The following is a 72,089-nucleotide window of genomic DNA, read 5'->3' as shown; positions in this document are numbered from 1 at the left end:
CTGTCTTCAGTGTCTACAATGTCCTGCAGCCTGTCTTCAGTGTCTACAATGTCCTGCAGCCTGCCTTCAGTGTCTAGAGTGTCCTGCAGCCTGCCTTCAGTGTCTACAATGTCCTGCAGCCTGCCTTCAGTGTCTACAATGTCCTGCAGCCTGTCTTCAGTGTCTACAATGTCCTGCAGCCTGCCTTCAGTGTCTACAATGTCCTGCAGCCTGCCTTCAGTGTCTACAATGTCCTGCAGCCTGCCTTCAGTGTCTACAATGTCCTGCAGCCTGCCTTCAGTGTCTACAATGTCCTGCAGCCTGCCTTCAGTGTCTACAATGTCCTGCAGCCTGCCTTCAGTGTCTACAATGTCCTGCAGCCTGCCTTCAGTGTCTACAATGCCTGCAGCCTGCGTACAAAAGAATACACCCGTGCCATTAATAGAGAAGCGTGTTTCTTAAATCCCTTCACATGGAACCAGAGGCAGAGCTGCTGCTATGCTTGAGCCCTCCACCGCTACAGCTGACAGTACCTTAGCTCAGAATGGGCATTGATGCAAGTGAGTAATCTGACAATGTGTCTCGTCTCATGTTCCTGAACATGCAGGGATCTGTGGACTTCTCATGTCTCATGTCACCAAGAATGACAAAATCCCTAAGAACCTATTTATGTCAGCTGGATGCCTTAACAGGAGCCAGTCATTCTGTGATGACATAAAACAGAGAATACACAGTCTCTTAAAACAGCCCTGTGGATAAAGAACAGGGTATCACAGTTTAGGATCATTATAATGTAACTAGCAGTTGGTATCAGAAGTGCAGTTGATGAAAATGCTGACATCTAGTGGTAAAGAGATGAATAAACGATATGAACAAGATTGAATGTTCATTATTATTTGACTATTGATAATAACACTGGCTTCAAATAAAATATGTTTCACTAACGTTCATAACAAGTCAACAAATTATAGCACAAATATACTATAGGCAGCCATGAAAAATGTATGAACTATATACTCGTGAATCTACCTACTATCACCTACTATCACTTACACAGACCGACTCCTTTTTGGCTTTGTGCAGATGACCTCTTAATGGTCATGCTTGTCACCTCCCTTGGCAACGTGTCAACATGGTGCCTAGAATGATTTTCAGTAAACAAAAAGTAGGATAAGGCGAGAAGAAATTATTCCTAAAAAACATGAGGCCACCAAACGTACAAATAAGTAGATTGTGAAATAAGAACAATTTCGAAAACACCTGTTATATTTCTCGGGCAACAGCACAACCCCCAGCCTAAAATAATTAATGGAGCTGCATTGAAAATATGGTGGAACATCACTTCAGAAAAAAATGTTTTTATGCATTGTCAACACTGCTAAACCAATGGACACATTTAATTTCACATGACAACATTGTAACAACACACCTCGACAGTAAAATCACAGTAGGCCTACTTTACTTCCAACAGGGGGCGTTGTAACACAATATGTTGCTATACACTGAGTATTCAAAACAGAACAGCTGATCTTTCCATGACATAGACTGACCAGGTGAAAACTGTGATCCCTTATTGATGTCCCTTGTTAAATCCACTTAAATCAGTGTAGATGAAGGAGAGGAGACCGGTTAAAGAAGACTTTTTAAGTCTTGACACAATCGAGACATGGAGTGTATGTGTTCCATTCAGAGTGTGAATGGGCAAGGCAAAATATTTAAGTGTCTTTGAACAGGTATGGTAGTAGGTGCCAGGTGCATCGGTTTGTGCCAAGCACTGCAACGCTGCTGTTTTTTTGCACTTCACAGTTTCCTGTGTGTATCAAGAATGGTCCACCACCCAAAGGACATCCAGCCAACTTGACACAACTGTGTGAAGCATTGGAGTCAAGATGGGCCAGCATCCCTGTGGAATGCTTTTGACACCTTGTAGAGTCCATGCCCCAACAAATTTAGGCTGTTCTTAGGGCAAAAGGGGTATTCGAGGAGCCGTTCTAATAATGGAAATGCATGCCCTCAACGATGGTAGGCAGGCAAGATCAGGTGGGAACATTGTAGCCAATGAGAGGGCAGATACGCGTGTGAAGAATTTTCCTATGATCGTGTGCTTGAGTTTCTATAGATTTTTCCCTTCTTATATTTAAACCAGATACCCTTGAGGGTATACTGGTATATCAGTCTGGGTAATATGATTTTTATTTTACCTTTATTTAACCAGGCAAGTCAGTTAAGAACAAATTCTTATTTTCAATGACGGCCTAGGAACAGTGGGTTAACTGCCTGTTCAGGGGCAGAACGACAGATTTGTACCTTGTCAGCTCGGGGGTTTGAACTTGCAACCTTCTGGTTACTAGTCCAACGCTCTAACCACTAGGCTAGAAGATGTGTTATGTACAGTGCCTTGCGAAAGTATTCGGCCCCCTTGAACTTTGCGACCTTTTGCCACATTTCAGGCTTCAAACATAAAGATATAAAACTGTATTTTTTTGTGAAGAATCAACAAGAAGTGGGACACAATCATGAAGTGGAACGACATTTATTGGATATTTCAAACTTTTTTGGGGCGTGCAAAAATTATTCAGCCCCTTTACTTTCAGTGCAGCAAACTCTCTCCAGAAGTTCAGTGAGGATCTCTGAATGATCCAATGTTGGCCTAAATGACAAATGATGATAAATACAATCCACCTGTGTGTAATCAAGTCTCCGTATAAATGCACCTGCACTGTGATAGTCTCAGAGGTCCGTTAAAAGTGCAGAGAGCATCACGAAGAACAAGGAACACACCAGGCAGGTCCGAGATACTGTTGTGAAGAAGTTTAAAGCCAGATTTGGATACAAAAAGGTTTCCCAAGCTTTAAACTTCCCAAGGAGTACTGTGCAAGCGATAATATTGAAATGGAAGGAGTATCAGACCACTGCAAATCTACCAAGACCTGGCCGTCCCTCTAAACGTTCAGCTCATACAAGGAGAAGACTGATCAGAGATGCAGCCAAGAGGCCCATGATCACTCTGGATGAACTGCAGAGATCTACAGCTGAGGTGGGAGACTCTGTCCATAGGACAACAATCAGTCGTATATTGCACAAATCTGGCCTTTATGGAAGAGTGGCAAGAAGAAAGACATTTCTTAAAGATATCCATAAAAAGTGTTGTTTAAAGTTTGCCACAAGCCACCTGGGAGACACACCAAACATGTGGAAGAAGGTGCTCTGGTCAGATGAAACCAAAATTGAACTTTTTGGCAACAATGCAAAACGTTATGTTTGGCGTAAAAGCAACACAGCTCATCACCCTGAACACACCATCCCCACTGTCAAACATGGTGGTGGCAGCATCATGTTTTGGGCCTGCTTTTCTTCAGCAGGGACAGGGAAGATGGTTAAAATTGATGGGAAGATGGATGGAGCCAAATACAGGACCATTCTGGAAGAAAATCTGATGGAGTCTGCAAAAGACCTGAGACTGGGATGGAGATTTGTCTTCCAACAAGACAATGATCCAAAACATAAAGCAAAATCTACAATGGAATGGTGCAAAAATAAACCTATCCAGGTGTTAGAATGGCCAAGTCAAAGTCCAGACCTGAATCCAATCGAGAATCTGTGGAAAGAACTGAAAACTGCTGTTCACAAATGCTCTCCATCCAACCTCACTGAGCTCGAGCTGTATTGCAAGGAGGAATGGGAAAACATTTCAGTCTCTCGATGTGCAAAACTGATAGAGACATACCCCAAGCGGGCCGAATACTTTCGCAAGGCACTGTAATTCACTACCGATGCTGTGTGTTGGTGCCCTGACATTTCTTCATACCAGAATGACTGAGACAAGGCTTTTTCATGGTGGCCTATGTGGTTTAATTTGTAGATTCTCTTGTGTTGATGTTTCTCTTTTATCAGTAATCAGATCAGGTCATGTTTTTCTTCCTCTAAACCAGATGAAGTAAATGTAGGAGGGTGGGGGGGGTAGTCATCAATCCAGAGAGAAACTCCAGGGAGGGGTCATCCTTTGGCTCCCCTGTGAAACGAACACAAAGAATATGTTTCAGTTTTCTCAGACGACAGGTGTTTGTGAAAGGGGAGACATGTAAATAATTGGATATTTTGATGATCTCAGACTATCTTTTTTTATTCTCTACATAATATTAGACACTATGCATTACATATTATAGATTGTCATACATTGAGTAAAAAATGTCATAGGTTATAGGTTATGAGGCCATGTTTTTATGGAAGACTGGTAAAAATGTTAGGTCCTGACCATTCAGTATGTAGTATAAGAGGCAATCTTTTAGTCTATGAACATCTGTATTGCTGTTGGCATCCACTGGTGCTTTACTCTTGATCAGTTTCCAGACTGGACACTGCAATGCAGGGCTGACTCATATAGTTCAAAGTTATTAGTCTTCTACCTGCTGTTGCTCACCACCACCACCCCCACTCCATGCACCCCTCATACCCCCCTCACAGCCACAGTCTGTGGGACTCATAGGTGCCCTCTGCCCCCCGACCTGGTCTGGATATCTTCTGGGAGGGTTAGGTCTACAGTGAGCTGCACCCCAGACCCAGAACTGACGTGTCCCCCTGAGGAGCTCTACACCGGGCTCCCCAGTCTCCAGATGGAATTTCCTGTGTCTGGGGGGGGGGGCTCTCTCAGGGTAGGGCTCTCTCTCTCAGGGAAGGAAACCTGGGAGAGCAGTAACCAGCACACTCTGGAGCTTGGTGTTGAACTAGTCACCACTATGTTGTTTCCTGCCCTCATTGTTATAGATAGGGAGGAAGGATGAGACATCGCAAACCCTGGTTTGCCCTTTGTCAGTGTTCACTTCCCATTACGTCAGTCTTCATTTGCCATTACGTCAGTCTTCATTTGCCATTACGTCAGTCTTCATTTGCCATTCTATTTTGGTCAATGCCGAGTCTGTATCTAAATGAAAAGGTTTGTTGAATCACGACTCAAACATTGTACTATTAAAAGGAAATGGAAAAATAAACCTGTTTTGGAACCACCGTAACTCATTTCTCTTTGTCTTCAGAGCCCAGAGTGAGACACTGAAGACCAGCACTGAGGCCACCACAGATCCAAACACTGACCCCAGTACTGTGTGTACCCTGGAACACCTATCAACCAGGACATAGTGAAGGAGAAGAAACAGAAGAGGGCTATTATACTGACCAAAGATGAGAAGAACATGGTATGGTGCAACACATAATACTCAAATATACACTACCGGTCAAAAGTTTTAGAACACCTACTCATTCACGGGTTTTTCTTTATTTCTACTATTTCATACTTTGTAGAATAACAGTGAAGACATCAAAACTATGAAATAACACTAATGGAATCATGTAGTAACCAAAAAAGTGTTAAACAAATTAAAATATATTTTATATTTGAGATTCTTCAAATAGCCACCCTTTGCCTTGATGACAGCTTTGCACACTCTTGGCATTCTCTCAACCAGCTTCACCTGAGATGCTTTTCCAACAGTCTTGAAGAAGGTCCCACATATGCTGAGCTGCTTTTCCTTTACTCTGCGGTCCGACTCATCCCAAACCATCTCAATTTGGTTGAGGTCGGGGAATGTGGAGGCCAGGTCATCTGATGTAGTGCTCCATCACTTTCCTTCTTGGTCAAATAGCACTTACACAGCATGGAGGTGTGTTGGGTCATTGTCCTGTTTAAAAACAAATGATAGTCCCACTAAGCCCAAACCAGATGGGATGGCATTTCGCTGCAGAATGCTGTGGTAGCCATGCTGGCTAAGTGTGCCTTGAATTCTAAATAAATCACTGACAAGTGTGACCTACAAAGCACCCCCACACCATAACACCTCCTCCTCCATGCTTTAGGGTGGGAGATACACATGCAGAGATCATCCGTTCACACACACAACGTCTCACAAAGACACGGCGGCTGGAACCAAAAATCTCAAATTCCGACTCCAGACCAAAGGACAACTTTCCACCGGTCTAATATCCATTGCTCGTGTTTCTTGGCCCAAGCAAGTCTCTTTAAGGTTGAGATGTGTCTATTACTTGAACTCTGTGAAGCATTTATTTAGGCTGCAATTTCTGAGGCTGGTAACTCTAATATACCTATCCTCTGCAGCAGAGGTAACTCTGGGTCTTCCATTCCTGTGGCGGTCCTCATGAGAGCCAGTTTCATCATAGCGCTTGATGGTTTTTGTGACTGCACATGAAGAAACTTTCAAAGTTCTTGAAATGTTCCATATTGACTGATCTTCGTGTCTTAAAGTAGTGATGACTGTCGTTTCTCATTGCTTATTTGAGCTGTTCTTGCCATAATGTGGACTATGTCTTTTACCAAATAGGGCTATCTTCTGTGTACCCTGCCTACCTTGTCACAACACAACTAATTGGCTCAAACACATTAAGAAGGAAAGAAATTCCACAAGTTAACTTTTAAGAAGGCACACCTGTTAATTGAAATGCATTCCAGATGACTAACTGACTAGGTATCCCCCTTTCCTTTTTACCTTATGAAGCTGGTTGAGAGAATGCCAAGAGTGTGCAAAGCTGTCATCAATGCAAAGGGTGGATACTTTGAAGAATATCAAATATAAAATATATTTTGATTTGTTTAACACTTTCTTAGTTACTACATGATTCCATTAGTGTTATTTCATAGTTTTGATATCTTCACTGTTATTCTACAATGTATAAAATAGTAAAAATAAAGAAAAACCCTTGAATGGGTTGGTGTTCTAAAACTTTTGACCAGAAGTGTACATCAGGGGCCTTATACGTAGTGCGTAGTAGCAATGTGAGGACTCTCAAATGCACCTTGTGAGAACCTAGCCTGAAAGTGTTATGCACCAGGGCACTGTGAGAATGGTTGTGTTTCATCCCATAAGGCCGCCTTAGAGAAAACCTGCCAGGCCTTTAGGTCCGACCAGACGGAGTATGAGCAGTTTCTGGATCACATGACTCTCTGGCTCCAGGAGCACCAGGAACAAGCAGTGGAGCTGTTCAGCCTGTGTGATACAGACAGCCCTGGTACCATCTCTCTTCTGGGTAATCCATCCCTCTTCTGGTCTGTTACAACCTCATTCCCAGCCAAATGACCCAATCAAAGCTTTCATCTGGGGCTCATGGCTGCAATTAAGGTATGTCAAAGGATTACCTCACAATGAGTCCAAATACTCTTTTCAATGCTAGTAGTTCACTCTAGCATGTTTCAGTGAGTTCAATTTGGAAATGTTGTGATGATTCTTTCCACCGTAGACCCCTTGAAAAGTAAGGTCAAATGTAACTGGCTGTTCTCAGCTCCTTTAAATGTAACATAAAGAAAACCACCGTGGCAAGCGATGAGTCAGTCCTATCTGAATGCCACTGACTGTGTGGGCTTTTATTGAAGATATATAAGTGCTTATGGTCAGTGTTCTGATTCAGACTGCTTAGAATGCAAGCACTTGTTCATTTCCTGGAGAGCTTGTAAGTGGCCCTCTCACCCCCCACAGATAACAGCTCGTCCTGGGAAACAAAAACAGAACAATGTTCCTTTTGTCCTTCAGGCCCCAGACATTGAGTTTACTGTAAGTTTCTTCAGAAGAAAACATGAATCCTTCAGAAAGTTGGAGCCAAGGAGAACCAAGGAGCACAGTCAGCCTTAAGCTTTAAATCCATCATTCAGGCCTCTTTTATTTAAATTTGATTTAACCTTTATTTAACTCTTGGCTAATGCCTCTGTGAATAGAGCCATTCAATGGCTGATTCACTGGAGAAATAGCATCATCATTGGTATAATAATCACTATCTAGGGGATTAGCACTTTATAAGGGACATATAATAGCCACAATGTCTGTAGATTGTCTCTGGTATAAAAAGCAATATGTTCAAATTGAAAATCCCTTACATCCTTAGGTATGACAGATTTGGGGATTCCATGTCTGCAATTTCAGCTAGATCTGCTGCCTCAGCTACTGAGGAGAGGCAACGATGGGGAGATTGATTACAGGGACATGAGTAAACAACTAACTACAGAGAGTAAGGTCAAGCAAAATCAGCATTCTATTCTATTCAAATCAAATCAAATTGTATTTGTCACATGCGCCGAATACAACAGGTGTAGTCATTATAGTGAAATGTGTACTTACAAGCCCTAACCAACAATGCAGTTAAATAAAAGTTACAAATAATTAAAGAGCAGCAGTAAAATAACAATAGTGGGGCTATATACAGGGGTGCCGGTACAGAGTCAATGTGTGTGGGTACCGGTTAGTCAGGGTAATTGAGGTAATATGTACATGTAGGTAGAGTTATTAAAGTGTCGAAACATAGATACGCAATAACAGAGAGTAGCAGCAGTGTGAAAGGGGGAGGGCAATGCATATAGTCTGGGTGGCCATTTGATTAGATGTTCAGGAGTCTTATGGCTTGGAGGTAGAAGCTGTTTAGAAGCCTTTTGGACCTAGACTTGGCAGTCCAGTACAGCTTGCCATGCGGTAGCAGAGAGAACAGTCTATGACTCAGGTGGCTGGAATCTTTGACAATTTTTAGGGCCTTCCTCTGACACCGACTGGTATAGAGGTCCTGGATGGCAGGAAGCTTGGCCCCAGTGCTGTACTGGGCCGTACACACTACCCTCTGTAGTGCCTTGCGGTCAGAGTCCGAGCAGTTGCCATACCAGGCAGTAATGCAACCCGTCAGGATGCTCTCGATGGTGCATCTGTAAAACCTTTTGGGGATCTGAGGACCCATGCCAAATCTTTTCAGTCTCCTGAGGGGGAATAGCTTTTGTTGTGCTCTCTTCACGACTGTCTTGGTGTGCTTGGACAATGTTAGTTTGTTGGTGATGTGGACACCAAGGAACTTGAAGCTCTCAACCTGCTCCACTACAGCCCCGTTGAGGAGAATGGGGGCGTGCCCGGTCCTCCTTTTCCTGTAGTCCACAATCATCTCCTTTGTTTTGATCACGTTGAGGGAGAGGTTGTTGTCCTGGCACCACACGGCCAGGTCTCTGACCTTCTCCCTATAGGCTGTCTCGTCATTGTCGGTGATCAGGCCTACCACTGTTGTGTCATCTGCAAACTTAATGATGGTGTTGGAGTTGTGCCTGGCCGTGCAGTCAGGAGTGAACAGGGAGTACAGGAGGGGACTGAGCACACACACCTGAGGGGTCCCCATGTTGAGGATCAGAGTGGCGGATGTGTTGTTATCTACCCTTACCACCTTGGGGCGGCCCGTCAGGAAGTCCAGGATCCAGTTGCAGAGGGAGGTGTTTAGTCCCAGGGTCCTTAGCTTAGTGATGAGCTTTGAGGGCACTATGGTGTTGAACTCTGAGCTGTAGTCAATGAACAGCATTCTCACATAGGTGTTCCTTTTGTCCAGGTGGGAAATGTGGAAATGTGGAGTGCAATTGAGATTCCATCATCTGTGGATCTTTTAGGGCAGTATGCAAATTGGAGTGGGTCTAGAGTTTCTGGGATAATGGTGTTGATGTGAGCCATGACCAGCTTTTCAAAGCACTTCATGGCTACAGACGTGAGTGCTACGGGTCGGTAGTCATTTAGGCAGGTTATCTTAGTGTTCTTTGGCACAGGGACTATGGTGGTCTGCTTAAAACATGTTGGTGTTACAGACTCAGACAGGGAGAGGTTGAACATGTCAGTGAAGCCAGTTGGTCAGCGCATGCTCGGAGTAAACATCCTGTTAATACATCTGGCCCTGCGGCCTTGGGAATGTTGACCTGCTTAATAACCTCTTATTAAAGCTAGGGGGCAGAATTTTCACTTTTGGATAAATAGCATGCCCAATTTCAACTTCCTGCTACTCATGCCAATAATATGCAAAGATAATAAGATATAATAAGATATGCAAAGATTTGGATAGAAAACACTCTGAAGTTTCTAAAACTGTTTGAATCATGTCTGTGAGTATAACAGAACTTATGTAGCAGGCAAAACCCCAAGGACTAACTGTTCAGAATTATCTCTCTTCCCTATATTGTCTTTGCTATTGGAAATTTAATAGAAATATACTTTCAGTTCCTACATCTTTCACACGATGTTGCCAGTTTTTGGAATATGGCTGAGGTTATTTATTTTATTTCAACTGTTCCGAGTTGGCAGGAAGTAGGCCAACTCGGAACAGGGGACCCTTTTGTGAGTTGGTTTCTTTTCGTTCATGTATTGAATACAGATTGCCCCGTCTACAATTTGATCGATTATTAACATTTAAAAATACCTAACGTTGTATTACAAAAGTAGTTTGAAATATTTTGGCAAAGTTTAAAGGCAACTTTTGAATTTTTTTGTAGTGACGTTGCGTTTTTCTAAGCTGCTTTTTTATGGATCAAACGTGCTTTATAAATGGACATATTCGATATACAGTGGGGCAAAAAAGTATTTAGTCAGCCACCAATTGTGCAAGTTCTCCCACTTAAAAAGAGGCCTGTAATTTTCATTATAGGTACACTTCAACTATGACAGACAAAATGAGAAAAAAAATCCAGAAAATAACATTGTAGGATTTTTTAATGAAATTATTTCCAAATTATGGTGGAAAATAAGTATTTGATCAGCTACAAACAAGCAAGATTTCTGGCTCTAACTTCTTCTTTAAGAGGCTCCTCTGTCCTCCACTCGTTACCTGTATTAATGGCACCTGTTTGAACTTGTTATCAGTATAAAAGACCCCTGTCCACAACCTCAAACAGTCACACTCCAAACTCCATTATGGCCAAGACCAAATAGCTGTCAAAGGACACCAGAAACAAAATTGTAGACCTGCACCAGGCTGGGAAGACTGAATCTGCAATAGGTAAGCAGCTTGGTTTGAAGAAATCAACTGTGGGAGCAATTATTAGGAAATGGAAGACATACAAGACCACTGATAATCTCCCTCGATCTGGGGCTCCACGCAAGATCTCACCCCGTGGGGTCAAAATGATCACAAGAACGGCGAGCAAAAATCCCAGAACCACACGGGGGGACCTAGTGAATGACCTGCAGAGAGCTGGGACCAAAGTAACAAAGCCTACCATCAGTAACACACTACGCCGCTAGGGACTCAAATCCTGCAGTGCCAGACGTGTCCCCCTGCTTAAACCAGTACATGTCCAGGCCTGTCTGAAGTTTGCTAGAGAGCATTTGGATGATCCAGAAGAAGATTTGGGACAATTCGATCTTAGTCCTGTATTGACACTTTGCCTGTTTGATGGTTCATTGGAGAGTATAGTGTCCCGCTCTTTGAAAGTGGCAGCTCTATCCTTTAGCTCAGTGTGGATGTTGCCTGTAATCAATGGCTTCTGGTTGGGGTATGTACGTACAGTCACTGTGGGAACGGCATCATCGATGCACTTATTGATGAAGCCGGTGACTGATGTGGTGCACTCCTCAATGCCATCAGAAGAATCCCGGAACATATTCCAGTCTGTGCTAGCAAACAAGTCCCGTAGCTTAGCATCTGCTTCGTCAGACCACGTTTTTATTGACCGCATCACTGGTGGTTCCTGCTTTAATTTTTGCTTGTAAGCCGGAATCAGGAGGATAGAATTATGGTTAGATTTCCCAAATGGAGGGCGAGGAAGAGTTTTGTACACATCTCTGTGTGTGGAGTAAAGGTGGTCTAGAGTTATTTTTCCTCTGGTTGCACATTTAACATGCTGGTGGAAGTTTGGTAAAACGGATTTAAGTTTCCCTGCGTTAAAGTCTCCAGCCACTAGGAGCGCCGCCTCTGGATGAGCATTTTCCTGTTTGCTTATGGCAGTATACAGCTCATTGTGTGTGGTCTTAGTGCCAGTATCGGTCTGTGGTGGTATGTAGACAGCTATGAAAAATACAGATGAAAACTCTCTCGGTAGATAGTGTGGTCTACCGCTTATCATGAGATACTCTACCTCAGGCAAACAAAACATTGAGACTTCCTCAGATATTGTGCCCCAGCTGTTGTTTACAAATATACATAGATCGCCACCCCTTGTCTTACCATAGGCTGCTGTTCTATTCTGCCGATAAAGTGTAAAACCCGCCAGCTGTATGATGTTCATGTCGTCGTTCAGGCACGACTCTGTGAAACATAAGATATTACAGTTTTTAATGTCCCGTTGGTAGTTTAATCTTGCTCGTAGGTCATCGATTTTATTTTCCAATGATTGCAAGTTTGCCAATAGAACGGATGGCAGTTAGATTTTACTCGCTTGTCAACGAATTCTCTGAAGGCAGCCCAACCTCCGCCCCCTTTTTCTCCGTCTTCTCTTCACGCAAATGACAGGGATTTGGGCCTGTTCCCAGGAAAGCAGTATGTCTTTCACGTCGGACTCGTTGGACTTGTCAAAGGAAAAAGCTACTACCAGATAACAGTTGGTTAGGAGCATATAAAACGTCAGCCATCCTCTCCGGCACCATTCTTCACACACGCCATTCTCAAACATTCTAGTGTGGATGTTTGAGCATGTTTCTATTGGTTTCTATTGATGTTTTATCATTCTGTTTGAAAGAGTGGAGGGTAAGGATGAGAGAGAAGTGAAGAGAATGCTGTTCCCTGCTGTTTGGAGATCACTAGAGAGAAGCTACAGCCCAGTCCTAACTGTCAGCTGGGATTGTGGATCCCACCACCTCTAGAGACAAACAGGTAAGACATTCACATACACTACATACTGCACAAACAAGCACTCGGACATACAGTATCTATACACACAGAATTACTCATGCTACAGTACATCACCCAGACAGGTCTACTTAAAATGAACTCTCATTGAAAATACACGTCAGCCATTTATGTTTACGCGGAGGTTTGAAGTTGTCTGTGTAAAATGAGGCAAAGCTAAAAGCCAACAATTTGTAGTCAAGATGAATTGTTTCACAAATTCTTGTGGTTCAATTGGAACAAACTAGCAGTAAATGTGGTTCAATTGGAACAAACTAATGAACAGTAAATATGTAGGATCTGCCCACAAATTGCTGCTATACCAAAACAGCCAGTCTGTGAGGTTAACCATGGCAACCAACCCTCTCAGGACAAAGCTATTTCTGACCTTGTAACTCTGTGATCAGCACTAAATCACTTTGGGACACATTTCATAAAGACCTTGTATTGCACAGTAAGGAGTATAAAATAGTGTTAGAGCCGATTTGGACATATTTGTATAAAAGACCGAACATATGGAGCTCCATGTATATTTGTGTAAATATATTAAATATTAATGTAAATTATGAAATATTAGGTACGTACCTTTATGATTTATATTTACCTGATTGAGATATATTCATTTGTTGTTAGTGTAACTCAGCCATTTGGCCCCCTCTCTTGCCTGTTCATTGTATTGTGGTAAATGTGTTAGGATAAAGGCAGGAAGTTGGGCCTTCGGGAGAGGGAGTCCTTGCTAGATGCGGGAGCGGTATAGTTTTTTGACCATACAGACATACAGACATACAGACAGGTCATAATATGTATTTTCCATATAAAATATTCTATGCTTTAAGTTGATTGAAGAATAATTTATTTGTTAGATATAAGAAGAATAAACATTTTTGTTGCACCACATCCCTGGATGTCATTGAATGTTTGGCCGTTTGGAAACCTTGAGTGTGGACTGTATGCGTACCAAACAACCCCGCTTCAAGCTTGGGCAGTGGCTATGGTAAAGAAGAAAGGAAGCCACTACAAATAGCATAGCTTATCATAAGAGACAGTATATTTATCATCCACCTATTCTATTTCCAAACATGTTCCAGGTTCATTCTTCTGAGTATCAGGCTTATACTATTTGACTACGGAGGAGCCCATCCAGGGAGCTTTGAGGTGGTTTCTTCCCAGGAGCACCAGGGTGTCCAGCCTGTTCAGGGTGATCGAGGAGCGGGTTGGGATCCAGGTCACCAGCCTGCAGGTGTTCAGGACCAGAGTTCCCTCCCAGGAGTCCTTCTTACCGCCAGACAGCTCTCTGGGGGAGTGTGGCTTCACTGGAGGCCCTGAGGACTCACCCAGACAGCCAACACTGTTCTATGACTACAGGCTGGATTTCACTGACTGCCCCATCCTCAACTGTGACCACTACTTTGGTTCTAAGCGACCTCATATTGGGGAGGACTACTTTGGTTCTAAGCGACCTCAGATTGGGGAGGACTACTTTGGTTCTAAGCGACCTCAGATTGGAGAGGACTACTTTGCATCAAGGCTGTCTTGGTGACCTGTATAACTTATAGTATCAGCTGTGTAACTTACTATATCAGCAATTTTTTGATGTACAGATTTCTCTTTGTGTGACTAGCACCACGAAGCAATTACAGTTGATAATTGGCTGTGTTTAGTTAATGATTAAATCTGATCATTAAAAGTGCATTAATGTACCAGGGGAGAAAATTGACGACTTGGGTAGAACACTCCTCACAATCAGCAGCTTCTGACATAGTTTTGTGTTTACCTGCAAACATGAAGTATGCAAAGTGTGAGATTGCCTTTTCAATGCCAAAACAACCATTTTCCTCAGGGCCTCAGGGCACAGTGGAGAACCCTGGGGTGTGTCAAATTGAGTGGTGTAGCGGAAAGTGGTGCTCTAGTGGAAACCAAAGGGCACTATAAATGGCTGCTCTTGTGGTGGCCCACTAAAGCGTGTCTGTCCTGTGTGAGACACTCCCTTGGTTCCCTGCTACCTCCCCCCGTTTAAAAGCACTTGGTCAACAGCTGGAGTCCTTATTCACCTCAAAGTGTGCCGTTGCTTTATTTGGCCTTGTTACGTCCCACGTCGTAGAGTTCAACCATCTGGGGATGCAGGTTGTACTGTCTGTGAGGCAACAACCTCTATGGGTAGAAGGCAATGTAGGGATTGGGGAATAACTCAGGAATTTTGGATTTTGCTTTAAAATCTAAATAACATTTATTTAGTATGTTCAAAAATACTGGACAATATAAGTATAAAAAAATGGAATACTCTTTTATTTGTCTTCAATACAATTGAAGACTTAACACTGTTAAAGAGAGATAGTTGACTTAAAACTGTCATAAAGAGTCATTTGTTTATAAACATTTCATAAACAGTAATAAGTTATAGTGTCATTGTCACCACATGGGGAAAGTCAGAGATGTGTAGCAGTGATACCTCCAGGAATCTATATTAGATTATCACCGAGATCCACTGAAATGCCTTATAGATAACCATAGAGTCCATGACAACCTTTCGTTATACTGTAGTGCTTCAGAAAGTATTTCACTAATAGCACTTCAGTAAATATCCAAAGTATACAGCCACTACAACATTAGAATGAGTCATAGTTTTACTCAAAAAATACATTATATAATTTACAGTTCTATAAAAATGATATATTTGCATAACTCCTTATGGGTTTTGTCATTTGTAAAGCTGAGCAATCTTCAGACAGAATGCTGTGCACTAGCCATTTGTCAGTAGATAGTGTCCTTGAAGACACTGAAATAACTCAACCCTGTTCGCAACAACGGCCTTAAACACTGTTCTCTTCTACTCTCCCAAACCCAGTGTTTTCTGGGTACGAAGGACAGCTCACCATGCAGATTTAAAGACTTCTGCAAAGCTGTCTGGACCATTATGTTGATACACATGTCGTGTTTGCGTTTGAAATTGCATTCATTCAAAAGGGGTGCTTCAGAGAAGACCTGAGCAATAGTGGATTCAGTCTAGTGGTTTCATCCTCATTTCAGTGTCCTCCTGTTCATTCTATGTACAGTAAAGCTTCATTTAAAATACTCAGTGAGAAGAGATTATTCACCAAAACAAAATAAACAGTCAAGTGTCTTTTATCCTTTGGTTGAATATCACGTCTCGTAAAGTACTGACAGACAACTAAGCTCCTTAGTTGGATAAAAAGAGAAGATTAAGCTCCCTTCTGAGGGTCAACGGTCACTTGGGGAAGCCTCCAATGAAACCTTCCTTCCACTCAGCATGTGATCACCGAGCTCTTCCCCGTTGATTTGGACTCATTTTTGGCCACCAGCAATCTGAGGGCATCTCCAGATGAACGAATGAGCTCTCTACCACTGTGACGGAGAGAACGAGAGAGAACGTCAGAGGGTGTGTTAAACAGAGGGAGGGAACGACACTACTCTATGTTGTGTTTTATAACTCGTATTACCTAAATAATATCCAGTACTCTATTACAACTTCTTAATCAACACAGGGTGGTAAAGACCCGTCTCCATCTTACACTACTTACATGTGGTATTCCATGCCCACCAGACTGATGCCGTTCACAGCCAGGATACGATCTCCCAACCTCAGCTTCTGGCACTGGGCGGCTGGGGACTCTGTTACCACTGACTTAATATAGATCCCAGTCATCTTCAGAGGTGTTTTCTACACAGGACACAAGAGGATGCAGGAAGCGTTGAGGTTGGGTCTGAAGACATGCTGTACCTGCACTATAGTATCATTACAGGAACATCTCCGCCGTTTCATCTCTATCCTACATGCTATAGAATCCTCCACAGCACTACACCTGCATGCATATACACGGAAGGCTTTCATTGAGGTTGGGCCTGAAGACATGCTGTACCTGCACTATAGTATCTTTACAGGAACATCTCCACGGTTTCATCTCTATCCTAGGGGGCACCACATGCTATAGAATCCTCCACAGCACTACACCTGCATGCATATACACGAGTAGAGGCTTTCACAGGAAGCGTTGAGGTTGGGCCTGAAGACATGCTGTACCTGCACTATAGTATCTTTACAGGAACATCTCCAGCTGTTTCATCTCTATCCTACAGGGGGCACCACATGCTATAGAATCCTCCACAGCACTACACCTGCATGCATATAAATGAGTAGAGGCTTTCACAGACCAGGCACGTTTCTGTTATGAATGAAATGATGAAAACAGCACTTTAGTGGAATTTGAAGCCAAAGGCAGACATTGGAATGAGGGTAATAATAACCATTGCAGCTGCCTATTGTGCAATAGAGGGGTCTACCGGTTCTTATAAATTAGCTTAGTGTTCTCAATGTGGTTAATGGCTGACTTCAAAAGGAGGTTAACACATTTACCACATGTTGTACACCTGTTAGTAAACCCAAGCTTAAGCCCACACCCACATACCATAACCACACACACACACACACACACACACACACACACACACACACACACACACACACACACACACACACACACACACACACACACACACACACACACACACACACACACACACACACACACACACACACACACACACACACACACACACACACACACACACACACACACACACTCAACAGCTCTTTTTGTTATCTGTAGTTGAGATCTACGTCACAGTTCAACTCATCATTCATTTCAAGCTAGACAGTTAATCATGGGGAATATGTAACCTTTGTAACCAAGCAGAATGTTAGAGCTTTTTCAAGTTTCATTCATTTCCCCATGCAGAGAGGTGAAAAATAGGGAGGTAGAGAAACAAAAAGGAAGATGAGACTTGGGTGAAGGAGATGAACAAAGGAGGAGGTGGAGGAATAAAGACAAGGATTTTACCCACCATTCCATCCACCAGTGCCAGGCCTAGACCATGAGGTCCTCTGTGTAGCTCCACAGTAAACACTTCATCCCTCTCTTTCTCCTCCTCTTCCTCTGCATTATCTTCCTCCACATTCCCATTCCTTCTCTCAGAACATTCCCTTGGGCAGCTGCCTGCTGAGGAGACACACACAAGAACACCCACATTAGACACAGTATCCAATCCAACCTTAACTCTGTTTAAAGTTATACTTTTCCTGTTATTGTGGTCATTTTAATTAAATTATAAAGAAATCATATCACTGTGGCAATTTGAGACAGGGTTTACTTCAGGAGAAAACATGAAAGTAGTGTCTGTTCCCCTTTGGTTTTCCCTCTACAGTACCTTCTAGGGGTCTCTGTCTGTCTGTCTGTCTGTCTGTCTGTCTGTCTGTCTGTCTGTCTGTCTGTCTGTCTGTCTGTCTGTCTGTCTGTCTGTCTGTCTGTCTGTCTGTCTGTCTGTCTGTCTGTCTGTCTGTCTGTCTGTCTGTCTGTCTGTCTGTCTGTCTGTCTGTCTGTCTGTCTGTCTGTCTGTCTGTCTGTCTGTCTGTCTGTCTGTCTGTCTGTCTGTCTGGTCATATGAAAGAGAAGTTCACAAGGCATTAGTGTTATAAGGATGATTATTTCGACCAATAGGAATATATATGGATCAAAGACTGGAGGTTCATCTGAGCTGCTCCAGAGGGACACCTCCTCAACATACATATAACTACCACTAATATTGAACACAGATGTTGCATTTGGACTCCATATAAAAATCATGTAAAGTCAGAGTGCTATAAAACTGTGGGGAATCCACTAAATGCATAGACGTTGTAATGAGAACCATACAGAACCCCACTGAGAACAAGCTCTACATGTAAAGCTTTGGGGCCTTGGGAAAGCTCTTCCTCAGGATGGTCTGGTGCTCTGTGGTGTATTTATCCTGTCACAACAACCTAGCCACCAGCAACAGTACCACCAGCATGCCCTACACTTTCACCCCCCCCCTGCCCTGGTGTCCCCCAGCTCTCCCCTGGTCTCCCCCTGGTGTCTCTCTGCTTCCCCCTGGTGTTCCCCTGCTCTCCCCCTTGCTCTCCCCTGGTCTCCCCCTGGTGTCCCCCTGCTCTCCCCTCCCCTGTGTCCCCCTCCCCCCTAGTCTCCCCCTGGTGTCCCCCTGCTCTCCCCTAGTCTCCCCTGGTCTCCCCTAGTCTCCCCTGGTCTCCCCCTGCTCTCCCTAGTCTCCCCTGGTCTCCCTAGTCTCCCCCTGGTGTCACCCTGCTCTCCCCTAGTCTCCCCCTGGTCTCCCTAGTCTCCCCCTGGTGTCCCCCCTGGTGTCCCCCTGCTCTCCCCTAGTCTCCCCTGGTCTCCCCTAGTCTCCCCCTGGTGTCCCCCTGCTCTCCCCTGGTCTCCCCTGGTCTCCCTTAGTCTCCCCTGGTCTCCCCTAGTCTCCCCTGGTGTCCCCCTGCTCTCCCCTAGTCTCCCCTGGTGTCCCCCTGCTCTCCCCTAGTCTCCCCTGGTCTCCCTAGTCTCCCCCTGGTGTCCCCTGCTCTCACCTAGTCTCCCCTGCTCTCCCCTAGTCTCACCCTGGTCTCCCTAGTCTCCCCCTGGTGTCCCCCTGCTCTCCCCTAGTCTCCCCTGGTCTCCCTAGTCTCCCCCTGGTGTCCCCCTGCTCTCCCCTAGTCTCACCCTCGTCTCCCATAGTCTCCCCCTGGTGTCCCCTGCTCTCCCCTGGTCTCCCCTGGTGTCCCCCTGGTGTCCCCCTGCTCTCCCCTGGTCTCCCCCTGGTGTCCCCCTGCTCTCCCCTAGTCTTCCCCTTGCTCACCCCTAGTCTCCCCCTGGTGTCCCCCTTGCTCTCCCCTGGTCTTCCCCTGGTGTCCCCCTGCTCTCCCCCTGCTCTCCCTGGTCTCCCCCTGGTGTCCCCCTGCTCTCCCCTAGTCTCCCCTGGTCTCCCTAGTCTCCCCCTGGTGTCCCCCTGTCTCCCCTGGTCTCCCCCTGTCCCCCTGTCTCCCCCTGCTCTCCCCCTAGTCTCCCCCTGGTCTCCCCCTGGTGTCCCCCTGCTCTCCCCTGGTCTCCCCATGGTCTCCCTAGTCTCCCCCTGGTCTCCCCCGGTCCCCCTCTGGTCTCCCCTGCTCTCCCCCAGCCCGAGCCCATCTGCCCCCCATACAGGACCTGCTCTGGACAATGCCTGTCCCGATTAAGATTCCACGCACCAACCCAACTGTAAATTCCCATGACGGGTCAGCCACTAATCTTTTCTCTCCTGACATCACCACCTCTCTGTAATTCTTGGTACAGATTAAAGGATTAGCAATGCTACCAAAATAGCAGTAAATTACTGTTAGCGCCCAAAACCACCAAGGTTGAGCAGAGAGCAGGAGCACTCTATGTGACTGGGAGGCCACAGTAATACATGGTGGGAAGCTATGGCCAATGTCATAACCAGGGATATGACATGATTAGAGAATATTTCTGTGAAAGTGGGTAATGTTCAATAGTACATCATTTTCATAACAATATCTTAGGTTTATGACAAACTATTAAACCATAGAGCCCGTATAAAGACAAGGGCCATTGATCGTAATGAGTTCTGATTATGATCAACAAAATGGAAGCTTTAGTAAAGCCTTATTTACACACAACCACACAGGGGGTCAGGGAGCTTTAAGCAGGCGGTAAGCACTTACACACAACCACACAGGGGGCCAGGAAGCTTTAAGCAGGCGGTAAGCACTTACACACAACCACACAGGGGGCCAGGAAGCTTTAAGGCGGTAAGCACTTACACACTACCACACAGGGGGCCAGGAAGCTTTAAGCAGGCTTACACACAACCACACAGGGGGCCAGGAAGCTTTAGGCAGGCGGTAAGCAAGCACTTACACACTACCACACAGGGGGCCAGGAAGCTTACAGGCGGTACACTACACAACCACACTGGGGGCCAGGAAGCTTTAAGCAGGCGGTAAGCACTTACACACAACCACACAGGGGGGAAGCCAGGAAGCACTTACACACTACCACCACACAGGGGGCCAGGAAGCTTTAAGCAGGCGGTAAGCACTTACACACAACCACACAGGGGGCCAGGAAGCTTTAAGCAGGCGGTAAGCACTTACACACTACCACACAGGGGGCCAGGAAGCACACTTTAGGAGCTTTAAGCAGGCGGTAAGCACTTACACACAACCACACAGGGGGCCAGGAAGCTTTAAGCAGGCGGTAAGCACTTACACACAACCACACAGGGGGCCAGGAAGCTTTAAGCAGGCGGTAAGCACTTACACACAACCACACAGGGGGCCAGGAAGCTTTAAGCAGGCGGTAAGCACTTACACACAACCACACAGGGGGCCAGGGCAGGCGGTAAGCACTTACACACAACCACACAGGGGGTCCAGGGGGCCAGGAAGCTTTAAGCAGGCGGTAAGCACTTACACACAACCACACAGGGGGCCAGGAAGCTTTAAGCACGGTACACAACCACACAGGGGGCCAGGAAGCTTTAAGCAGGCGGTAAGCACTTACACACAACCACACAGGGGGTCAGGAAGCTTTAAGCAGGCGGTAAGCACTTACACACAACCACACAGGGGGCCAGGAAGCTTTAAGCAGGCGGTAAGCACTTACACACAACCACACAGGGGGTAGGAGCACTTACACACAACACAGGGGGCAAGCACTTACACACACCACAGGGGGAAGCTTTAAGCAGGCGGTAAGCACTTACACACAACCACCAGGAAGCTTTAAGGGGGTAAGCACAGGGGGCCAGGAAGCTTTAAGCAGGCGGTAAGCACTTACACACAACCACACAGGGGGCCAGGAAGCTTTAAGCAGGCGGTAAGCACTTACACACAACCACACTGGGGGCCAGGAGCTTTAAGGAAGCTTTAAGGGCGGTAACTTACACACAACACACAGGGGGCCAGGAAGCTTTAAGCACACACTTACCACACACAGGGGCCAGGAAGCTTTAAGCAGGCGGTAAGCACTTACACACTACCACACAGGTGGCCAGGAAGCGTTAAGCAGGCGGTAAGCACTTACACACAACCACACTGGGGGCCAGGGAGCTTTAAGCAGGCGGTAAGCACTTACACACAATCAAGTGTTACACAGAGCATTTGTCTCTGATTTAGAGTTGAGGGAATTATCTGGTGTTAATCAACAGGAAAGATTGTACTGGACTAACAGGCTTTTATTATCTAACCTGTTGTTTGGATATGACCTGGGACTGTGGTATCTGAAATCAGAAACATTCAGGATTCTCACAATGTTGTAGATAAAGTGGCATCAAACGTTTAGACTCACTGTCTTTTGCTAGGTGTTTGACTCAACGATTGTATCCCTTGAGAAAAGGTCAATGTACTGTATAGGACAGGCTCACTAGACTACTATTTGAGAATGTCCGGCGGTCACACACATTTCCTAGGTGGCAAAGGTCCGGATAGGTATTGTCATTAATCGGCATAGTAGCAAACCCCCACCTCCCAACCCATGCAATCTCAAACTGTTTAAATTGTTCACAGCCACATTGCTGGCTGAGAGAAAATGTTGTCAGTTTAAACCTAATTTCCTGAAATTCTACGCATTTTGACGTTTTAAAGCTAATTTCTTGATATTCTACACATTTTGACATTTCTGTGTGTTCATATGATACCTGAGTAACTGAACAAAATCAATGCGGGCCGCTGGTGTTGAGGCCCCTGGGCACGTAATCTGGCCATGATAACTACAGGATTTAGATAGCTGGTTAGTCTAATTTACCCATCTAGCTCACATGGGCTAGTAGTAATCCACTGAACATTCCTGACAGGTTATAAATAGCTCTCTAAGGTCTGTCAGTGAATGACATAACAAGAGGAACTTGATCCGGACTGTGGTCCGTCCGCCTGTTGAGTATGGCTGGTATAGGACTTATATAAAAGCGTTAGAGTCTTACACATTGTTTGAGACATCGCCAGAGAAAGCTGACCTGCTTTAGGGAGGGGGACGTCATTGTTATCCCTGGAAGTTAACCCTGGAAGTGTCCCTCCCAGTTACAGAATAAGATGTTTAGTCCTTTCCGCCCCTTTCTCAGCTCAACTCCTCCACCACAGAATAAATCATAACCAGAGAGCAGTCTGCTCGCTTTCCCCTCCCATCCACTCCTACAGATGACCTCATGAGCAGAGCTTCAAAAAACAATCAGCCTGAGGAGAAAATGGCCTTTCCTCTACACATGGAATCCACCCTACAGGGAGAACACGACCTTTACACAGCCAGAACAGCTCTTTATTCCTCCAATGACCTGTAGTTTCTGTCCAAAGTCAATAGGGTTGAAGAGATGACGGGAGGATGAGAGCTCTCCTCCTCCTCCTCCTGTCATATCAAGCACCTTGTGTCAACCTGGAGCCACTGGGGACAAATATGCACCAGGGTCTCCCGGGTCAAGCAGACAAATTCTTCCTTTAATGGAGCCTGTCAGTCATTGGTGGGTTGACGACCTAGCGACCTAACTCCAGGGGTTAGATACATGAGCCACAGTGTGAGCCGAGGTGGCTGTATTTGCTGTGACAGGAGTTTTACATCACTTTAATAAAAACCCGCAGAGGGAGGGAAAGGCCATGAAGGGATCCTCTGTTATTCTTTGTCTTCGTAATTCATCCAATGTGATTGAGACAGGATCTGTTTCTTTTAGTATTACTATGTACAGTATGTGCCCCCCACTGTTACAGCATCATCAATCCTCTGTTATGATTGGTCAATAACACACTTCAGCTGACACATGGCTTTTTATGCTTCTTTTCTATCAATCAGAGCTGTTTGTATTGTAACTGAATGCTCTGTATGTAGCCTGACTGTATGACATAGCCCTCTGTGTTACCTTTCCTGTGCTGCCGTGCTGCTCCCTCCTGCAGGTCTGCCTCCAGCTCAGACTGAGACAGGCCCATGCCCTGGGGGGTGTTGGGGGGTGTCAGCAGGCAGGAGGGGTCCAGAGCCAGGCTCTTGTGGCATCCCAGGTCAGCCTGGCTACTCCTGGGTAGGGCGTTCTGCAGCTCCAGACTCTTCAGCTTGTGGGCCAACTCTGCCTCTGCCAGGCAGCAGCTTAGGTCACCATGAGACCCCCGGGCCTGAGGGGGCGCCGCAGGGCTCAAAGAGTCCACCTCTGCCCTGAGCGAGGGGCGGGGAACTGGGTCAGGGACCACCACTGTGACAGAGGGCGAGGAGCGCGAGGTCGCAGACTTGGCGTCTGTAGATGTCCCGCTGAGTGCCTGAAGGGAGGGAGAAGTCAATAAAACAAAGATGGAAAAACATCAAAGGTAAAATGTCTAATTTACTGAGCACCACCAGCCCAGGGTGGCCACTGGCCTCTCATTAGATTGTATATTTGTAAAATCTGGGTACACAGAGTCAGAAGGTCAGATAGGTGGTTACCTGCTGTGTTGTTTGACTGGTGGGGAGACTACGGATGAAGTCCTGCAGATGGCCGAGCTGCTCAAACAGAGCGGGTTCCGTGATTGGTTTACCCAACTCCAGGTGGAAGGTGTTGCTGGGCAGGATAAGGGGAGGGTGGTTGTCGAAACTCTCCAGGATTCCAGCTAGAGGAGGAGGGAAATACAAGACATCATTAAAGACCGAAGACGTGACTCAGAAAAGATTACAACAGAAGCTCTGGAAGAGCTTTCTCACGGTGTACACTACATTATTTATACTTGTTATTTTACTTCATTAACTTAATTACATCTGATTTGTATGTTAATCCTTTAGATCCTCAAGTTAAAGAAAGACAGTCATGGCCTCTAGGACAGGATAAAGTTCCCCCAGGGGGTGCCAGCGGGGGTTGGGCCATTCACACAAAAGAGGTGAGGTGACAGGGGACAGAGGCGGGACAGGTGCCAAGTCCTATATTGCGAGGGGCGGATTTGAGTGTTAACTCTGTGGTGAGACTGATTGGGCTGGACAGGGTTCTCCTCTCTAACCTCCCCCAGTACTCATGCTCCAATTTAGAGTTAGACTGGGGCAGGCAGACAGGATTACTCTGAGGTACACACTCAGCCACTGTCACAACTCCTACCGAAGGTGGCACCCCTTCCTGTTCGGGTGGCGCTCGGCGGTCGTCGTCACCGGCCTACTAGTTGCCACTGATTCTTTCTCCCCTTTCTGTTTATTAGTTTCACCTGTTTTTGTTTTAGGCTGATTAGTCGGGCTTTATTACCGGTAGGCCCGCCTGCTCTTTGTGAGGGATTGTTTTTGTGTAACGTGTGTGCACGTCTGTGGGTTACGTGTTTCCCATTTTCATGGGGTTATGTCCCCTTGTTTGGGGCATTTGTTTTGTTGTGCGCCCTGTGTTTTTGTGGGGTTGGCTTATGTTCGCCGTTTTGTGCATTAAAGTGGCACTACCCTGAACTCTGCTCCCTGCGCCTGACTTCTCACCCACTACACCAAGAACGTTACAGCCACTCTCAGACACAACAGGGAATAGGCCTCTAGTTACTAATACCCTGACTACACCACTCGCGTCACATTGCAAAATACATTTAGAAATCTATTATTCAATTATTGCACCCACACTGCTTGCGCACGTTAACGAGCGTCTGCGTTGCCAAGGGCTAAAATAGAAGTCCTTTCTATTTCTGATGCAGATCGCGCTGCAAGTCCTGCCTCTCCCATCTCCTCAATGGTTTGTAGAAGCAGGTACCCACGTGCCATCTCCTCATTGGTTTATAGAAGCAGGTACCCACGTGCCATTTCCTCATTGGTTATACCCACGTCGGTGATTGAAAGACGCACTGTGTTGCTGGTCATCGTGGTAATACTATGAAAGTTTAGATGCCAATCACCATATAAGTTCAAAGATGAAAAAGCCTGGAAGGAGGAGAGATTACTAGAAATGATTCGGTTGACCGTTTAATGTGTGGATTAATTGTTAAAGTAGAGGACCTTGTGCATTTCAGGTCAAATAACAACTCAATGTTTATATCCCAGGACAAATTAGCTAGCAACAGCAAGCTAGCTAAATAGGACAAATTAGCTAGAAATTGCAAGCTAACTAGCTAAATTGCCATAAATGTTTAATGCTTTTCGACCTGTCCCCAAATTAATGTAATTGGTTCAGAGTTTGTGTTGATATTTTAACCTGCTGTAACCTGTCGCGATCGCGTTTGGTGTAGGGGGACAAAATACATTTATGCACGATGGCGCACGCGCTCAGCCGATTTGAGTTCCGTGTAACCTTATCAGGGCGACAGTCTGATCTGATTGAATCTTGGCAGAGTGATTTTGTATACACAAGCGTACAGACTACATAGGCTATGTGAATTTGTTTGTGTCCAAGAAATATGTGTGTTTGCTTATTTCAAAATATGGTTTATACACGTGAAAGTGTCATTGTGTCTGTTTGGCTACCCGCCGTGACTCTGCTGTATCTGTGTTCCACTCACTGGTCCTGAGGGCAGCCTCTGCCTCGTCTGGCGAGGGGTTCCAGTCTGCAGGACAGGCCCTGCCTGGGTTATACTCCCTCAGCATGTGGTGCAGTTGGGCTGGGTTCAGAGGCATGAACTCAGTCCTCAGAGAGCTCCATGATGCCTGAAACACACACACACATATGTACACTCACACGTTACAAGAATATCAAAGTACAGGCACAAGGACCATGACACAAGGAATATGATTGCATATTTCACAAAAGAGTAAACATGGCATCATTTAAATGCAAGAGCTGGCAGACCTGTTTGATGTCATTGTTGTTAGTGAAACTATAAATGACAGGGTAGCATTTCCTCAGTCATTTCAACACAAAGCTATTCATGCAAAAAATATTTCAAACCAAAAATCTGTCCAAGTACTGTAATTACATATTTGTGTCAGAATTCATTAGGAAAATAAATCTAGGACTGTAAGTAATACTTGTCATGCCAACCTCTATCACTGTCTGTAGTAATAAAATCAACACACACGCGCAAACACGCGCGCATGCGCGCACACACACACACACACACAGAATGGAGAAATGTTGAAATGCTTGATTGTGAGGGTCAATGTTCCTGAATGTCACATTTTCCATATGACTAAACATTGATGAGTCATAAACGTAAAGCGTCAGATGTCATCAGAAGATGTGCTAATTACAGCGTCTAGATTCCTGTATGTGTTATATGACTATGAACAATCAGGTTTTTGTTATCCTCTCAGTTGACCTCTGTCTGTTTAGTGGGAATAAACACACAAGAGACTTAATCTTCAACTATTTCCTCATTCACTCAGACACACCTTGGAGAGCTGAGGTGTTTTAATGACTCAGTAACTAACCAGAAAGACATAGGTGAATCATTTCAAGATGACATCATTGGCATAGAGGTGTTATTGGTATGCTGACAGGCATTGTGTAGAATATATCAGACCATATTTACCCCAGCCTTGTAACCCGTCATTCCTCCAATGAGCACACCCTCTTTGTCGCATGACAGCACAGAGGCTGGCCAGAAGGAGGAGTTATGGGAATGTTTATAAGCAATAGTGACTTATTTTTTACATTATTTTATGTCTATATTTACTATATCTACTATTTGACTTGGTGTATCCCAATCATAAGTGGCATGACATTATGGCATCAATGACACAATCTTCCTAACTTTGTATCATCGGTAATTACTGGAGACTGAGAGAGCTCAGCCATAACAAAACCATGCCACATCACTGGTCATTTACTATGTCCCCCACTCCCTCGAGCCCAGAACTCCAGATGGAAAACTGAGAATATCACAAGGGTGTGTGCTCCATTTTACCAACCACAACATCTGACCCCGTGCCATGGGAGTGATCCATAAACAAAACCACCAGCCTCCTAGCAACCGTCCCCACGAATAGAGGAGAGAGACAGCCTTTGACTGAGGGGAGACTGGTTCTACTACTGCGGAGCTGTTTTGGGGCTGTTACCATGGCTGCCTTCTGGTTAGATATTGAGAACAGGTGTTGTCTCAAATTGTATTAGCCCCTAATGGCTGTGGATTGAAGAGTGAAATGCTACACTGTCAGTCCGGTTGCACTGAGTCTCAGCAGGCTCCTTTCTCCATTCCTGGTGAATCAGATCAAGAAACTATCAACTCTGGATCTAAATATGAGGGCAGCTGCAGGAGAAAATACAACTTTCTGACTGAATTTGATGCTTTAAGGCTGTGCAAACTTTAAGATTAAATTGGGATGAGTAGGAGGTGAGTCTCTCATGTACTAACCCGGGAGAACATTACAAGACCATGACGTGTCCACAGCCTTCCTGCAGCCCCTGGACATCCATAGGATGAGACATACAGTAGGGTGGGCCTGTCACGGCAGAGGTCACTCTTTTCTTTGAAGGTGACAGGGCTAAAGCCAGCCTTGTGTCACACACAGACTGGCAACAGGTTTTCCCAATCTCCCTTTTCTTTACAGGTGTCATAAACATGACCAGAAACAGGATATGAGTATGTGTTTAACATTTGTTTCTCCACTTATTTGTTTAATTTGTATATTTAAACATGATTTAAATAGGCAAGACAGATAAGAACAAATTCTTATTTAAATTGACGGCCTACCCCGGCCAAACCCGGATGACGCTGGGCCAATTGTGCACCGCTCTGTGGGACTCCCAATCAGGACAGGATGTGATACAGCCTGGAATCGTGTTAACTAACCCAACCACCACCAGAAATGTTACGGCTCAACTTCCCCCAGTAAACATGATCCTCCTTTCAGTGGATTACAGAGAGAATGGCATGCTTAAGGAAGGATTAACTACTCAGTGGCACGCAGTTTAAAGCCACAGGCATCAACAACATGGGATTTAAACATACATACAGTGAACCTGGCCATGACCCCACTGTCCGAGGATGTCTAAGGGGGAGTTGGGATATGCAAAAAACATGTATGCATTTCCAATTCACACGTCTATAATATACACACTTGTACATGTGTGAAACAGGATAAATATAAGCACCCACCTAATTATGAATTATTATTATGTCTATTTGTTTAAGTTCTAGGTGCAAGGACTGCCTATCCTGGCAAAATGTGTATTTTCTTCATCAATAGATGAGAAGTCATTGCATAATAGGAGATGTAGAGTACAATTTGGTGGGGGAAAAATCCATTGTTTCCAAGCATTCTTTTCCCTCTCCCACAGCTCTGTCAGGCTTTTTTGATGATGTCATGTGGTGGTGCATGTGAGTTCCACTCAGCTGACATCCGTCAGTGAAAATAAGCTTTCAGCTCTAACATTTTCAATCTGTTCCATACCTTGAATTGCTATAGTGGACAAAAAATGTTGTCATTAACACCCCATTGCTTCATTGCTTCACCATTACATCTACATCCAGTCTAACTGTTCTGAAATGTTGTCATTAACACCCCATTTCTTCATTGCACCATTACATCTAGGTGTTGTCATCACACCAATAGTGTTAAGACCAGTCTAACTGTTCTGAAATGTTGTCATTAACACCCCATTTCTTCATTGCTTCACCATTACATCTAGGTGTTGTCATCACACCGATAGTGTTAAGACCAGTCTAACTGTTCTGAAATGTTGTCATTAACACCCCATTTCTTCATTGCTTCACCATTACATCTAGGTGTTGTCATCACACCGATAGTGTTAAGACCAGTCTAACTGTTCTGAAATGTTGTCATTAACACCCCATTTCTTCATTGCTTCAATTACATCTAGGTGTTGTCATTACACCCCAGTTGCTTCATTAACACCCCATTGCTTCACCATTACATCTAGGTGTTGACATCACACCGATAGTGTTAAGACCAGTCTAACTGTTCTGAAATGTTGTCATTAACACCCCATTTCTTCATTGCTTCACCATTACATCTAGGTGTTGTCATCACACCGATAGTGTTAAGACCATACTTAGTCTAACTGTTCTCATAACATCAGAAGTGTGTATCGTACTAAGATAATAACATTGTGATAGTAGTTTGAATGGGCCATTGTGGGGTGAGAGATGTTGTTTGTTCACTGCCACACTAGTTGTGGGAGAAGGTGTGTGTACTCAGACTGTTGGTTTTATACCTCTATAGCACCTTACTAAACATTCCCCTGCAGGTACCTGAGGCCTGCAGTATTTTTCCAGACCTGATCACTGGCCAGGGCAGGGGAATGTTTAGTAAGGTGCTATAGAGGTATAAAACCAACAGTCTGTGTACACACACCTTCTCCCACAACTAGTGTGGCAGTGAACAAACAACATCTCTCACCCCACAATGGCCCATTCAAACTATACTCGCAATGTTATTATCTTATAACTACTTCAACAGTATCACCTCCATCAAAGACAACATGCATTTCTAAGAGTAAAACCTAGTTAGCAATGAAATGTAGGGAAACAGAGTTTCAGTGATGATTCATGAATGTTTTCAATGTTTTGTGAGATTTTCCTAAATACTTCCCAAAGGTTTCCCACTCGAGGCATGTTCGGTATGCCAATACTCTCCCGTGGGCAGATTCTGCATGTAGACCCAAGAATCTGCTGGGACTGAATGGGATCCCTGTGATAACGAACTGCAGTAGTTTCAGTCTTTGGCTTTTCGTCACTGGTTATATGGACTAGAGGTCGACCGATTATGATTTTTCAACGCCAATACCGATACTGATTATTGGAGGACAAAAAAAGCTGATACCGATTAATCGGACGGTTTTTAAAATGTATTTGTAATAATGACAATTACAACCATACTGAATGAACACTTATTTTAACTTGTAAATATATATTGAAACATGTTCAATTTGGTTTAAATAATGCAAAAACAAAGTTTTTAAGAAGAAAGTAAAGTGCAATATGTGCCATGTAAGAAAGCTAATGTTTAAGTTCCTTGCTGAGAACATATGAAAGGATGTGGTTCCTTTTAACATGAGTCTTTAATATTCCCAGGTAAGAAGTTTTAGGTTGTAGTTATTATAGGAATTATAGGACTATTTCTCTCTATACCATTTGTATTTCATTAACCTTTGACTATTGGATGTTATTATAGGCACTTTAGTATTGCCAGTGTAACAGTATAGCTTCCGTCCCTCTCCTCGCTCCTACCTGGGCACGAACCAGGAACACAACGACAACAGCCACCCTCGAAGCAGTATTACCCATCGCTCCACAAAAGCCGCGGCCCTTGCAGAGCAAGGGGAACAACTACTCCAAGTCTCAGAGCAAGTGACGTTTGAAATGCTATTAGCGCGCACCCCGCTAACTAGCTAGCCATTTCACATCACATTACACCAGCCTAATCTTGGAAGTTGATAGGCTTGAAGTCATAGACAGCAGAGCTGATGGCAAAACGCACAAAAGTGCTGTTTGAATTCATGCTTATGAGCCTGCTGGTGCCTACCATCGCTCTGTCATACTGCTCTATCAAATCATAGACTTAATTATAACATAATAACACACAGAATTGTGAGCCTTAGGGCATTAATATGGTCGAATCCGGAAACTATCATCTCGAAAACAAGACGTTTATTCTTTCAGTGAAATACGGAACCGTTCCGTATTTTATCTAACGGGTGGCATCCATTGGTCTAAACATTCCTGTTACATTGCACAACCGTCAATATTATGTCATAATTATGTAAAATTCTGGCAAATTAGTTCGCAATGAGCCAGGCGGCCCAAACTGTTGCATATAACTTGACTCTGCGTGCAATGAACGCAAGAGAAGTGACAATTTCACCTGGTTAATATTGCCTGCTAACCTGGATTTCTTTTAGCTAAATATGCAGGTTTAAAAATATATACTTCTGTGTATTGTTTTTAAGAAAGGCATTGGTGTTTATGGTTAGGTACACGTTGGAGCAACGACAGTCCTTTTTCGCGAATGCGCACTGCATTGATTATATGCAACGGAGGACACGCTTGATAAACTAGTAATATCATCAACCATGTGTAGTTATAACTAGTGATTATGATTGATTAAGTTTAGCAACTTACCGTGGCTTCTTACTGCATTCGCGTAACAGGCGGGCTCCTCGTGAGGCAGGGGGTTAGAGAGTTGGACTAGTTAACCGTAAGGTTGCAAGATTGAATCCCTGAGCTGACAAGGTAAAAATCTGTCGTTCTGCCCCTGAACAAGTCAGTTAACCCACTGTTCCTAGGCCGTCATTGTAAATAAGAATGTGTTCTTAACTGACTTGCCTCGTTAAATAAAGATTAAATAAAGGTGTAAAAGAAAAAGAAAAAAGAAAATCGGCAAAATCGATGTCCAAAATTAACGATTTCCGATTGTTATGAAAACTTGAAATCGGCCCTAATTTTTCGGACATTCCGATTAATCGGTCGACGTCTAATATGGACTATCAGGGTTGAACGAAGGCGGGGCTTAAACTGATTGGCTACAAGTGATTCACGTGTGGCCCACACAGATCGGAAGGGGGGAGGAGGCTTTGGATAAGAGTTTCTTTTTGCGAGGGTGGAAACGTTGCAAACTGCCGGAACTCATAATTCCTAACACGTATAGACCCAGAAGTAAATCACGCAGTTGACCAAATGAATAATGATTTTACTTTTGGGTTAAATATTAGTGTACCAATAATGAACTGAGACACTTGGTGATGTACAGTCTAATACACTGTAAAATACCATTTTGATACACTATATATTCAGACTGCTTTGGACATCTTGGCTGCAGTGTTATTTAGTGCTCTGACTCAGCAGACCAAACCGAAACAGGAAGTGAAAATAAAGGAAGTGCCCTCTGACCTGTAGTAGGTTCTCCTTGGGCGTTGCCAGCAGATTGACAGCAGCAGAGAGCTTCTGGAAGAACTCCACAGCCAGGTCTCCTAGGCCCATCCCCTGTATCCAGTCCATCAGCAGGTCCAGGTTGGCCCTGATCTGGACCCCTCTAGACCACTGGTAGAACCCACCTCCAGAGCCTGCAGAACAAAACACCACTCAGACATGCTCATGTAATTTTGATCATAGCTATTGAGTATAATGAAACTTCTATAAGATGCAGCATGCTAGCAGATACCCATAGACTTCCAGTTATTGCACAAGCTCTAGTTAGCATTGGCTCACGAAACTACCTCTAACGTTCTCCATAGTGGACACAGAAACATAACAATGATATCCACAAGTTCATCTTACTCTGGGGAAAGTCCAAATCCCAAAGTATCCCATTAACACATACAGTATGTATTTTATGAGGATACTTGTGATAGGACCTTGAGGATTTTAAGATTTGATCCTACAAAACCCCATGAGTCAGAAACAGAGCATGTTGGAGGTCTCACCTCTCTCCATGAGTGCGTTGAAGAGGGATGCGTTGGTGAAGAAGAAGAGGTAGGCGCAGAGCTGCGAGCTGATGTCAGAGTGCACCTGGAAGGCGTTGAGCAGAGACAGCGCCTCCTTCAGGACATCCAGGATGCCACTCACGCCCTCGGGCACACACAGCTGCCCGCTCTCCGAGAACGGGTTCCCATCCAGCAGGCCTGGCAGTGCCGAGTACATACTCTGAGGACAGAGAGAGGCATGCTAGAGGCTTTAGTCACAGCTACATGACTTTACCTCACTGTACCATAGTCTAGCACAGCACCTCTCTGAGGAGAGAGAGGGAGATAAGAAACCTTAGTCACAGCTACTGTACCCAGTACCACTAATACAGAAAGTATACTGCATTATATATTGATCTTTAAAAGGGACGTTTTGTCAGCGATTCTCACTTCATCAGCCATACTCTCTATAAAATAAACCTTCATCAACATGCAAAAATTTGACTTTTACTGAATTTGACAGATTCAGTAAAACTGCAGAGGAATCAGTGACTTAGTCAACAGGGCTATGCCCACTGACCCTGAGCTCCCTGAGCCAATCATAAAAAAGCCAGACAGGGACAGACACACTTCCCCTCCAAAGGGGGAGAGCCAGGGGCCTGATAGCCAGGGGCCTGATAGCCAGGGGCCTGAGACTGTCCAGTCTTGACACTCACCATTGTTAACAGTGTACCATACACAGTCCTGGGAATCACATTGATAACACTGGTGCCACTGGCCATTCCTGACAGAAACACAAATGTTTCCCAGTGACTCAACCCCGCTCTGCCCCCTCCAGCCTCCTGATAATTCCCATAATAAATAAATGCCAAGTATCATAAACTAGCTGATAATAGCCCATGCTGTTGACTACTAAGGAATGGTAATGCCAGTGAGTAAATGGCATGAGAATAATCTTCTCCTACAACTTCTCCTGGAGTGTTTTGTCTCATGGTTAGTTGTTCCACCAATTAGGTGTCTTTTGAGTAGTGTAACTTGTTGGAAAAAACAAAAATGTTATATTTCACCTACTTTTAGCATTCTGTCATAAACAGTACATGTTCTAAAAAAAACTTGTTTTCCAACTCATGAGGTTAAATAAAAAATGGACTATAGTAAGTACCTATTAAATGCCAAATAAGGTAACAGGGTTGACTGTAACAGTATCGACGGTAACAGGGTTGACTACTTCATCTTAAATCATCCATAAATCCCCTTGTGACAGGGGGAATCAAAGCTTTTTCATGCAACAGGGAGGGGCAATTGAATGCAAGCTTCACTAAATATATATATATATATATATATATATATATATATATATATATATATATATATATATATATATATATATATATATATATTATATATTTAAAACATATCTAGCCTGTCTATGCTCGACCCGCTCAGCTTTCCACCACAAAACATCAGAACATTTTCGAAAAGACTACAACCACCTGCTTTTACACTATGATTTGACTATTAGTTTCTTTTTATTTGCACTTTGAAAAAGGAATAGTTTCACCATCTTTAAATGAGAGTTCAGTTCATGTAACAGGGTTGACCTTAAAAGGATACTGGCAATGAGGCCCTTTATCTACTCCCCCTAGAGTCAGATGAACTTGTGGATACCATTTTTATGTCTCTGTGTCCAAAACGAAGGAAGTTTGTGGTAGTTTCGCGAACCAATGCCAACTAGCGTTAGTGTAATGACTGGAAGTCTGAGGGGTTTCTACTTGCATGCTTAAAATTAATCATTAATCACATGAAGGCCAAAAAGATCATTTTAAAAAGTGATCATCACGGACAAGAACCACCCGAGCCACTGCCTGTTCACCCTGCTATCATCCAGAATGCGAGGTCAGTACAGGTGCATCAAAGCTGGGACCGAGAGACTGAAAAACAGCTTCTATCTCAAGGACATCAGACTGTTAAATAGCCATCAGTAGCACATTAGAGGCTGCTGCCCTATATACATAGACTTGAAATCACTAGCCACTTGAATAAATGGGGCACTAGTCACTTTAATAATGTTTACATATCTTGCATTACTCATCTCATATGTACAGTATATACTGTATTCTATACTATTCTACTGTATCTTTAGTCTATGCTGCTCTGACATTGCTCTTCCATATATTTATATATTCTTAATTCCATTCCTTTACTTAGATTTGTGTGTATTGTTGCATATGTTCTGAAATTGTTAGATATTACTTGTTAGATATTACTGCACAGTCGGAGATAAAAACACAAGCATTTCGCAATAACATCTGCTAAAGATGTGTATGTGACCAATACAATTTGATTTGATGATCTTCAGGAAATATAACTAAGCGTTTACAATGATGGTGAAGACTGATAAATGTTGATATTAAGTGGGTTAAGATCTTCCTAGAAGTCACAGAGGGACATGTCAAAATGCACAATTCTTTATTCATATTAAAAATCTGATTTATTGAATTTTCCATGTGTTCTATACTAAAAGGATCTTCATTTAATGTCATTTTTGTCAACAATTTCCACTTTAAATAGCAAAGGGACGCAAAAGGCACTCACTTCGTTGAACTACCCACATACTGGTCAAGGCTTTCACAGAGCAGGAAAACAAGCAGGAAAACCTGTTTCCCAACAACAGTTCAATGCCCAAAAGTTAGTGGTTGTCTGATAGAATGCAACCTATTTGAAAAGTTGTGCTGGAGTTACTACCCTGACGTCATTGCTCATTTCATGCATGGGCGGGTGGCGGGGAGGGATTTAAAAATTCAATGAACTGAGTAAAGGAGCATGAATAGAGCTAGATATAGGCCACATCTTTGTATCTGTGCCATTTTAATGTCTGGGACAGCATGGGCAGCTCGATTGAGGCTATCTCCATTTTAAAGTAGCACATTGCCTTCTTCTTCATTGGCTGATAACTCCCTACCCAGTTGACTACTTTAAAATGGTGGAAGCCCTCAATGGCAATGGGTTTTATCCATGAGGAGTCATCTATCTTTCTGGATGGGAGCACCCATATCCCCCTTTTCCTGCACAGACAGACAGACAGACAGACAGACAGACAGACAGACAGACAGACAGACAGACAGACAGACAGACAGACAGACAGACAGACAGACAGACAGACAGACAGACAGACAGACAGACAGACAGACAGACAGACAGACAGACAGACAGACAGACAGACAGACAGACAGACAGACAGACAGACAGACAGACAGACAGACAGACAGACTCTCTCTGGGTGAGTAGAAAGGGGAGAGGGGAAACGAGGTGACACTGAAACATGTACAGCTCTCATGTACTATTCCTTTTGCTATGACCATTGACCAATATAGGGCCCTGGCAGACCACAATCTGGTAAAAGGTTTAACATAAACAAAACCCTTGTTCTATGGTTCAACAAAATAAACTTTAAACAGGCACATTCTTGCTTCCACCAAAAGTGAGAAGGACCCAAACAATAGGAAGCCAAGTTCTGACCATTGAGCACTCAATAAGTAAAAAATACTTTGAGTCACAGTGCAGAGATCCTGGCCTCCTCCCTTCTCCTCCTCTTCCCTCCTCCCCCTTCTCCACCCCCCTCCTCCCTCCTCTGACACAGCTCTCTGCCATTGTTTTAGTCCATGACATCACCCCTCAGCCAGCCAGGTCAGCAGGCACATATCATGACTAAGACAGACACTTCAGAGGCTCTGAAAGATCATAAAGACCTGCCTGTTAAATCCCAACCCTCCTCGTTCCCTCTCCTTAGTCGAGATGCGAATCCCTCCCAGCTGCATGGGCTCAGACTCTGAGCCAGAGGAGGGAGATGGTTGCGATGGAGCAGGGAAACACCGTTGATGCGAGCTCTTTCCACGAGCCCGGTGACGAAGATCTAATGATGGCGAGAGCAATCAAAGAGTCCAAGAAGGAACCCTCCCGGGAGGAATCTCATCCTTAACCACTGCGTGGAGTCCTCCAGAAAACGCTCGTTCCACTAGTACATACATTCCTTCAACCACAGGTCACTAGATAGATCACTAGATAGATAGAGACCAGTTCCGCAGAGCTACAGGTGCTGGTTAGTTATTAAGCTGAGATTGTCCGAATGAAGGGAACTGGGGATCGTATTCTCCAGTACAGCATTAAATGTCCAACTGTTTTAGAATATAAACAAAGTTAAAGTGGTAGCATGTCTGAGAAAACATGCAGTACATGGCTGTGGGTGTGAGCTTGAGTAGTTTGTTGACAGAAATAGGGTCATACTGGCACAAAAAAGTGTCACAATTTACCTAAGGTAAAGACTTGGCCTGTGTCTTTCAGTTGACCCCAGAATGTGCAGTGAGTACCCCGCCCATCCCTACCTGTGGTGTGTCTATGTGAAGACAGACCCTCTGTTCCTGAGCAGGAAACAGACTTTTGGAAAAGGCCACTACTCTGCCCTGCTTCTCCACCGAACTACAGCTGCTTCCCTGACCACTGCACATCCAACCACCACCAAAACAAAGCCTGCTTTCCCCTGAGCTCCAGCGGTGACTGTCTAACTAGAGCCTGTAACTATTGGGGGAAAATGCCCTTCCACACCATGTAAAAATGTAAATGTACCTGTCAACAGGGAAAGTTGACAGGCATGTGTAAGCTTTCTTGTATCAATGGTTTCTGCCATGAAACGGAAATCTAGGGACAGGAAGAGGCTGTCTCGGAGCATTCAAAACATCAGCAGCACATACAATCCTGTTCCCTGTTCCCACCCATGCCGGTGCTCCCTCCCATCCTGGAACAGTCATCGCCAGGCACCTTCGCCATGGTAACGGGTGTTTCCAGTCAACCGTGTTATTGGGTGTCTATTGCTGGTCTCTGGGTTACTGTGGCAGTGATGGTGCTCTGTTAATGCCATAGAGTTAGTTATAGGGCCCAAACATAGGAAACTCCAGTAAACCCTGCCTGGGAGTGTCTTCCTGGGGCTCACTGTTGAACAGGATAGACCTTTTGTTGCTCTCTATAAACATTTCAAAAGACTTTGGAAATACCCTCGAAGTGGATTTACAGAATATTAAAAAGATGATAAGTAGTCCTTTATTCCACTGGAAAAGATGACACTATCTGACACGCCTATCCTTAGTGAGAGAGCCAGAGAGACTGTGCATGTTTCCCCTGGCTTATTATGGTTTTCTGGAGCAAATAGTCAAGGATGTTATTATTTGTGTACATGTGCGGTATGTGTGCTAATTGTGTGTGCAAGGCACGTGTCTATGTTTGTGTGCATGTTGCATGCATGTAATCTATTGGTGAGTGTATCAGTGGAGGCTGGTGAGGGGAGGACGGCTCATAATAATGGCTGGAACGGAGCAAATGGAATGCCATCTACAATGTATGATTATAGTATGTGTGACTATGCACTGACCTTGGTGAGGTAATAGACAGACTGCTGGAAGGTGAACATGATGACCTCCTCCAGGACCGTCATGGCCTCCTCACTGGCAGTCCTAGTGGACCACATCTCTGACTCCGGCTCTGAGCCCTCCTCCTCCTCTTCCTCCTGCCTCCAGGGCAGCAGCTGGGGAACGTCATGCTGGATGAAGTGCAGCAGCTCGATGGAGTTGGCCATCCACAGCACCAGCGGCCGCAGGCCTGGGATCAGCTCCTCTATGCTTAGCAGCTGCACATCCTCTGGCTCTTGCTGGACATCACTGAAGCTCCTGCAAGTGGAGACATATAGACAGGTCTGAGTTCAGTCCAACAGCCAACAAATACCCTGCACTGGGTGAATGGCACTAAAAGTGGCTTGCGAGTGACTCATAATTTACATCATGAATCTATCCCTTGGAATGAATGTTAATTTAAACCATTACATTTGATTTCCATGTGCAATTGAGTGAAATATGAAATGAAACATTAATTCTTAAAAATCCTTCTTCCTTTCTCAGCAGGCAGCTAAAGCACAGCTTTGTAATATAGTGCCCTGCAATAATGTTCCATAATATTAAATCATCATGAGATATAATTTTGACTTCATACACTTCAATGGGCAGCATATAGAGAAGTATAAACATCAAGAGATCATGACTCCTTCTCAGCTTCTTATTCTGTAAAGAAGTCACTGGTACATGTGACAATAAGAGAATGCTATATCTGTGTACTACACATCCCTCCCAGAAATTCAAGTAGCATTGTTGTTGGAAGGTAGTGGAAGGCAGTAGCATCATATTCTAAGACTCCGAGCTCTACATACAGTCTGTATATGACTCAGAGCAAACACTAAAGTTGAAAGGGGTGTTAGTGTCAGAGGCAGCAGGTTGCCACTGTTCTGCAAGCTGTTGTCATCTTTGCTGTTCATTGTTAGCATTTCTGGGGCAGGCTGAGTGATTGAGGTTGGAGAGGCGGCTACTCACCTTTCTGGTTGGATCACAGCAAGCTCCTTTGTCTTCTCCTGCAAGGGGACAGAGATAAAGACGACATTAAGACGGCAGCAAGCCTATCTAAGTGATATTCCATCCTGATGACACCTTTGATTACATTTCTTTCTTTACAGTACCCTTGAGACACACAGTATGTTGAATTCACAACATTCAAGGTTTATTTGTGGTGTGATGAAATAAAAGGTCAATTGTTTAACTGGAGAGAGTGCATTGTTTTTGTGCATAGTGAAGGTGCATAGTTTTACTCACCCACATGGTGAGCTGGATCTGACTGGCTATGCGGAGCAGCAACCTTCGGAAGTGTGTCAGTTGGAACGTGGTGGCTGAGTGTTGGATGGACAGGCTCAGCAGGAAGGCAGGGGTCAGTTTGGCCTCGTCCCCATTGGGGTCCACCATGACCAGGACCTCCTGCAGGACCCTGTCCTCCTGCTCCAACTCATAGCTCAGAGATACCTCTCCACCCTCTGGGTCCTTCCACCGAGGAGGAGCCGGCTTCCTCTGGACCCTAGGCCATCTCATGGGGAGGGCGGAGCCACATGATTGACAGGAGGATGACACTCCCACTCCTCCGCCATGGGCGGGGCAGAGTTGTTTCATCCAGAGAGGGGTCTGTGGGGCCCCTGGGGCGGCGGTAGGGTCTTTAAACATGAACAGGTAGTGTCGGCCCAGACCCACCAGGTCCCCAGGGGTCAGCTCCACCTCCTCCTTCAGGAGGAACCCATTCCGGGTGACGGGGGCTCCGTGGAGGGGCTTCAGCAGGGTCAGAGTCCGCTTGGTGTCCCCCGGGAAGGAGTTGGTAGAATCCAGGCGCCTGACACAGCAGTGCTGGGGAAGAATGTCTGGGGCAAAGAGGAGGATGTCCACCTTGAGCCTTTCCTCATCCTCTCCGTTACAGTGCTCCCTGCAGCAGCCGAAGATGGTGGTGGTGCCACTCATCAAGTAGATGACAAAGTCCTGCAGCGTAGAGGAGGGGCAATGGAAGGTCAACCAGCAGAATCCATGAGAATGACTGCCGTATTAATTAATGAACTGGTTTCAGTTTGCAATATGCTATGATCATTAGTAACTACTATGTATTAACTACACTGTAATTACACTGCTCCTGCCTAGTACCTAACTACAAAGTAAACACATGCACTTTGACACCACAATACAAAGTGCAAATAAAAGACCTAGGACTTTAATAGAGAAGTTGTGTAATCGTTTGGAGATTGATCAAGCAGGCGCATTAGAGGTGTGTGTTATGTGAGGACAGAACAGATCCAGGATAAGCATGTACTGGCAGTGTGGTGGAGGGATAGGAATGGAAGGGCTTAGGTGTGAAACCATAAGTCCATGTTAAATCAAATCAAAGTACACAGATTTGCAATTTTTTTAAAAAGAGTTTATTAGTCACATGCGCAGGGTTGCAGATGTTATCGCAGGGTAACAGTGAAATTCGTATGTTCTGAGCTCCAACAGTGCAGGATAGAAAGAGAGAAGTGAATTAGACCATAATAATAATAATAATAATATTTTATACACATTTACAACTGTAGCAATGATAAATGTGGGGGCAGGGTAAGTATCCGTTTGGGGTGGGGGGGGCTGTCCATAGAAGGAGCAGCAAGGGGGAGTGAGAAGTGGATGAAACAATCACTTTAAAAAAAACACAATACACACATAATCTCCCCCAAAAAAGAAAGAACGAGCAAAAAAAAAGAAAGAACACTGAATACAAAACATTATGCTCTTTCCATGACATAGACTGACCAGGTGAATACAGGTGAAAGATATTATCCCTTTTGACGTAAAAATCCACTTCAATCAGTGTAGATGAAGGGAAGGAGGCAGGTTATAGAAGGATGTTTAATCCTTGAGAGAATTGAGACATGGATTGTGTATGTGTGCCATTCAGAGGGTGAATGGGCAAGACAAAAGATTGAAGTGCCTTGAACGGGATATGCTAGTACGTCCTTTTCACGCTCAAAGGTTTCCTGTGTGTATCAAGAATGGTCCACCACCCAAAGGACATCCAGCCAACTTAACACAACTGTGGGAAGCATTGGAGTCAAGATGTGCCAGTATCCCTGTGGAACGCTTTCGAGACCGATGGGGTGCCAACAAAATAAGGCTGTTCTGAAGGCAAAGTATTAGGAAGGGTTCTTAATGTTTTGTACACACAGTGTATGTGGGAACTCCTTCAAGACTGTTGGAAAAGCATTCCAGGTGAAGCTGGTTGAGAGAATGCCAGTGTGCAAATCAAGGCAAAGGGTGGCTACTTTGAAGAATCTGTTTAACACTTTTTTGGTTACGACATGATTCCATATGTGTTATTTCATAGTTTTGATGTCTTTACTATTATAAACTAGTAAAGATAAAGAAAAACCCTTGAATGAGTAGGTGTGTCCAAACGTTTGACTGGTACTGTATATATATATATATACCATTTTAGGTCCTCTGTGATGTGCACGCTGAGGAAGCTGAAGCTGATCTTCTCCACTGCAGCCCTGTTTATGTGGATGGGGGCGGGCTCTCTCTGCTGTTTCCTGAAGTCCACGATCAGCTCCTTTGTTTTGTTGACGCTGAGGGAGAGGTTATTTTCCTGGCACCACTCCGCCAGGGCCCTCACCTCCTCCCTGTAGGCTGTCTCATCATTGTTGGTAATCAGGCCTACCACTGTTGTGTCATCAGAAAACTTGATGATTGAGTTGGAGAAGTGTGTGGCCACGCAGTCATGGGTGAACAGGGAGTACAGGAGTGGACTGAGTACCCCTGTGGGGACCCTCTGTTGAGGATCAGTGTGGGGGAGGTCATGACCTTCTAACACCACCCGTCGCTCGGTCATCTGTCCCAAGTCTATTAAAGGCAATTTATGGTTGATCTGAAAATGTAGTCGGAGGCTCCATATGGAGGGTGTGTCGCAATTGCTGAGCCTCCGGAGGCATGCAGAGGCCAAATCAAGCTCCATACCGCATCGCACCTCTCAAATTTTGTAACAATGCGGAGGGCTCCTTATAGCTCCACATTGACATGATTTGTTGACGGGAGGTGGGGGCGGTACGTCATGTATAACCACAAACTCACTTCCTTGACAACTTCCTTCACTATAACCCTGCTCTTCTCCGCTAAGCGCAAGTATGAAAGCCCTGACGTCTGCGGAGGCTGCATCGCAGTAAATGCTGTACGGCCACTTCAGACATCGGATTGACCATGCAGAGCCTTTCAGGCAGGTCATGATACTGTATCATCCCAGCTAGCATGGAAGCCAATCAGCCGCTGAGCAGTGTGTTTGAGCACATACACTTAACTAACTAAATGGTTAAATGGTATTTATTTTCCTGCACATGATATCTGGCAGAATAGAAGGAAGGGAGTTAATAGCTGTGAGTCAATGTGAATTGTGACTATACTGACCTGCACTTGAACAACAACACTTACAAGGAAATCAAATCCACTACAGCTCTCATGTTTCACAGGTGATTAAGTTCAGGAAAATCTGGTCTGGAAACACAAAGACACTTTCGAAATAGCCTGAGAAAAACTATTTCATTTATGGAGCTGGAACATTTCTATTCCATAGGACTGATATATGAGTGACTTATTGTTGTCGAGTGGCCAGACCAGGGGCGGGCTCAGTACTTCCCTCAGTATCTGGCACACCCCACCCAGTGTCCTGCACACTCAGCAGTCTCCACAATGAGGATCAAACAACAGAGAGCAGCAGTATTTCCTGTTTCTAGGAATGAGCCTGGCTCTCTGGCTCTCTGGCTCTCTGGCCCTCTGGCTCTGGCTCTGGCTCTCTGGCCCTCTGACTCTCTGGCCCTCTGGCTCTCTGGCTCTCTGGCCCTCTGACTCTTTGGCCCTCTGGCTCTCTGGCTCTCTGGCTCTCTGGCCCTCTGGCTCTCTGGCCCTCTGGCTCTCTGGCTCTCTGGCCCTCTGACTCTTTGGCCCTCTGGCTCTCTGGCCCTCTGGCTCTCTTGCCCTCTGGCTCTCTGGCCCTCTGGCTCTCTGGCCCTCTGGCTCTCTGGCCCTCTGGCTCTCTGGCCCTCTGGCCCTCTGGCTCTCTGGCTCTCTGGCCCTCTGGCTCTCTGGCTCTCTGGCTCTCTGGCCCTCTGGCTCTCTGGCTCTCTGGCCCTGTGGCTCTCTGGCTCTCTGGCCATCTGGCCCTCTGGCTCTTTGGCTCTCTGGCCCTCTAGCCCTCTGGCTCTCTGCTTAGGCCACAGCCTGCCACTCTCACTCTGGTTTTGCATTGAAATATCCAGAATGTTTTATAAAGGAATAAAAGTGCAGAAAAAAATCTGTCACCCACAGAATCTCTTTTTGAAAGGAATATATATATTTGTGGAATGTGCAGCTTTTGTGCCTAAATGTGCATGTGTGTTCTGGCATGCACAAGCCTGTGTGCAAATGTGTAAGCTAGGCATGTGTATGTGACCATCCACTGAGATGGTTTAGACATTACAGTGTTCCTTCTGCTCTATTCTCTAATAGTATGTACCTTTAATCAGGGCTATCGCCACCTCCACTGCAGAGCCAGCAGGGCTGAGCTGAACTGTGATTGTGAACACAGTGTTCCTTATCTATTCAACGAGCCCTGACGACAGACAACACATCCCAGTGTGGGAACTCTACTGCTGGGCCAGGGCCAGCTCCGTCTTCCCGCCTCTCCAGTACATGACCCAGGCTGGCCCACTCAGTGTGTGGACACGAGGATCACCTGTCCACAACATGCCGGTCTACTCCGACTCTGCTTGAGCTCGTGGCTCTGAGTCCAATACTCTGAGCCCATTGTAATCCAGCAGCAAGGCTCAGTCTCTCGCTGTCCCTGTTATAGCATCCTCACTGCAGCTAAAGCCCTCTGCTCTCTGCTCCTCTCTCTCACTGTCTCTCTCTGTTTCTGGGGATTTTAACCCCAGGTCTTAACCTAAGAGGTTCAGTGGGAGCCTCTATAGTGTAGTGGAGTACACTTGTTTACGCCTCGGAGTCTCTGATAAGCCTTTTGTCACAGTGTTTCTGCCACCCTGCCAAGAGACACTTGAGAACCTTGAAAGGTCTTCAATGGAGCAGCCATCCGGCTCAACCAATTACAGCTGCTGCTATCTGGCTGCCCAGGCCCTCTGTGAAGGATTTCAACATGACATCTTTCTGTCGCAGCCGGACACATTCTCCAACCATACAAGCCTATTCTGAGCCTAACTATTCAAGAAAGACTGACTCGTATATAACAAATTGACTTCAGCTGTGTAAACTGAAGCCAATCCTTTCATTAAAGTTACTCATCATTTAAGTGAATCAATAATCCGATAGACAAACAAATGCATCTGGGTTTAATGTATAACAGTGGCAACAGCTTCACTTTCCAGTTTTCCTACCTGTCTGTAGCTGTATCCCTGCAGCAGCAGGAAGTAGGGGAAGTCAAAGGGCGGGTGGATGGAGTACTGGGTGGTGTTGTCGTCACTGCTCTCTGTCTCCTCCTTCTCCATGCCCAGACGCAGGGCCTCCTTGTCGGCCTCGGCCTCCGGATCCTCCCTGATGAGCTGGGCCTTCTGCTGGGCCCTTACGGCCTCCTTCTCCATGGCAGACAGGTCCATCTCACTGAGACTCCTCCACATCCCCAGGCCCTCCACATCCTCACCACTGCCGTCCATGAACAGAGAGGTGACCCGCGAACGGCCCTTCTGGAGCTTACGAGCCTGGGCGTTGATACCTGGGGCAGAGAGGAGCATGGGAGAGAGGGAGGATGAGACTAGATGCAGAGAAGTGATTATTAATCATGTATTCATAGTTTATCACAAAATCATTGATTGTGTCCTGATATAGTCACTGTAACATAAACTTTATCATCTATGCATAAACTGAAACTTCACAGTATGCTAAACACTCAATAAACTATTAGTGGAGATCTTCCATGAAATCATTCCAGTCCATCACACACCAACATATCATAATGTTTACTGAGTTGGCTCTCAGTCAAACCAAATATAGAAGGGGAAGGAGAGGAAATCTGGAGGTGTAGTGAGAGGTGTTGTCCTCTATCTGATATCAACAGGCGTTCCTGGCTGTTGGGCTGATGTACCGCAACATAAACACTATTCAGCTCATTTGGAGCCATTAAGCACCATGGAATGTCCAGAGAGCTCAGCTTCACATCAGCTAACAGCTCCTGCTCCCAGGCCTTATCAGCTGTGGAAGTGGGCGTTCTTCCACATTGTTCTGCCACACTGTGTCAGGGGGGCTGGTCAGGCCTGCAGAGGGGGCAACTTCCCCCAGCTTCCCCCAATCAGAGTGGAGCAAAGAGAGTGGAGGGTGATGTGGGGTTGTGGGGTTTGATGAAAACTGAAAATCACAACAAACGCACTGAGACAAACGCACGCCAAAGTCAACAAGACCACACAGTGTCCAGTGTGCAGGAAGCAAGATCTGATGGAAAGAATAACATGTGGAACGGTGGACATATTCAGGTCCCAGTGGAAAAAGCTGATCCAGCCACAGCCAGTCCCCTGCCCTGGGGGCTTCAGAGGGACCTGTTGGGACCCTGTTGTCAATCCCAGATAAGAGAGAGGGGACACTCTGACCTTGTCTACCCCTCACTGCAGCTTCTGTTTTTCTCTGACCTCTCACTTGCCTGCCATCTCCCCTGCTCTGTCTCATGATAAGCTGGACAATGGATTCTATTACCCTACAGTTAGTGACAGAGATAGGAGATCCAATGCCACCCCAACAGATACAGAATGATGACCTGGGCTTTAGGTTGTTGTTAGTGGGGTCACTGAGCTGCACCTGTGTGGTTGACGTACCTGCAGTGACGGTGTCGGTCTCTTTAGCAGTCTGTTCCTCTACGCTCACTCTCTTCTGGATCTCAAAGCGTCTGGAGAAGCCTTCTTTGGGTTTCCATAGCGACTGCAGCATGAGGGGCTTCTCGTGGTCACCCACGACCCGAAAGCACTCTGTCTTCCATTGGTGGTCTGCTCCGGTCTGGCCAATCACGTCGCACAGCACATATCGACTGGGATCCTCTTTCTCCAGACAGTATCTAAGCAACAATAAAAGAGGTTCAGTCAGAATACCATGATAAGATCTAATTCCTCCTGAAATAAAACAGCTTTGAGATCATTTGGGTAAAATATCCATATCACCAGCTTTAAGGGATTTGCAATGGTTCACACCATATTAGGATGAGCAGTATTGCAGTCCATGCCATTCAGCCTTGAGGAATGTTCCCTTTCTGCTTGCCTGTTAGCACTAAAGCTAATGCTAACAAATCACATTATGCCAGTGGGCATCCCTAACCCCTCACCTCTCCAGGGCCTCTTTGATAAGTTCCTTGGCACTGGAGCGAGTCGTGGCCAGCACACTCTTGTAGTTGGTTCCCTGGCAGATGTCACTGCCAAAGATCCTTAGGATACCTGGGGCAGACATCTGACTGGACAGCTCAGCAGGGTCATCTGCAGCCTGCAGGTCCCCCGCCATGCTCCTGCCACCTGGGACATGCCCCAGTCCACTGTCGCCCCGCAGGAGGGGGCTCCGGTCGAACACCTTCGACAGTCTGTTGTTGTGGCGGCGGATTTTGTTCTTGGCTGGCTGCCTCACGCCTGTACTCTCTGCTGAATGGGTGGTGCCATCCGAGGTGTTGGACCTGAGAGAGGGAGAAATGGATGGGTAGATGGAGAGTCAGAGAGAGAGAGAGAGAGAGAGAGAAATAAGAGACAGAGACATAGATAGTGACAGCGTGAAACAGAGAGAGCATGGCATGTGTAAATGAAAGTGAGAGTTCAAAAGGGGGCACAAAATTAATGGGTAATTAATAAGAGGACAGTATTTCGAGCACCTCTACAAATAAATTATATTTCTATTGAAGGCCATACCTCCGTTTGAATATACAAAATCCCAGGCAGCTGCATGAAACAAAACTGAAATCCTATTCTGCAAAGTAGACACACTGGATATAAATAATGACTTACTGCAGGGATCCATTGCTTGGCTTCCTCCCCAGCTTTGCCAGGCTCTTCTTCGGCGAGCGGATCAATAGACCCACTGGGAAGTTGAGGGCTTGCTTGGATACATGACTACTCCGTTCCTCCGAAATCATCACGACTTAGTTCAGATGTAGGCTATATTATAGGTCAAAGTGCTCCCTAGAAAGCACGGCAAGGCACTGTTCTCAAAATAAACTATTTGTGACAAATATACTCAGTCCATTGTGGTATTTGACACTGGAATCCACACTTTCTCGTGGTGATGAAACCAACTAGGAATTTGTCAGTTCAGGCAGTTTGTAAACTAACTCTAACAAGTTTTCGTAAAGAAGCACGACGTGGAGAAAAGTTATTCTCGTCCAGTGGTATTAGACATCAGGCATCTTCCAAAATACACTCGCTTTCAAATTACAGTTATATTCCGAATTTCCAACTCAACAATATCAGGAAACACAAAATACGACTGTAATCCGTTCGATACAATTGTTGCTAAATTGTTTTCATGAACAGAAGTTAGTTGGTCAGAATCAGATACAACGTATCCACGTTCGGGACAGCCACACGAGCGCTAGTTAAAAAAATATATCTTCTAAAAATAAATAAATACATCCAATGTGAATTACTTCTAATAAATGATCAATTTCAGATACTTATTAACTAGATTATGTGTTATTCGAAGCACCCTGCGATTCTTGACCTGTCTGCTCCATGCCATCTCTCCTTATCCCGTTAGGCGCATTCAACAGTTCAGTGCCCAACACTGGTTGTCTGGTAGAATGCAACCTGTTTGAAAAGTGGTGCTGGAGTTACTACCCTGACGTCATTGCTCATTTCGCTCATGGGGAGAGTTGTGGGGAGGGATTTGAAAATGCGATGAACTGAGTAAAGGAGCACGAATAGAGCACGAATAGAGCTAGCTCTTTGTATCTGTGCCATTATAACGTCTGGGACAGCATGGGCAGCTCAATTGAGGCTATCTCCATTTTAAAGTAGTACATTGTCTTCTTCTTCTTCATTGGCTGATTCCTCCCAACTCTTAGGAATTCCTACCCAGTTGACTACTTTAAAATGGTGGAAGCCCTCAATGGCAATGTCCATGTTAAAATGGGTTATATCCATGAGGAGTCATCTATCTTTCTGGATGGGCGCACCCATATGGAAAGTATCAAACACATCAAACATATGTAAACCACATGTTTTACCTGTTCCATATATTCCATTCCAGCCAGTACAATGACCCTGTCCTCCTATAGCTCATCCCAACAGCCTCCTCTACTGTACATGTACCACATCAACTCAGATTATCTTCTCGGCATTCTTGCTCTATGCTAAGGGCCCCATCTAGTGGCTAAAATAATTTCATGACCAGAAAGTGTCTGACACTGGTGTCACACCCACACAATCACACATGCACGTGCACGCGTGCACACACACACACACACACACACACACAAACACTCAATACGCCGCTGGTTGGTCACAAACGGATGTGAGTGAGTGTGGAACCTGCATCTGTAGATGAGGTTTGGATGGTTTGCTGACATAGTTAGGCTGGGGATTCAGGCCAAACAGTGTTGAGTCTATTGCAAAATCCCAATGAAATCTTCCTCCTTGTAAGAACCACTCATGTAAAGTATTCAGTGATGGAAAGAGTACCCAAATGTCATTCTTGAGTAAAAGTAAAGACACGAAAAAAAACACTAAGCATTCTAGCTAAGCACTAAGCACTAAGCACTAAACACTAAACACTAAGCACTAAACACTAAGCACTATGCACTAAGCACTAAACACTAAGCACTAAGCACTAAACACTAAGCACTAAGCACTAAGCACTAAACACTAAACACTAAGCACTAAGCACTAAGCACTAAGCACTAAGCACTAAGCACTAAGCACTAAACACTAAGCACTAAGCACTAAGCACTAAGCACTAAGCACTAAGCACTAAGCACTAAGCACTAAACACTAAACACTAAGCACTAAGCACTAAGCACTAAGCACTAAGCACTAAGCACTAAGCATTCATGTAAAGTTGCTGGTATTTTAAATGATTTTTTTGTTCCCTTTTTTGTTCCCTTTTTGTTCCCGTTTCATAAAATGAGTTTGGCATTTCCGTAGAATGCTGTAGATTTTGTTCAAGTAAGAATATGTGTTATCAGTACAAACAAACATTTTTTAAAGAAAATATTACATTTCCCATATAATGGATATATTGCCCATCATAGAAGCTTTGGACGAACCTGCAGGGACCATAGTGTAATTATGTTGTTACTGCAGAGTGATAAAAAATGCATTATAAACTGGGTAGTTCGAGCCCTGAATTCTGATTGGCTGACAACCGTGGTATTTCACGGGTATGGCAAAACATTTATTTTTACTGCTCTAATTACATTGGTAACCAGTTTATAATAGCATTAAGGCACCTCTGGGATTTGTGGTATATGGCCAATATACCATAGCTAAGGGCTGTATCCAGGCACTCTGCATAGCGTTGTGCTTAAGAACTACCCTTAGCCGTGGTATATTGGCCACATACAACACCCCCTCGGGCCTTATTGCTTAAATATAAACCAAAAGCTCTGTAAATAAATGGGAGAGTATTCCCTTCTCCATAAATCTACTGTAGGCCTACATGTTTTGTTCAGCTAGATGTTTTCATCAAATCCATTAATTGGAAGGACATTGATATGCACTAAATCCTTGATTATGTTGTTTATTTTTTATTAACTATTTGTGTTGTTGAGTATTGTTTCACATTTGATCATATTCTTAACATTAGAAAAAGTGAATAGAAATATGTCCGATTACAATAGGACTTTTATACCCTGCCTGCCTAGCAATAAATTAGGCTGACACACCTCTTTCTCTCTATCACTTCATTATGTTGTGTTGACATTGTACTAGGTGCTGTAGTAAGCACTGTAACATTGCAAATTGTAAATTGTTAACTACAGTTAAATGGAAGGCTGTCACTATAGATTTTCACACTTCCAGTGCAATACACCATAGTCACTATAGAAAGAGGTTGTGCAGTTTATCATAAACTTACAGTACAAGCCAGATGTTTGAAAGAGAAAGATCATCTATACTACTTGGTCCAAAACTTTCCCCCTGTTGCTACTCTGGTTCTGAGGGTTGAATCGTGCTAAACTGAGGGCCTGCAGGTGCAGCTATAGACTAAACCCTGGGGGCTTACACATTACTTCCCCATGTCAACTGAATTTCATGTTTACTCTGCTGTCCATTCACATTCCTTCCTCTGCTGCTGTCACAGTTGAACAATATTATGTGGAATTTCATTGCCAAATATGCTGACTTAATCTGGTGATCTTTATTACAACTTTACTACAACTGGTGTGAAAAAATAAAAGAGGAGTTTGAATAGTTCTACTCTGTGAAAAATAACTTGTCATTTACATCTAGAACTTTAAGTGGACCAAGCTTTAGAGTCAGCAAGAAATAATATTTAACTAGAAAAAAGAGAGGAAAACCACGCTGTAATCTCTATGGGTTTGACTTCCTGTCACAGACTGCAGCTTTAGTTAGCAACATGTGAAGGCTTGCACAAGAGGCTGCTAAGTGGAGGACAGAAAGCATGTGTTTTATACCATTCCATTTATTCCTTTCCAGCCATTATAGAGAGTCCATCCTCCCCAATTAAGGTACCACCTGCCACCTTTGGCAGAGCTACACTATCTATCCCCCAGCCTCTTTGCATGGAGTAAACTCCCTGCTTGCTCTCTATAATGATGGTCAGCAGCATGTGTTATGAATGTATAGCCAAAAAACCACACCAAACATGCATTTTTCTAAAGAGAAATATGAGGACTGTAGATAACTTTATATAACCAAATTCCAAAGCCATCTGTTTCCATTAACTGTATAATGCAGGCTGAATTATATAACTTATATTGGTTTGAAAGCCTACATTGATATGCTGTGATATAGACAAGAATGAGCCTATACGATCTGTCATAGAAAGACAGTAGGTTACTGAAATAGAGCTCGATAACTTCAGTTTAGTTTGTTTGAGGAGTGTCGGTGTTTTATCGTGGGAAGCCCATTTCCAATGAGATCTTCATGCATGGTATCCGAAAGAATATGACACATTTGGACATGTTCAAGATGATGCCAAGGAGTATTAATTTGCCGATCCGAAAGACACAAGGAAGATCACAGGAATAAAGTATATTCTGTGTGTGTGTTTGCGTGTGTAAATCATAATGTTTCACCTCATGCAATAAGCCTTTATTACATATTGTCACATTATTCATTTAAATGTATTTTTATTTTATTTAATCTTTATTTAACTAGGCAAGTCAGTTAAGAACAAATTCTTATTTACAATGACGGCCTACCCCGGCCAAACCCGGACGACGCTGGGCCAATTGTGCGCCTCCCTATGGGACTTCCCAATCACGGCCGGATGTGATACAGCCTGGATTCGAACCAGGGACTGCAGGGACGCCTCTTGCACTGAGATGCAGTGCTTCAGAATGTTTGTGGTAAAGTACAAAAGTTCCTTTTGAAAAGGGGTGGTAATCTAACCAAGTGCATAAGCCTTTATTATTTATTGTCACATTATGAAAATGATCTGTTCTATTCATGGGCATTTTTGAGGTAAAGTCCAAAAGTTCCTTTTGAAAAGAGGCGGTCACTAACCAAGTGCAAGTAACTGGTTCATCTCCGCGGTGGGACACTCGGCTATTGTGCGTGTTGGGGAGGGAACTCGAAAGTCTCAGCTTTGTTATACTTCAATGAAAGGACGCGGAAGTAAACAGTCTTTAACGGATTTGTTTTATTTAACCTTTATGATTTTACGAATATGACGTTTTCCTTTTGATGCGACCTTGCGAAATTTTGACTGAAATTATGATCTAGTAGGCAAAGCCCTGTCTGGCTGCGTAAATTTCCCGGCCTCTTGTGACTGTCAACGCGTGGCTCTTTACATGAGATAAAGGTAAATATCATTTTGCAATATACAGTTTACCCATTTGAAGAAAGCTAGATTATTCTTACATACGTGATGTAACCATAAATGTAAATGTAATATACCCACTGTTATATGGGTAGCCAATTCATGTCACCAAAATGACCAAACCTCTTATAATGTCATGCTGGCTTGAAGACACTGCTCTAATCTTATGAACAGCTGTTACAGTCATACCCACTCCACTTTTTCTGTAATGTAATTAATTATAATAATTAGTCAGCTTCCTCTCATCTGAATTGTGAATCATTGCTCTTTAGTGGTTAGAGAACTGTCTCTCTCTCAAGAGTGGTATCCCTATAATTTGTTTGAAATCTTTTAGATTCTGAATCTATGGCAACTAACCGGACAATTGAAAGAAGTGCCACATAGAGAACTTTATCTACCTGTTTGATACAATCAATAACTGTCCCCAGTAACCAACAGTTGTCCACAGACATTGGTGAAGAGGATATGCAATATAGTTCTGGAGCACATAAGTAGGCTATGAGACAACTTGTCACCATATTATGCAATGCTATTATAAATGTAGAACAACAAGGATATTATGTTTGACCTAACAGTTGAAATATTTTCATTATTGCTAAATGATTTGAAAACTAACTTTACATATAGTCCCCCTGCCCATGCCATGGTGATGTGAAAGGTATTTTCAAATAGCTTTTTGTTTGAACGTTTTTTCCTCAAATAGCTTCTCCTCTGGGATGTGGTAATTTATGAGTAGTAGGAAATGAGTTCAACAATAGTTGTATTTATGTGATGAGGAAGTATGTTCATAATGTGTTTTATTTTGATATGAAACTCAGTTCAAATAGAAAGCCACTGAAGAGGACAGGTGCACTATTGAGCAAGCTTTATAAGTTCATGTTTTTGGGGGGTTGTTTATTTGCTAAAACAAGGTCCTCGATTCAATCATAGTAGGCTAGCCATGTCAGTCTAATTGACATAGTGTGAGCTACTATGGTGTGTCAAATAGATTACAAATAGTACAGTATCACTGGATCTTTCAATGCTTTACATGGTGGTAAATTGTTGTTTACTAAAATACATAGAACTTGTTGAATTTGGATTTCTCATAAATGAGAATAGATGGATATTTATACATGTATATACAGTATTGTCTAGTGCTGTTCTCCTCAGTGCTGGGTAGTTGGATGTCATAGTTACTCTCAAAAACACATTCCGCACATTCCTCTCTAATCTCTGATTTGTGAAGTGTAGAGAAATGTTTCGTGCCTTCACATAGTTAGGCTTTGCATAATGTAAATCCTTAATTATAAAACTTACCGTTTCTAACATTTCCAACAAAGAAAATGATGCACGCTACTCCGTAATAGATCTTACCACTTCTACAATGTCCGTTATTTAATAAAGATATCTGTTTTAGACATCATAATCCTATTTCTTTGACTAATGGTTGAATGTTTGGCCCTACAAGACTATATAACAACCGACTGGGCTGTTGAAGAGGCACAAAAGTGCTAAGAAAAAAACAGTTGGGAGCTGAAAAAATCCATCTGAAATGAATGTGGGCAGTGAGAGTCGAAACCACTGCAAATATCCCCTTCACCCAGGTCACCATACCAGGGGAGCTCTAGGGACGTTGGCACATTGCCAACATGCCCCTGGCCCACCTCACTGGTGACATGTTACTAGAGTAGATCCCCTCTGCTCTGCACTGTCTCTTCCCAGGGGACTCGGCTACTGTTTTGTTACTGTTTTACATGTTTGAGACTTCCATCCTCTAGTACAGTGGTTCCCAAACGTTTTATAGTCCTGTACCCCTTCAAATATTCAACCTCCAGCTGCGTACCCCCTCTAGCACCAGGGTCAGTGCACTCTACAATGTTGTTTTTTGCCATCATCGTAAACCTGCCACACACACACACACACACACACACACACACACACTATACGATACATTTATCTAACATAAGAATGAGTGTGAGTTTTTGTCACAACCCAGTTTGTGGGAAGTGACAAAAAGCTCTTATAGGACCAGAGCACAAATAATAATTTCATTTATCTCTTTATTTAACCATCTTACAACCTTATTTGTTAATCAAAAATTGTGAATAACTCACCACAGGTTAATGAGAAGGGTGTTCTTGAAAGGATGCACATAACTCTGCAATGGTGGGTTGTATTGGAGAGAGTTCCATCTTAAATCCTTTTCCACACACAGTCTGTGCCTGTATTTAGTTTTCATCCTAGTGAGGGCTGAGAATCCACTCTCACATAGGTACGTGGTTGCAAAGGGCATCAGTGTCTTAACAGCGTGATTTGCCAAGGTAGGATACTCTGAGCGCAGCCCAATCCAGAAATCTGGCAGTGGCTTCTGATTAAATACAATTTTCACAGAGCCGCTTGTTGCAATTTCGATGAGGCTCTCTTGTTCAGATATCGGTAAGTGGACTGGAGGCTGGGCATGAAAGGGATAACGAATCCAGTTGTTTGTGTCATCCAGTACCTGCGTAATTGCTCATCCAACTCACTCAGGTGCTTCGCTATATCACATTTGACATTGTCTGTAAGCTTGAGTTAATTTGCACTCAAAAAATCATACAATGATGGAAAGACCTGTGTGTTGTCCTTGTTAATGCAGACAGAGAAGAGCTCCAACTTCTTAATCATAGCCTCAATTTTGTCCTGCGCATTGAATATAGTTGCAGAGTGTTCCTGTAATCCTATATTCAGATCATTCAGGTGAGAAAAAAACATCACCCAGATAGACCAGTCATGTGAGAAACTCATCATCATGCAAGCGGTCAGACAAGTGAAAATTATCGTCAGTAAAGAAAACTTTAAACTCGTGTCAATACTTTGCCCCTTGATTACCAGCACACTTCTGTATATTGTAAAAGCGTTACATGGTTGCTGCCCATATCATTGCATAGTGCAGCAAATACACAAGAGTTCAGGGGCCTTGCTTTAACAAAGTTAACCATTTTGACTTTAGTGCCCAAAATGTCTTTCAAGCTGTCAGGCATTCCCTTGGCAGCAAGAGCCTCTCGATGGATGCTGCAGTGTACCCAAGTGGCATCTGAAGCAACTGCTTGCATGCGCGTTACCACTCCACTATGTCTCCTTGTCATGGCTTTTGCGACGTAAGTACAGATACCAACATGAGCAGCAGCTACGTTTGGCTACATATGGACCGTTAGTGGAATAACAGTTAATGTGATTAGATGTTATTTATTTGACTAGGCTACCTGTATTTGACATTGTGTTGTTATTTCGCTGAACACTAGATGGTTTCATTTTATTTTTGGCAGTGAAACGAGGCTAATCAGGCGATAAAAAATCCTCACCCAAATGTATAGCCCCGTTGGAAAATATGAATGGACTATTTGAAAATGTGAAGAGAAACAAATATTATTATTATTTAAAAAAAAATGTGAATCACATTTTAATTTAGCGTACCCCCGACGGCATTGCGTGTACAAATACCTGTTCTAGAGCACTCAACTCTGACCCTGTGAGGTCCGGAGCCTGCTGGTTTTCTGTTCTACCTGATAATTCATTGCACATACCTGGTGGCCCAGGTCTAAATCCGTCCATAATTAGAGGGGAACAATAAACAAATGCAGTGGAACTGGCTTTGAGGTCCAGAGTTGAGTTTGAGGGCTCTAGAGTGACAACAAGGAGGTTCTGTCTGTGTGTGTGTGTGTGTGTGTGTGTGTGTGTGTGTGTGTGTGTGTGTGTGTGTGTGTGTGTGTGTGTGTGTGTGTGTGTGTGTGTGTGTGTGTGTGTGTGTGTGTGTGTGTGTGTGTGTGTGTGTGTGTGTGTGTGTTCACGGCTGTCTAATAGCAGAATTGTCCTGACAGCAGAATGATTAAGTGGTTTGTGGGATGTATTTGACCAGTGTTTTTTACAAAGATTTTATCAGTGGTTAATGCTCATTGGGGTAAGGGGTTTTGTGGTGGTCAGTGCAGTGTCTTATCTATATCTCTCTCATCAGTCTTACCTTATGTTGTGACGTTGTATTAGTTAATGTGACGACTGTTGTTCATTGAACGATTAAAAGTTTCTAATTGCGTGATTAACTGAATCAAGCAATTATTAACTCATTAACCTATTTTCCAAATTAACTCAAAGAATATCAGAATATCGATTTTACAAAAGCCGCTAATTAGCCAGTTACCTCTACAATCTCGTTCTGAACGTCGTATAGTCCGTGAATCTGCACGGACCCGGGTCTCACCAATGAGTTCGGACCCGGGTCTCACTAATGAGTTCGTACCACACCAATCTTAGTTTAATATTTATTTACAAAAAGCTAAAATGATGATAAAAGATACAAATAGACAAAACACATTATAGGCTATTGACTAGAACTTAATATAACGGGCCAACACACTATGGAGCGTGTTACCCAAAATGGGGATTTCAAAGAGAGAGAGGAAAAAGGAAGTACACGAGAGAAATATACATTTGGGTGAATTTGTCAGATATGCTATTCTAACCCTAGCCTTGCCCCAAACTGCTGCTCTTATGGGTCAGAATATAATGATGTAATTATGTGGGGAAGACCTCCGAGGATTCTCTGTGTGGACCGTCCAGGGGACCGTTCAGGGGACCATTCAGGCTGCTCGATGACGCACTTCTCCAGTGCACCTCTCTGATCGTCCTCACGATGTCAGTATCCTTTTGGCTTAGGAGTCTGTTCCCTCAACCTTGCTCTGGAAGGGGTCTTCTGAGGACAGACAGCTCTGTAGCTCAGAGTTCACAGCATAGGAATGAAACCTTTTAGATACCACGATTCGCTGGGATTGGATGCTAAGGGGGTCCGGCTTGAATTCACCTGCTTAGACACAGCTACTCATTCGTAGCTTGGGTAGAAAAAGATTTCTTTGTCTTCAAACTTGCATTGCGTTCTGGGTTCGTTGACTTTTTAGACCTTGGCTGCAGCTTGGGTCACATAGTCTTCTGTAAATTCTTTACTCACAGGTTTTATACCCTTGGGTCAGAGGTGGGTGTAATCGCCTTTAGGGCAATTCTCTGGGCATACCAAGTTACGAGCAAGGTCTAGGTTTTTCTCAAATCCAATTTTAGACAACTAACTTAACATTTCATCTTTACCAAAACATTCCCTTTGATTTGGACATTTTCCACACAACGTACAATGTATAAACATCAAACATATACTAGGAAAGCTCTTCACGATACAATGTTTTCGTAATAACGTCATCTATTAACCTTTAATAACAAAACAAAAATGACATACATTTTCATATTCCATCTATCGTCATGACCACCTTTGTGGCTGACGAAAACCATTGTTCCAAAGTCCCTTTAGTTCATGTTTAATGTTCTGAGGCTGGTTCTCCATAGTAACAGGACAAAGGAATTTGTCTGTGGCCTGAGATTTACCAGGGGTGTGAGGGGTCATAAAACCCCCACATCTTCAGACCCCTAGATCTCTCTTCCTCTGTTGGGGTTGAGAGATAATCTGTAGGGTTGTGATCTCCTGTAACCTGACCTGATCAGGACAGTCATGACACTTACTATATCTGTCTCGTCAGTGTAGTGTCTTACCTTACTATATCTCTCTCGTCAGTGTAGTGTCTTACCTTACTATATCTCTCTCGTCAGTGTAGTGTCTTACCTTACTATATCTCTCTCGTCAGTGTAGTGTCTTACCTTACTATATCTCTCTCGTCAGTGTAGTGTCTTACCTTACTATATCTCTCTCGTCAGTGTAGTGTCTTACCTTACTATATCTCTCTTGTCAGTATAGTGTCTTACCTTACTATATCTCTCTCGTCAGCGTAGTGTCTTACCTTACTATATCTCTCTCATCAGTGTAGTGTCTTACCTTACTATATCTCTCTCGTCAGTGTAGTGTCTTACCTTACTATATCTCTCTCGTCAGTGTAGTGTCTTACCTTACTATATCTCTCTCGTCAGTGCAGTTGACAGTATTTTGAGATTTGTTGAATGTATGCAGTTTATGTACATGCTTTTTCAGCAAGCTGCTGAGATATATTTTATCTCAAATCAAAAGTAAGAGTTATATTGATAATGTTTATGAGGGCTAATCTGCAATGGAATCAGGAGGTTCACTTCATTGGTTCCATTCATTAGTAAAACATTAGAGTCATTCGATGAGGCAAGTGATTTAAAACTAAAGTTCCTGTTTGGCTGCATGCATGTTTTACTGTGTTTACGGTACATGGTTTTATGGAGCGAAGGAGTTAGATAACACAGATTGAGTGCACTTCTGTGTACACACATGGTTCAACTGAAGTGGGAATCGTTTAGATTAAACAATTTGTTGAATTTATGTCAATGGAATGTGTGGTGATATCCCTTGACCTTCTCCTTGCTCATCCACACCTCCAAGAAAAAATACTCTTGTTATCATATGTGGGCTACCGAGTGGCACAGTGGTCTGAGGCACTGCATCGCAGTGCAAGTGGTGTCACTAAAGTACCTGGTTTGAATCCAGGCTGTATCACATATGGCGGTGATTGGGAATCCCTTAGGGCGACGCACAATTGGCCCAGCGTCATCCAGAGTAGGCCGTCATTGTAAATAATAATTTGTTCTTAACTGACTTTCCTAGGTTGCATTTAAATAAAACAATTATATTAAACTGATATGTGAGCTATTACTATCAATAAGTGAACATGTTGTGTTGACTTTAGAGAGAGAGACAGAGGAGAGTTTCCTCTGGTTTTATGAATAGTTCCTGTCTGGTAAAGAAAAAGGGAGAGAAAGAGATACATCTGGGTCTGACAGAAACACACAGAGTTAAAACAACTTTCTACATGTAATTGAATTTCATCTTCAGTTGTCCTCATCTTGTTTATGCGGCCTTCCATCCGGCTTAGTAGAACTCTGTGAATGATTCTCATTATCATCTATCTATCCTCACTCATATCCGCTCTGAATAAGACAGAGAGGGGGAACAGAAGGGGTATTTTACTGCAGAGTAGGAGTTTTAATCAGGGTACAGGTTTGGAGCCGTGGTGAGCAATAGAAGCTGATACTACAGCGCTGGTATTGTCTCCCTCCGGTGTCTGATGGCTGAATAGGTAGAGAGGTAGGGCTGGGATAGATTTATGAAATTGTATGTAATCTTGTGTTTATCTATGGTTCTGGGGTTGGATAATGTATGTGATTTTGGAGCATGCACTGCAGACACCCCTTCAACCACACACACGTGGGAGAGCAGCAAATTGAACATCAAAGATAATTACCATCATGAGATTTCAATCTCTAAATATTACACCGCTTTTTTTAACTTAATTGAAAGGGGAAATGGACAGCTCCTGATGTTGTTTGTCCTCCTCTGACTCGCTCTTCTGCCTGTTCCTCCATGCTCATGTCTGTTTATGTATCCCGTAGGTAAACATTAACACATGGTGAATGCTACGAACTACCGAAACAAGAATTGTTCTCTGCTCAGCTTCGTGACAGAAGGTAAGGGGAAGTGTCTGGCTCAGACAACTTTTCTGTTTTGCTTCCATTTTTTAATGATTTTACAGTTTCCCCATTTCTTTATTTCTCATTTTCCATATCTAAACTTCATAGCTAGGAATGGGATATATTTATCTAAAGTTAAACTTAGGCTTGTGTTCAGAAGGATACAACTGAACCAAAGGGTTTTGAAACTAAATCTGGGTTCTTTTTGCACAACTCCTCTCATGTCATCTCCTCCATTTCAATTATTTTTTTGTGTTTTATCCCACTGAATGTATTTCCCCATGCAATGGTTGTTACAGCCCCAGGTGCAGTATTCACAGATGACAGAATGTACAGCATAGTCTAGGCTGGTAACAATTGTATTTTGCAAACCACCACTGCACCACCTTAGCAGAATTACCTCGCCAGAGTTAAGTTACTGGCAATGTCGACCTAAAATACAAGTATATCGTAAGCTGTTTAAACAGTGTGCAGTTATTTGTAGGCCTTTGTTCCTTATAGGAGCTTATAGGAGCTAAGGACTTAAATGTCTAATGCAGCCATTTTCATCTCAATATCAAATCATTTCTGATTAACAATTAAGTACCTTACTGGGATTTTTTTTCAATTAAAATGGTGAAAAAGAAACAAAAATAGCTTCTTAGCTAGAAATAGGCTAGGACTCTCTGGGAGTAGTCTGAGTGAGGAGGAGAAAACTGAAAACTGTAGCTGTTATTGGCAAAGAGGTGGAGGGCTGCCGGTCTGACAGAGATCATTGAGGTGCGGTTATAATTGTTCATGCTGCAGGTGGAAGCTGGTGATCAGACAGACAATTTTGGGGATGAGAATATTTTTTTGAAAATGCTACAGACATCTGTATTGGTCTTTCATACAGGACTAGTAAAACACTAGTAAAACATTGTTATTTGCATTTTTAAATAATTATTATTTTTAGGGGGTGCTGCAGCACTCTCAGCATCCATACTTCCTGTGGCTATGATCAGGTGTGTGTGTAGTCTCAATTAAAATAGTAAACTATAGACTATGCATGGGCGGAGAAGCAGGGGCAGACATCTTTCCAATGAAATCAACTTCCTAAATATGATTAGGCTGTAGTTTACATTGCTTAGAAATACATATAGATCACCTTTTATTTTTTAAAATCTCTGTCTGAAAATGGTCCCACTCCTAAAAGGTTCGCTGTAAAACGTTTCTCAAGAGAAAGTGAATGTGTCTGCTCTCTCTCCAACTCTGCTCTCTTCAAACTATGTCTAGCCTATTGGCTAATATAGCCCAGTAACACCGATAGCCTAATATAATGGGCCACGTGAGAATCTCTGGTAATTTAACTTATTTCTTAGGTTATTTTTTGCTCATTTTGATATTGCCTATATAGGGCACACAATCGCTAGGACCATGGCTGGCAAGTGAGCTGCGTCACATACTCCTGAAGTAACATTGCGGGACTGCGGTTGGGTTCGGGACACGTTCTTGCAGTAGAGGGTGGGAGTCGGACAGAGAGCACGCGGGAGGGGGCGGGTGCGGTATCAAAAGCTGCGGGTGCAGCCGGAATGAAGAAATCAGTCCTGCACAAAGTTTGGAACTCTCTTTCATATTGATCTATTAACTAATTTACTGCCAAAACTTCATCCCACCAAAACAGGAGGATATTTCAGGCGGTCTTCACAAACAGCCCGTACATTAAAATGGCATTATCATCATTTTCACAAATACACAGTATTATTCCAACGTCAGTGTCGAAATATATCTAAAACACAGGAAATAACATGTTTGACTGCACTGTATAGTTTGTTAACTTTGAAACTACCAACCCACAACTCTCCCTGACTCATCTCATTCCATAGACCGACTGCAGTCCTTTTGCATCCCTATTCCAACTCTTTGACCCTTCCACCGCTCGCCATGGAAGCCAGAGGAAAGTACGAGTTTAATGCTACGGCTGAGGATGAGCTGAGCTTCCGAAAGGGAGACATCCTGAAAGTGAGTATGACCTGAGAATGGGAGGAGACACATTACAATTCAGAATAGCGTGCCATAGTAAGACTAAAGAATGGCAGTAGCACAACTGAGTGTGGGACTTCTCTTTAAAGACACATTCCACTAATCTAATCCCTAAATTCTACACACAAAGTTCTACTGTTGTATTCTACTGTAATATTAAACCGAAACAGTGAGCTCTGTTGTTTTTGTATATCTTTGTTCCCGAATCAGATTCTAGGTAGTCAAGATGAGTGGTTTAAGGCAGAGCTGCATGGACAGGAAGGCTTTGTGCCCCAAAACTACACTGAGAGACAAACCCCAAGGTGAAATAAAGTTACTCATTTTCATCCATAAAATGTATTTGAACACACATATGCAACATGCGTTTGTATGCTTACAGTAAGTACAGTATAGCCACATCTGTATACTGTATCTCTCTCTGTCCAGCTGGTTCAAGGAGACGGCAAGCCGCAGCTCTGCTGAGGAGCTCCTGATGTCTAGGGAGGTGGGGGGATTCCTGATCCGTGGCAGTCAGAGCTCCCCTGGAGAATTCTCCATCTCTGTCAGGTGGGTGGGTGTAGGCTCAGGCCAGGATATTACATCGAGCTAGCTCACTGATTACAAAACAGTACCTGGGGGGGGGTTAGAGTTTTCACTGCATGAACTCTGTAAAATGTGGTAACATGCTAACCTGCAAAAGTAATATGTGAACATTTTCACAATCTCCCTACATTTCTCATGAAATGTCTATGAGCCAGGGGAAGAATTCAGTTTCTGTAGGCTATACTTGATATCACTGGTACAACTTTTTCTTGCAATATCTAACATAAGCCAGCAGGGGACAATGAAAGTACTGCACCAGAGAAACAGTTGACTTTGGATTTATGGAATAGGACAGGACACAACTAAATTGTTTGAATCATAACTCATCACATCCTACCATTGTTTATTTAAACTTTATTTAACCAGGATAAGCCCATTGAGACCCAGAGTCTCTTTTTCAAGGGAAACCTGGCCAAGAAGGCAGCAACATTCAATACATTACATAATTAAAACATACAACAATACAACAACATGATCCAGCCTAATAAAAGCATTTACACTCCTCTGTAACAGAGTCTCCCATCAATATTTTAAATCCATTCAGTGGCACTAGCATATCTAGATGAAACATCGATTGTAGACTATTCCATGCCTCTGGTGCACAAAAAGAGAAGGCAGTCTTGCCTAATACTGTGAATGTCCTGGGGACTTTAAGTAGCAACACTGAGCAGACCAGGTATGGTAACTGCTGGTGGTGAAGGAGACCAGACTACAGAGGTAAAGAGGGAGTTTACCCAAAAGGGCTTTGTAGATGAACACATACAAATGTATCTTTCTGCACATATAAATGAGGTCCAACCTACCAATGGTGGATGAGTGACTTGGCGTTTGTAATAAAGCGCAAGGATGCATGATAAACAGAGTCCAGTCTCTGTAAGACGGAGGAGGCTGCATGCATATACAACAAGTCACCATAATCAATTACAGAGAGAAAAGTGGCTTGAACAAGCTTCTTTCTAGCCATAAGCGGAAAGCAAGCCTTATTTCAATTTAAGCTTTGTCACAAGATTATCCTCATGAACTTTAAAGGACAACTTGTCATCCAACCAAATACCTAGGTATTTGCAGGACGACACTTTTTCAATGGATAAGCCACCAGATGTGACAATGCTAACGTTCTCTGGCAGAGTTCTAGCTCCGGTAAAGGTGATGAATTTAGTTTTTTGTACATTCAAGACCAGTTTGAGACCATAAAGGGAGGCCTGCAGTGACTGAAAAGCAGTCTGGAGCTCTTCAACAACCTGAACCAGAGAAGGAGCACATGAATATATGACTGTATTATCTGCATATAGATTTAACTTTGCTGGTTGCATCCCATTTCCAAAATCGTTAATAAAAAAAAATGTGTTAATAAAAATTGAGAACAACACAGGAGCTAAAATGGAACCCTGAGGCACACCTCTATTAATCTCTAGAAAGCTAGACTCGTGATTGTCAGTATATACACATTGTGTTCTGTCAGAAAGATAGTTCCTAAACCAATTTACTGCCCCTTCACTGAGACCAATGTTTCTGAGTCTAGCTAGCAACAATTCATGGTCAACTGAATCAAAGGCCTTTGCTAAATCCACAAAGAGAGCAGCACAATATTGCTTTTTATCAAGTGCATTAATGATGTTATTTGCCACTGCCATAGTTGCAGTTGTGGTGCTGTGCCCCAATCTAAAGTTATTTTCAATTAAGATGTTTTTTTAACTGTGAGTTCACTAGGGATTCATAGACTTTGGCCAGGATAGTGAGTTTAGAGATAGGACCATAGTTTTTAGCATCTGAGGGATCTCCACCCTTTAGCAGCGGGAGGACATAAGCTGATTTCCAAATGCCTGGTATGGAATTGGTCAAGAGACTCAAGTTGAAAATGTGAGCCACAGGTTCAGTAATAATACCAGCTGCTATCTTTAAGAGGTAGGGGTCCAAGTTGTCTGGACCTGCATACATTTTTAGTGTCTATTGCCTGAAGTGCTTTATAGACCTCAGTATAAGAAACAGACTCAAAGATCAAATGGTTTACATGAGGGGCTATATCATAGTTGACTGTAACAGAGCTTACATTAGAGGCCTGGGCCCCATCATTATCAACAACTGAACCAGCAGATATAAAGTGCTTGTTAAAACCCCTACAATATGGGCTTTATCCTTCACTTCATTAGAATCCATCATTAAATGGTCAGGAAGGCCAGAGGATACGTTAGAACCTGACACTGATTTGATTTGCTTCCAGAACTTGGTAGGGTTGTTTAGGTTCTCTGTGACTGCATCTAAATAGTCATCTGATTTGGACTTCCTGATCAATCCTGTGTATTTGTTTCTTAGCGCTCTGAAGGAGGCCCAGTCAACAGGAGCACTTGTATGTCTAGCTTGAACCCAAGAGATATTTCTCTTTCTAATGAATTCTGCCAAGTTATCTGAAACCCAGGGATTGTCCCTTCCACTTATTCTAAATGTCTTCACAGGGGCATGCTTATCACAAATCAACACAAATGTAATATACAAATAGTCCCAGGCAGTGTCAACCAGGGTTGGGGTCAATTCCATTTAAATTCCAATTAATTCAGACACTAAACCAAATTTAAATTCCAAATCTTCCTCATTGAAAATAATTGGAATTGGAATGTCAGTGTACTTCCTGAATTGACTGGAATTGACCCTAAACCTGCATTGTACTGTATGTGACTAAGAGGCCAGATGTTGTGTTGTGACATGCCTCACTGATATATAAACCCTTTCCCCTCAGACATGAGTTTGACGTGCAGCATTTCAAAGTGATGAAGGACAGCAAAGGCCACTACTTCCTGTGGTCAGAGAAATTCACTTCCCTCAACAAGCTGGTGGACTTCTACAAGAACACCTCTATCTCCAAGCAACGGGACATCTACCTTAGAGACGGTAGCCGGGATGACCAGAGCCCATCCGCACCCCAACCGGTATTTCAGCCGTATATTAACTCAGTTCAATCAACTCATTAGTGAAGCCTTCCTTCCCTTTCTAGACTTCCCACTCTTCTGTATCTTCTGTATTCTCAAGCACACATACAGGAACTGAAATCAGTGAGCTATTGCACCAGAATGGTCAATTAACCAATGGTATTGGTCTATTAACCAATGTACTGCATGGTGATGTCACCATGGAAAATCAAACCTCTACACAGAAGGTCCTGTGTAGATTGTACTTTCAACCAGCAACTATCAGGAATAACACTGATCAAATGTTTTTGTTAGTTTCAGCAGCTGTTGTACAATAGGATATAAAAACTACATTTTGACTGCACGGGGCCTTTATTAACCCTTTCCTGTCCACATCCTTCTGTTGTCAGTTGAAGAGGGGGAGTCTACCTGAGGAGAGGAGCTATGGGGCCCCTACTGCAGCCATGTCACACCGCAGGGCCTCAGACCTTCCTCACAGTCAGCAGGTAAACACCACTCACCCCAAAGTACAAACCTACACTACCTACAATGCAGTCTTTTGAATCATGTCGGTTTTTCAGAAGCTGCTATGTACCATGGTCATGTAAAACCATGCCATTGCTTTTATTTGATTTCATTGGGTTTGTAATGTTTTTCTGTGATTCTGAGATATACTGTAGGTTGGTTTAAGTCTGACCTGAGTTCAACCTCTCTCCTCTCTTCCCCCAGAGTAAGAGACCTGGGATGGAGGTGAGGGCTCACACCATAGGCACCCCTGGTAGAAACACCCCTCTATCTTCTCTCCCAGCCCCCCAAAGGACATCTGAAACCATGCCTCATCCACAGGTACAGTAAGCCTACTGTAGTCAGTAAATGAGGGCTCATCCTTGATGTCCTCTGAAATTACTGGTTCTTATGGCCAACTATGACCTAACACAGGTGTGTGTGTGTGTGTGTGTGTGTGTGTGTGTGTGTGTGTGTGTGTGTGTGTGTGTGTGTGTGTGTGTGTGTGTGTGTGTGTGTGTGTGTGTGTGTGTGTGTGTGTGTGTGTGTGTGTGTGTGTGTGTGTGTGTGTGTACCAGAGGGCAGTCATACAGGTGAAAGCAGTGTACGACTTCACAGCGGAGGAAGGGGACGAGCTAGGCTTCCGTGCAGGTGATGTCATTGACATTTTGGATCACTCTGATCCATCGTGGTGGAAAGGAAGATTGCGGGGTAAAAGTGGTCTGTTCCCTGCCAACTATACCACACCATTATGAGGAAAGCTTAGAGAGAGAGAAGTCGCTCTTTGGGCTTCTCCAATCATATGGACTGTGATGATAAGAGTCGGGCAACACACAGAAACTTCAGCAGCCCAAACTGTAGGACTAAAAAGAAATTGGTTCACATATGATTTCTGATAACATATGCCCACACATTTATTTTTTATTTTAAAGCTGGTGCTCAGCATGAAACAAATGACATACCTAAATTACATTGATTTATAAGCAGAGGTGGACTTACCATTAGGCAGAAGAGGCAATTGCCTCAGGCCTCACATCATCAAGGTGCCTTGTGACCTGGGCATAATAATAAAATACTGGCAATCTTCTTTTCTTCCCCAATAATGTCTCTGCATGAGACCCCACAACTGGTTTATAATAATGGACTATTCCAACTCTACAGAGTTCCTGTGCATTGTTTCACGCGATATGATTGCAAATTTGACTTTCATTGTAATTAAGCTGTATCAATTAGATGCTTTCACAGCGGGGCAGAGAAATGTGCAATTAACGCAACCAGTGAAAATAAAAGGAAAGAAAGAAGATTTAACAGAAAAATGTTGTAAGTTAATCCATTTCTTTAGTCAAAAGACAAGTGCTGCTTGTAATACTGGCATTGTCATCGAGGCAGAAGACATGTATGTGTAGACAATGTATCTGATGCAATCTGGCCAAACAGAGCATGGCATGTCATTCGCTTTTTGGCCAGACACATTGGAAGCATATAGAAAGACAGGGGCGTTGTTTGGCTCACTAGGATAATCGGATCATCTCCAGTGAGATAGTTTGTCACTTGCAAATTGAAGGAAATTGTTTGGATGCTACTTTAAGAAGTGATTGTTTGACAATCAGATGGAAACATCATGACCTGTTGTGTTCATTTTAATCACAGCCCCCGCCCCCACAGGAGGCCTTTTGCCTTTTGGTAGGCCGTTATTGTAAATAAGAATTTGTTAACTGACTTGCCTAGTTAAATAAAGGTTACAGGTTAAACAAAAATGGCACATTAAAAGGTCATTTCTTTTTACAGTGATGTCTTTACTATAAAACCCATAACAAAATGTTGTCCACCCAAATCACTAAGTCCGCCCCTGTTTGTAAGGGAACTTCCACAACCCGACTACAGTGTCAGATCCATTGGAGGTTGAAAACTGGGAGCTTTGCTGCCACACATTTACTGTATGGTACTACACTTTTTGTATTGCTACCTTTTTGTATTGTTTGTAGTGCTTGCTTTTAATTGTAAGGTCTCCATAGCAAATGATGTCTTGTTAGTGAACTAGCAAATTTACAATGTCAGTTTGGGTATGCTTGTCATCTGTCTAAATTAAAACAATGATGTATATAAACCCTGGCTTGCTGATGCTATGTATTAGCCAATGAGATGCTTTGAAACCACCGGTCGGCCATATTGTCACTCCTCTAAAGCAGTCTTCCATAGGAATTCTTCAGTATTTAATTTAAATGTTTTTAGGACAAAATTACATGTTTTTAAGTATTTTTTGTTGTAGTTGGGACAGTATTTTCAAAAAATTACTCTATTGATCTGACACTGACAACTACAGTATATTCCTGACCTGCAGTGTTGGGTAATAGTGAACTACATGTAATTCAACTACATTTGGCAGTAGCTCAGTGGTAGTTGAACTAAATTCAATCAAGGTAGTGTTTTCAGTAGTTATATTTAAAAAAATGCAATGTAACGTTGTAGTAACTACTGGAAATACACACTACTTTTTATTTCAAATAAAGTAAAATATGAGTGAAGTAGACAATCGTTTCCATTCTTTTTCAGCATCAGATTTGCCTAATCCAATTACTTTAGCGTTACATTGCAAAAGAAAAGGAATTAACTACTGAAAACACTACATAGATTTGAATATAGTCTTGTAATTTGTAGTCTATGACATTTCAGATTTACATATGATAATTTTTCACAAACAAGTTTGGATGTAGTAAACTATGTTTCAAAGTATCTTTCGTTAAGTAAACTATATTTTCCTTAAGGGAAGCATTAGTGTAGCTTAACTTCTTCCAGAGTGAAGTAATTGGTGGCTTGGTAAACTAGCCTACAGTACCAGTCAAAAGTTTGGACACACATACTCATTCAAGGGTTTTTCTTTATTTTATACTATTTTCTACATTGTAGAATACTAGTGAAGACATCAAAACTATGAAATAACACATATGGAATCATGTAGTATGCAATAAAAAAAGTATTTTACATTCTTCAAAGTAGCCACCCTTTGCCTAAATGACAGCTTTGCACACTCTTGGCATTCTCTCAACCAGCTTCACCTGGAATGCCTTTCCAACAGTCTTGAAGGAGTTCCCACATATGCTGAGAGTAAGGGGTGCGAACTGGCGGCAGAGAAGTCAGACGCAGGAGAGAAATAACTGTGTTTCCAACGGTGCAGTTTATTAACAAAACCCACCGGGAAACAGAATAATAAAATAAATGGGTATATAACCCAACGCACACCAGGACAGGCGTGCACAATAAACAATCACCGACAAGGACATGGGGGGGAACAGAGGGTAAAATACACAACATGTAATTGATGGGATTGGAACCAGGTGTGATGGAAGACAAGACAAAACCAAAGGAAAATGAAAAGAGGATCAGCGTTGGCTAGAAGGTCGGTGACTTCGACCGCCGAACACCGCCCGAACAAGGAGAGGGACCAACTTCGGCGGAAGTTGTGACACTGAGCACTTGTTGGCTGCTTTTCCTTCACTCTGAAACATTAAATGTTCTTGACATTTTCCGGATTGACTAACCTTCATGTCAAAGTAATGATGAACTGTAATTTCTCTTTGCTTATTTGAGCTGTTCATGCCATAATATGGACTTGGTCTTTTGCCAAATAAGGCTATATTCTGTATACCACTCCTACCTTGTCACAACACAATTGACTGGCTCAAACACATTGAGAAGGAAAGAAATTCCACAAATGAACTTTTTACAAGGCACGCCTGTTAAGTGAAATGCATTCCAGGTGACTACCTCATGAAGCTGGTTGAGAGAATGCCAAGTGTGCAAACCTGTCATCAAGGCAAAGGGAACCAGATGTGAAGAATCTCAAATCTATTTTTATTATTTTAACACTTTTTTGGTTACTACATGATTCCCTTTGTGTTATTTCATAGTTTTGATGTCTTCACTATTAATCTACAATGTAGAAAATAGTAAAATAAATAAAACCCTGCAATGAGTAGGTGTGTCCAAACTTTTGACTGGTACTGTATATTTTCAGAGTAGCTTCCCCAACACTGCTGACCTGTGACCAAATGCTTTTGTTAAAATGTATGTCACAGAACCAGAGCATCCAAGAAAAGTATCCGAAGCACAGGGTCTGATAAATACATTTGGAATTGAACTGTTTTGGTTTTTGCTTTGAGTCATTTCATTTTAGTTGGCTAGACATTACAACATCATGTAGGCTAATTTATCTGTATTGAGTTCTATGTCAAACCTACAAGCCTATACACTACAGTACCAATGTGCTTTACGTGACACCACTCAATTCTTGGTTGGCCTTTATGGAAATTCAAAATAATCACATTCTCCATGCAAGAATTACCTCAACCCCACACAAAGATGGCGCCGTACTCTATGGCTGCCGTCTTTGTTATTTTGTGATTATTGTTCCTTGTTTTATAGTAAACCTACTACTTAATATCGATTACTGCATTGTTGGGCATTATCGAAACTGCAGAGTTTGCAAGAAAGCCATTTCACTTTTCTTGTGCACGTGACAATAAAACTTGACATTTGAAACAGATTATAACAGTTTAGAACTCCTCCCCCTACCTCTTGAACGTCACCTGTGTACGCGCCCAACACCTACAGGTAAAGGTGTATGCAAAGAGAACTGCGGGGGAAGGAAGAATTAACGGTTGGAAAAATTCCGGATACCGCTGCTATGGCCGAGTCTCAGCTTCTGTGCATGGACGAAGATCATGTCAACGAAAAGATACCCGAATCCAAAGCAGAGTTCTACTACTGCGAGGAGCATCGAGCCGCGCTCGAGCAACTATTGAAGAACGGTGATGGCGCGTTCAAGATGCGACTGAAAGAGGACAACGTCAGAGACTTTCTATCCGCCCGCGAGATTAAATGGATTCGAAAAACTTTTGATGAATATGATTCCGATAGTGAGTCCGAGAAGGGCGAATATGAAAAGGCTCAGGAGTCCAATGCAGACTCGGGGGTCCACTCCACATACTGGCCTCAGATGTCGGACACGGATGTCCCGCCGCTTGACATCGGCTGGCCAGGCAGCACTAGTTTCTATAAAGGTGTCACTCGAGTATCCGTTCACACGCACCCACCCAAAAACAAGGGCCCCCATATAAAAGAGGTTGTCAGGAGACTCATTCAAGAATCAAACAAGGTAATTCCAGTTCTAATATAAATTGATAACGGCATATTACACGTGAACAACGTCATTTAAATCATTTCTTCTCTGCCCTAAATGATTGAGTGATGCCCTCACATTGTTCCCTCTCATTCTTTGTAGCTCAGAACAGTTTACAAATGACTTTGAATCCTGAGTCAGCATGACCCTGAATCATGCATTTGTGTTCTTCATCTTGACAAGTTATAAAATGGGTTCTGTTAATTAATATAATAATAAATAATAATAATAATTCAATGTAAACTTCTCAACACTACATAGGATAGTTAGTGTCAGTTCTAGTGGCCTATTTATCAGGTCTGAATTTGTCAGTGGAGTTACTACAGTCGCTACATACACCTCCTTTTTTTGACATGAGGTTTTATTACCTGCTTGGTTACTTCTCAGGTAGCCTAGTGCTTAGAGCATTGGACCAGTAACCAAAAGGTTGCTAGATCAAATCCTGATCTCACAAGGTAAAAATCTGTTGTTCTGCCCCTGAACAAGGCAGTTAACCCACTGTTCCTAGACCAGTTAACCCACTGTTCATAGACCAGTTAACCCACTGTTCCTAGACCAGTTAACCCACTGTTCCTAGGCTGTCATTACAAATACGATTTTTTCTTAACTGACTTGCCTTGTTAAATAAAGGTTAAAAAAGAAAAAAAAGAGAAAGGGTAACGTGACTAATTGTTCTTCATTCACCTACAGTGTCCTCAGAAAGTATTCATACCCCTTGACTTTGACAGTCATGTGAATTCAACAAGAGATGTGTGTCCATAAAGGCTTAGAACAGCCAGGTCCTGGCTCAACTGAGGAGTCGTACTTGAGGAGTCGTACTGTAAAATGAACCAAGGCGATTAGCAACAATGTAAAACATCTACTTCTATTTTGATTTTATTATGAAATGAAACGATGACATAATTGACCATTGTTTGATGATTAACTATTGATTTATGTTATGTTGTTATTATCATAGATATAGAACACTGATATGTTAATCTCAATCGTCTTCATTTTCTCCCCTTCATCACGTCATTACGTTCTACAATGAATTATCAACAGTTAACAGGAGTTTTGAAATGAATGTTCACAGTAGATCTCTAACTGGATGGAACAAATGCAGTAGATAGGCATGTTGTAACACGCAACGCCCCATGTGGAGGAGCTGGAAAGGCCAAACATTTCACAGTTCTAAATGTCAGACAGTTTCACATCAGAACCTGTAACAAGTCATTCAAAAGTGTTTCCCCAGCCTCACGTCAGTGTTTAAAAACACATCCACACGACGCTTTCTCCTCCCACGTCCACTGTAATTCAACTCACTCCATCAAGAGTCCCTCCCCCTCTAAATGGCTGTGTAACCTGTCAGTCATGCTGCCTGGGACTAAATGTCAGGAGGAAGAACACGCATAACTCCGGGGTTAAGCTTGGCACAGGAGGACACGGCTACAGGGC

At 43.4% G+C, this 72,089-nt stretch overlaps 3 protein-coding genes across 5 annotated transcripts in view; 2 read left to right on the top strand and 1 right to left on the bottom strand.

Moving 5' to 3' along the window:
* Positions 1 to 14,852: 14,852 nt before the first annotated feature.
* On the bottom strand, positions 14,853 to 47,820 carry LOC123999631 (ras-associating and dilute domain-containing protein-like). 3 transcript variants are annotated; one of them, XM_046305575.1, is made up of 16 exons: positions 47,048 to 47,820; positions 46,384 to 46,722; positions 45,884 to 46,119; positions 44,459 to 44,793; positions 39,354 to 40,058; positions 39,078 to 39,115; positions 38,090 to 38,384; positions 32,689 to 32,908; positions 32,156 to 32,328; positions 25,868 to 26,012; positions 23,862 to 24,025; positions 23,311 to 23,698; positions 21,655 to 21,687; positions 17,446 to 17,600; positions 16,125 to 16,264; positions 14,853 to 15,948 (listed from the first exon to the last, which is right to left on the bottom strand). In XM_046305575.1, exons 1-16 carry the CDS (start codon positions 47,173 to 47,175, stop codon positions 15,849 to 15,851), a joined length of 3,594 nt encoding a protein of 1,197 aa, XP_046161531.1. In that variant the 5' UTR covers positions 47,176 to 47,820; the 3' UTR covers positions 14,853 to 15,848. The 3 variants fall into 3 exon arrangements, with proteins under 3 accessions (XP_046161531.1, XP_046161532.1, XP_046161533.1); XM_046305576.1 differs by lacking the exon at positions 21,655 to 21,687; XM_046305577.1 differs by lacking the exon at positions 21,655 to 21,687 and having other exon boundaries at positions 17,446 to 17,597.
* Positions 47,821 to 51,749: 3,929 nt separating this feature from the next.
* LOC124000719 (growth factor receptor-bound protein 2-like) lies at positions 51,750 to 67,580 on the top strand. Its single transcript, XM_046307294.1, has 9 exons — positions 51,750 to 52,022; positions 59,406 to 59,480; positions 61,328 to 61,463; positions 61,695 to 61,786; positions 61,911 to 62,030; positions 64,801 to 64,990; positions 65,380 to 65,475; positions 65,699 to 65,815; positions 66,052 to 67,580. Exons 3-9 carry the CDS (start codon positions 61,386 to 61,388, stop codon positions 66,226 to 66,228), a joined length of 870 nt encoding a protein of 289 aa, XP_046163250.1. The 5' UTR covers positions 51,750 to 52,022; positions 59,406 to 59,480; positions 61,328 to 61,385; the 3' UTR covers positions 66,229 to 67,580.
* Positions 67,581 to 69,394: 1,814 nt separating this feature from the next.
* The window catches only part of LOC123998999 (protein FAM83F-like), an 8,801-nt gene continuing 6,106 nt past the window's right edge, over positions 69,395 to 72,089 (top strand). The window contains exon 1 of the mRNA XM_046304303.1: positions 69,395 to 70,628. Coding sequence (XP_046160259.1) covers positions 70,095 to 70,628 — 534 coding nt within the window. The 5' untranslated portion in view covers positions 69,395 to 70,094. The remainder of the gene's footprint in view (positions 70,629 to 72,089) is intronic.

This window comes from Oncorhynchus gorbuscha, linkage group LG16, assembly GCF_021184085.1.
Source record: "Oncorhynchus gorbuscha isolate QuinsamMale2020 ecotype Even-year linkage group LG16, OgorEven_v1.0, whole genome shotgun sequence".
In the NCBI taxonomy this organism is placed as follows: domain Eukaryota; kingdom Metazoa; phylum Chordata; class Actinopteri; order Salmoniformes; family Salmonidae; genus Oncorhynchus; species Oncorhynchus gorbuscha.
The sequence above is the reverse complement of the archived record's forward strand: the minus strand, read 5'-3'. Positions and strand labels throughout refer to the sequence as shown.

Coding starts and splice junctions, on each gene's coding strand:
- LOC123999631 (XM_046305575.1), bottom strand. CDS start 47,175: ATGATTTCGGAGGAACGGAGTAGTCATGTATCCAAGCAAGCCCTCAAC. Junction 39,116..39,353: donor AGATCCAGCTCACCATGTGG/GTGAGTAAAACT, acceptor GTCCCCTTGCAG/GAGAAGACAAAGGAGCTTGC. Junction 32,909..38,089: donor CTGTCTATTACCTCACCAAG/GTCAGTGCATAG, acceptor CTCTGTCCTCAG/AGTATGTACTCGGCACTGCC.
- LOC124000719 (XM_046307294.1), top strand. CDS start 61,386: ATGGAAGCCAGAGGAAAGTACGAGTTTAATGCTACGGCTGAGGATGAG. Junction 62,031..64,800: donor GAATTCTCCATCTCTGTCAG/GTGGGTGGGTGT, acceptor CTTTCCCCTCAG/ACATGAGTTTGACGTGCAGC. Junction 65,816..66,051: donor AAACCATGCCTCATCCACAG/GTACAGTAAGCC, acceptor TGTGTGTACCAG/AGGGCAGTCATACAGGTGAA.